The 72,089-nt window shown below is 41.6% G+C and overlaps 1 protein-coding gene and 1 pseudogene across 8 annotated transcripts in view; both read left to right on the top strand.

Annotated features, from left to right (window-relative positions):
* LOC127443705 (arfaptin-1-like) overlaps nucleotides 1-20,211 on the top strand; it is a 70,605-nt gene extending 50,394 nt beyond the window's left edge. For 5 of the 8 annotated variants that reach the window (XM_051702522.1, XM_051702518.1, XM_051702523.1 and 2 more), the window contains 7 exons: nucleotides 10,316-10,421; nucleotides 11,686-11,787; nucleotides 14,337-14,449; nucleotides 14,887-15,108; nucleotides 17,141-17,298; nucleotides 17,390-17,564; nucleotides 18,475-20,211. In XM_051702522.1, coding sequence (XP_051558482.1) covers nucleotides 10,349-10,421; nucleotides 11,686-11,787; nucleotides 14,337-14,449; nucleotides 14,887-15,108; nucleotides 17,141-17,298; nucleotides 17,390-17,564; nucleotides 18,475-18,630 — 999 coding nt within the window. In that variant the 5' untranslated portion in view covers nucleotides 10,316-10,348 and the 3' untranslated portion in view covers nucleotides 18,631-20,211. The remainder of the gene's footprint in view (nucleotides 1-10,315; nucleotides 10,422-11,685; nucleotides 11,788-14,336; nucleotides 14,450-14,886; nucleotides 15,109-17,140; nucleotides 17,299-17,389; nucleotides 17,565-18,474) is intronic. The other 3 variants (XM_051702524.1, XM_051702525.1, XM_051702521.1) reach the window with 1 other exon arrangement.
* An 18,133-nt stretch (nucleotides 20,212-38,344) lies between these two features.
* On the top strand, nucleotides 38,345-55,537 carry LOC127443551 (FH2 domain-containing protein 1-like; annotated as a pseudogene).
* Nucleotides 55,538-72,089: the final 16,552 nt, after the last annotated feature.

The following is a 72,089-nucleotide window of genomic DNA, read 5'->3' as shown; positions in this document are numbered from 1 at the left end:
CATTTTACAAAGTAAGAGTGAAATAAAAGACTAAAAATAACACATTTGTAATTTTCTTTTACTTGGAATGTAAATGTTCAGGACAAAGGCAAAATGGTTACTGTCTCTTTAAGAAGGTTTTATCGCATTATAAACATTGAAGTCACACTGTGCAGTTTGTTTCGTTGAGTTTAATCTTCTGAGAGCTATAAAGTACCATTATTTTCATACCGTGTCGTGCTGTTGCATCTGTATTCATTTACTTTAAGTATTCTGCTATTATGTGACAAAAAATAATTTTGCTTTTATCATTCTGTACTGCTAGGGAAGAGGATTTCAGAGATTAAATGATTGAGATTGTGAGACTGCAGTCAGTATTAAACTTGTGATGATCTTGTACGTTCATCCATTCAGCTATTAGTAGCCTATCTGTTCTCGATGGATCTTCTGTGATCCTTCCCGCGCTGTCAAGTGAAGCGGCGCAACATCTGCTTCAGCAACATGAGTTTCGTCTCCCACAGGCTACTCTCTCATTTGTTCGGGTGTGAGATGATAAAATACAGACTGCATTCGCTATAATACGGAATGCAATTCTGATCCTTTAAATAGCGGATGTTACGGACTGATGGCAATTGTTATGCGACATATGATGAATGTTTGTCAATCACCATTCGGACCTAACCGGACCAATTTATGACAGTTCCAGCGGGAATTCTCCCGATCTTCCCGATTGCCACCTGGCCCTGCTTGAGACATAACAGACTCGCCAATATATCATGTATTTTGACATTATGTTGTATTTGTCCGTTCAACGCAAGGAGAAGCGAAAGTGATATCTCTTCGGGGCGCGTGCGTTGTCTGAGACGCGGCTGTCTGTGTCACAGAAAAAAAGCTCGCGAGTACTGAATTGAATCCTTTCGTGTCTTCGTGCGCTTGAATGGTTTAAAATCACTTGCATGTTGAAATTGGCAAGGTGTATTTGTCCGTTCAAGCCTAAGAAGAGACGAAAGAGAACGCGCTTCTGGGCTCGTGCGTTGTCTGTTTGTGTGTGCGTGTTACAATGTATCAGCGCAATAGTTTAGAACGGCGATTAACTAACCTGTACAATAAACTGTATAAAACATGCATTCATGCGATCAGTACTGAGTATCCAGATGGTAAAAACAAACATAACTTGTGGAGCGCTCTCGGAGCATGCATTTATTTGTCATTTTCAATGGATGGAAAATGGAAGTAATAAAAAGGTTTTGTTATCTTGGGGCTCCCTCTAGTGGACAGCATTGCTCCACTAGAGGGGGCATTTTTGCTCAGCCAATGTAAGTCTATGTGATTTTTTTTATTTTATTTATTTTTTTATCGTCATTTATATAAAAACTGTAAGTTGGATCAGGTAGAACAGATGTAGCAACAAACTTCAGAACAGTCCCAAGGTCTGTGGCGATTTTGGTGCTTGTAGCATTAAAGCTCTAAGAGGAGTAGCAGTTGAAAATTTTAGTCTCAGAATAATAATAATAATAATAATAATAATAATAAGTTTAAATAGTATAACAATATGTTGGCTTTGTCAAGCCAACATAATAATAAGCTTATGTAGTAGATCAGTATGTTGACTTTTTCAAGCCAACATAATAATTAGACTGAAAAGTTTGTGGACAAACTTTAGGTTGGCTTGAGAAAGCCTAGCCTGAAAGTTTGAAGTAGTTGTAAAAGCTTGAAGTTTGAAGTTTGAAGTAGTTACATGTTTAAGTAGTAGTTTTAAAAGTTCAAAGTATAAAGATTATAAGACCATTCATGTTATCAGACAAATAGATAGATAGATAGATAGATATGTTCTGGTTCAGAGATATGTGATTTGTTACTTGGTTGCTAGGGTAACCTCATCTGGTTGCTAGGCAGTTACCAAGGTGATACTCAAAAGGCTCCTTGCTACCCTGAGTCAAATGAAAGAAACCAGATGTCTCTATGATATTCTGATCCGGAGATATCCATCTAAGCTCATTTTAATGGAAGTCAATGGGTTTTGGTTGCTTGGGTGCACTAAATTGTTACTAGGGTGTGGCTAAGTATTGTCCAGCATGATATTTAAAGGCTCCTTGCTGGTCTGAGTCAATTAAGCCAAAGTTGAAGTCTCTACGATGTTGTGGTGCAGAGATATGTGTTTTGCTATACGGTTGTTAGGGTAAGTTCAACTGGTTGCTAGGAAGTTGCCATGGTGATCTTAAAAATGCTGCTTGCTGGACTGAGTGTAATGAGACAAACCGGAAGACTCTATGACATTCTGATCAGGAGATATCCATCGAAGCCATTTTGAATGGCAGTCAATGGGTTTTGGTTGCTAGGGTGCACTAAATGGTTGCTAGGTTGTATGCAGTTGCTAGGGTGTTAAAGTGATAGAGTGAAAGAAACAATAAAAAGAGTGGTGTGATGTAAAGATAGAATAGAAAGTGACAGAGTGATATATAGATAGATAGAAAGTATGAGTGGTAAATTAGAGCACTAAAGACATATTAAAGGCCTTCTGTGTGTCTGTATACTGAATTTTTGACAGTTGGAGTTTGAATAGTCTGAACATTCCATCAGTGTAAGTGAATGGGGATTTTTCTGATGTTTGATTGTCCGCTGTGTGAAAACCATAAGTCCAATCAGTTAGAAAAGATATAGCACACTATTTGGGATTAGTCTGAAGGTCTGTGCTGAGTTTGGTGCATGTAGTTTAAAAGCTCTAGGAGGAGTTAGAAATTTTAGTCTCAGAAGAAGAATAACTATAAATAGATTGAAAAGTTCGTGGACAAACTTTAGGTTGGCTTGAGAAAGCCTAGCCTGAAAGTTTGTAGTAGTTGTAAAAGCTTGAAGTTTGAAAGTTTGAAGTTTGAAATAGTTACAAGTTTAAGTAGCAGTTTTAAAAGTTCAAAGTTTAAAGATAATAAGACCATTCATTCTATCAGATAGATAGATAGATACAGTGCATCCGGAAAGTATTCACAGCCCTTCACTTTTTCCACATTTTGTTATGTTACAGCCTTATTCCAAAATGGATTAAATTCATTATTTTCCTCAAAATTCTACAAACAATACCCCATAATGACAACGTGAAAGAAGTTTGTTTGAAATCTTTGCAAATTTATTAAAAATAGAAAACGAAACAAATCACATGTACATAAGTATTCACAGCCTTTGCCATGACACTCAAAATTGAGCTCAGGTGCATCCTGTTTCCACTGATCATCCTTGAGATGTTTCTACAACTTGATTGGAGCCCACCTGTGGTAAATTCAGTTGATTGGACATGATTTGGAAAGGCACACACTTGTCTATATAAGGTCCCACAGTTAACAGTGCATGTCAGAGCACAAACCAAGCCATGAAGTCCAAGGAATTGTCTGTAGACCTCCGAGACAGGGTTGTATTGAGGCACAGATCTGGGGAAGGGTACAGAAAAATTTCTGCAGCATTGAAGGTCCCAATGAGCACAGTGGCCTCCATCATCCATAAATGGAAGAAGTTTGGAACCACCAGGACTCTTCCTAGAGCTGGCCGCCCGGCCAAACTGAGCGATCGGGGGAGAAGGGCCATAGTCAGGGAGGTGACCAAGAACCCGAAGGTCACTCTGACAGAAATCCAGCATTTCTCTGTGGAGAGAGGAGAAACTTCCAGAAGAACAACCATCTCTGCAGCACTCCAACCATCAGGCCTGTATGGTAGAGTGTCCAGACAGAAGCCACTGTCAAAGGCACATGACAGCCCGCCTGGAGTTTGCCAAAAGGCACCTGAAGGACTCTCAGACCATGAGAAACAAAGATTGAGCTCTTTGGCCTGAATGGCAAGCGTCATGTCTGGAGGAAACTAGGCACCGCTCATCACCTGGCCAATACCATCCCTACAGTGAAGCATGGTGGTGGCAGCATCATGCTGTGGGGAAGTTTTTCAGCGGCAGGAACTGGGAGACTAGTCATGATCGAAGGAAAGATGAATGCAGCAATGTACAAAGACATCCTTGATGAAAACCTGTTCCAGAGCGCTCTGGACCTCAGACTGGGGCGAAGATTCATCTTCCAACAGGACAACGACCCTAAGCACACAGCCAAGATAACAAAGGAGTGGCTACGGAACAACTTTGTGATTGTCCTTGAGTGGCCCAGCCAGAGCCCAGACTTGAACCCGATTGAACATCTCTGGAGAGATCTGAAAATGGCTGTGCACCGACACTCCCCATCCAACCTGATGGAGCTTGAGAGGTCCTGCAAAGAAGAATGGGAGAAACTGCCCAAAAATAGGTGTGCCAAGCTTGTAGCATCATACACAAAAAGACTTGAGGCTGTAATTGGTGCCAAAGGTGCTTCAAGAAAGTATTGAGCAAAGGCTGTGAATACTTATGTACATGTGATTTCTTTTTTTGTTCTTTTTTTATTTGTAATAAATTTGCAAAGATTTCAAACAAACTTCTTTCACGTTGTCATTATGGGGTATTGTTTGTAGAATTTTGAGGAAAATAATGAATTTAATCCATTTTGGAATAAGGCTGTAACATAACAAAATGTGGAAAAAGTGAAGCGCTGTGAATACTTTCCGAATGCACTGTAGATTGATAGATAGATAGATAGATAGATAGATAGATAGACAGATAGATAGATATGTTCTGGTTCAGAGATATGTGATTTGTTACTTGGTTGCTAGGGTAACCCGATCTGGTTGCTATGCAGTTACCAAGGTGATACTTAACAAGGCTCCTTGCTATCCTGAGTGAAATAAGTCAGCACAATGGTCTGGTGCAGAGATATGTGATTTGTTACTTGGTTGCTAGGGTAACCTCATGTGGTTGCTAGGCAGTTACCAGAGTGATGCTTAATGAGGCGCCTTGCTATCCTGAGTGAAATAAGTCAACCCTGAAGTCTCTACAATTTTTTGGTGCAGAGATATGTGATTTGTTACTTGGTTGCTAGGCAGTTACCAAGGTGATCCTTAACATGGCTCCTTGCTATCCTAAGTGAAATAAGTCAACCCGGTAGTCTCTACGGTTTGGTGCATGTAGCTTAAAAGCTGTAGGAGGAGTTACAGTCAGACATTTTAGCCTCAGAATAATAATAATAACTAGATAGGTACATTTCCTGAAGAAAATGTGAGTGGTGCTTGCCGTGGCAACATTTCTCACCACGATGTCCCACCGACTGCCCCAAGTTGAAAGTGGCCACCCCCATGACAGTAGGATGTTCTGGTGCAGAGATATTGTTGTTCCATGGTTGCTATGGTAACCCATCTGGTTGCTATGCAGTTAGCAGGGTGATACTTAACAAGGCTACTTGCCATCCTGAGTGAAATAAGTCAACCCGGAAGTCTCTATGATTTTCTGGTGCAGAGATATGTGATTTGTTACTTGGTTGCTAGGGTAACCCCATCTGGTTGCTAGGCAGTTACCAGGGTGATACTTATCAAGGCTACTTGCCATCATGAGTGAAATAAGTCAACAAGGAAGTCTCTACAATGTTCTGGTGCAGAGATATATGAATTGTTACTTTGTTGCTAGGGTAATCCCATGTGGTTGCTAGGCAGTTAACAGAGTGATACTTAATGAGGCTCCTTGCTATCCTGAGTGAAATAAGTCAACCCGGAAGTCTCTACGATATTCTGTTGCAGAGATATATGATTTGTTACTTGGTTGCTAGGGAAACTCCATCTGGTTGCTAGGCAGTTACCAGGGTGATACTTATCAAGGCTACTTACCATCCTGAGTGAAATAAGTCAACCCAGAAGTCTCTACGATGTTGTGGTGCAGAGATATGTGTTTTGTTACTTGGTTGCTAGGGTAAGCCCATGTGGTTGCTAGGCAGTTACCAATGTGATACTTAACATGGCTCCTTGCCATCCTGAGTGAAATAAGTCAACCCGGAAGTCTCTATGGTTTTCTGGTGCAGAGATATGTGATTTGTTACTTGGTTGCTAGGGTAACCCCATCTGGTTGCTAGGCAGTTACTGAGGTGATACTTAACATGGCTCCTTGCCATCCTTAGTGAAATAAGTCAACCCGAAAGTGTCTACGATGTTCTGGTGCAGAGATATGTGTTTTGTTACTTGTTTGCAAGGGTAAGCCCATGTGGTTGCTAGGCAGTTACCAATGTGATACTTAACATGGCTCCTTGCTATCCTGAGTGAAATAAGTCAACCCGGAAGTCTCTATGGCATTCTGATCCTGAGATAATCATCTTAGTGATTTTGAATGGAAGTCAATGGTGTTTGGTTGCTAGGGTGCTCTAAATGGTTGCTAGGGCATGGCTAAGTAGTTCCCATGATGATAGTTGTGACTGATTGCTCACCCATTTGTCATGTCACTAGGACATTCTGGTCCGAAGATATCACACTCTAAGTGAAAGCAAAAGTGTTGGTTGCTAGGGTGCTCTAAATGGTTGCCAGTGCATGGCTAGCCAGTGAACAGAGAGATTCTTATTGGCTGCTTACTAACCTGACTCATAAGAGCCAATCCCCAAGTGTTTACGACATTCTGTTCCGAAGATATTCTTCTGAGACATTTTGAATGGAAGTTAATGGGGGGTGGTTGCTAGGTCCCATAAATGGTTGTTAGTGCATGGCTATGCCATTTCCAAGGTGATACTTAAAGAGTGATTGGTATCCTGATTGAAATGAGCCCGCCTCCATGTATCTATGTCATTCTGATTGGGAGATATGATCTGGCAACTTTCTTGCATTGACTGCCATAGTAGGAACAAAATTCTTTTCCCATAGTACCCTATGGGACTTTTTGGTATGGTTTTTTGCCCCCCTTTTTACCCCATGGGGTACATTTTACCCCCAAACACAGGGTATGATCGAACACGGCTTGCTAGCCCGAATCAAATGAGAGCACCCACATGTGTCTAGGACATTCTGATCAGAAGATATCACACTCAGCCATTTTGAATGGAAGTCAGTGGGGATGGTTGCTAGGGTGCTCTAAATGGTTGTTAGGGTGTGGCTAAGTAGTTTTTCAAGTGGATACATGAAGACTGTTTGCTCACCCATGTGAAATAAGCCAACTGCCATGTCTGTAGTATGTTCTGATCCAAAGATATCCCTCTCGGCCATTTCTAATGGAGGTCTATGGGGGCGGTTGGTAGGGTGCCTTAAATGGTTGCTAGGGTGTGGCTACACCATTTCCAAGATGATTCCTAAAGACTGATTGGTAGGCCGATTGAAATGAGCCTGCCCCATGTCTCTATGTCATTCTGATTGGGAGATATGATTTGACAACTTTCTTGCATTGACTGCATAGTAGGGAAAAAAAAAATGAGATCCTTGCCATAGTATGCCTATGGGAAATTTTTGGGATGTTTTTTGCCCCCCAGGGGTGCACCGTACCCCCAATCCCCTAGAAAAGTCATAGCACAGGTGTCGTCAATAGGCCGGTCGATTTGACACCTAATTCATGGGTCTACTACAAACGGTGTGGGATGAGTTAGGTGCCGAATTTTTGTACGGAATAAGGAGAAGAATTTGCTTCGCAAGAATAATTATTAATAATTTGTTAATAAATATTAATAATTTGCTATAAAGAATAATTGCTCCGCAAGCACCACTAATAATAAGTATGTGTGATTACTATAGTGACGCTTTGCTCCGGAAGCATCACTAATTAATAATCAATACAATGCAGTCAGTAAACTTCCAACTACAAACTACACAGTAACATGATTAGATATGGTAACAAATAAGCCTATAATACATGAGAGGAAGGTTTGTGTGTGTGTGTGTGTGTAAGGAGGGAAGGAGGGCACAAAATGGCGGATGTGGCTCTCGTAGAGAGTACGTCATGCTAATGTGGGCGGAGAGACTTGTTAATGGCGTCTGCCCGTTTAACACGTGTCTCCACTGGTCATTAACTTAGGGACAAAGCTGAGCTTTATCGCCAAGCTATCTACTCAACAAATGTGTGTTTGGGTATGTTTGTTAGGGGTTATGTGTGTGTGCGATTAGTACGAGAGAGAGAACAGGGTAACGGCACCGAAGCCGTTTTTAGTGATCGTGGTTGAGAAGGCAACTGTTAGTTTGTCACTCAGAGTCGCGGTGAACGGCTTGTAATCTGTCCGCCTCGGTTGTTGATTCTTTAATGGATAAACTCAGTGTGCTGGTCTCACCCGCGATGGCAGAAATACACAACAGTCCAGTGTGGTTGGACGACAACACAGCAAATCTCATTCGTGGTAAAAGTAAGTAACAGTAATACATTGAGTATTATTAGCAGCAGTGAGCGGACTCGGCGGTCCTTAAACTGTACAAGCAATAGCCTTGATACACAAGAATAACACACTATAATAATCTATGTCTGCCCAGACGTAAACCTCTTACTTGAGTCGCGTGAGAACACGGGTAGAATTTGTGTTTGTCCGTCATTTGACTCCCACTCGGTTCCTCAAAGCTCGGGTGATGACGGGAGGCCGTTTCCTCACTCTGTCGGTGGGCGGTACGGCAGCTGATTCTTGGCAGGTCGGCGGAGAAAACAGCAAAGTCGACTCGTTGAAGAAGGAAGAGAAATCTTCTTTCTTCACATGTACAGGCAAATGGGTGAAGACGCAGATTGCTCGGCAGTCTCCTCCGGATCCGTTAGCATGCTTGGTGGAACACGGAGAAATCTCAACTCGTCCAGCGAGATGGAGATCGTATGGCCAAAGTTTCAGGTACGTACGTTACTTCCTTTGGCAATGAGGCTACACCTGGGAGCAGCAGAGCTGCATCTAGATGCGGCACATACTGTCGCTGGAAGCAACGGCCAGTAAGATCTCCGAGGTTTTTATACTGCCGATGACGTCATGGTTGAGGGACGCGTTCTGTTGTGCGCCTCATCCAATAGGAGTTGAGAGTTTGATCCTTCAGAATTTCACACATAGGTGTAAAGTGAGCAAGGCTTCATGGGATCTGTAGTCTGTTTTGGACTCCCTTTGTTTGATTTTGGCATGGTTTTTATCAGGCTGTATGTAGGCCTCAGTCAGGCTTTATGACTGTATGCAGGCCTGCCTTTGTCTCATATCTGAGTACATGAGGCCCAACACCAATGTCTGTGTTTCTTTGCCCAGTCTAACTTTTTCTTTTTGTTTTTCTGTTTCAAAAGTGGCTTTTTCTTTGCAATTCTTCCCATAAGGCCTGCACCCCTGAGTCTTCTCTTTACTGTTGTACATGAAACTGGTGTTGAGCGGGTACAATTCAATGAAGCTGTCAGCTGAGGACATATGAGGCATCTATTTCTCAAACTAGAGACTCTGATGTACTTATCCTCTTGTTTAGTTGTACATCTGGGCCTTCCACATCTCTTTTTGTCCTTGTTAGAGCCAGTTGTCCTTTGTCTTTGAAGACTGTAGTGTACACCTTTGTATGAAATCTTCAGTTTTTTGGCAATTTCAAGCATTGTATAGCCTTCATTCCTCAAAACAATGATTGACTGACGAGTTTCTAGAGAAAGCTGTTTCTTTTTTTGCCATTTTTGACCAAATTTTGAACTTAAGATATGCCAGTCTATTGCATACTGTGGCAACTCAAAAACAAACACAAAGCTTCATTTAACGAATCAGATAGCTTTCAGTGGTGTTTGATATAATGATTTTCTAGTACCAAATTAGCAATTTAGCATGATTACTCAAGGATAAGGTGTTGGAGTGATGGCTGCTGGAAATGGGGCCTGTCTAGATTTGATCATAAATGACTTTTTCAAATAGTGTTGGTGCTGTTTTTTTACATCAGTAATGTCCTGACTATACTTTGTGATCAGCTGAATGCCACTTTGGTGAATTAAAGTACCAATTTCCTTCCGAAACAGCAAAATATGTACATTATTTCAAAGAAGACCATGTCTGGCACTCGATATGGTCTTCTGCTGTTCTAGCACATCTGCCTCAAGGTTCGACATGTTGTGCTGAGATGTTATTTTGCTCACTACTATTGTACAGAGTGGTTATCTGAGTTACCGTAGCCTTTCTGTCAGGTCGAACCAGTCTATGATTGGTGTTAAACTTAGCTACTGCTTCTGACCAACAACTATTGCCATGTTGGCCAATATTTTTGTGCTTGTGTAGTTGAAGACATTTATTTTGTGCTCACATTGCAAAGTACAAATGTTCTTTACAGTTCTCTAATGACATTATACAGTATACATTAATGTGATTTTGTATTATAATCAGAGCTGGAAATTAACAATTATGCAACATTTATGCAATTTTAAAATCAGCTAAGAAAATAATTGTCAAAATTAAACAAGAGATAGGACAGAATGGTGGAAATTGATTTGTTGAAATAATATTTGTTCAGTGTGATTATATTTTTATTCTCCTGTGTTATTTTCCCAATTTTTTCCTTTTAGGATGTACAGCATAGTGTCTCCTCAGGACCAATCATGTCACACTCCCACAATTCACCTGAAAACTGTGCAATGACTGAAGGAGTGATCCAAGTGGGGCCCTACACAGGTAGACTACTTAGCTTAAGCATGCTTTGAACTTGAATGTAAGTTGTGTTCTTCACAAAAATGCATATAGTGCCTCAACGTGCTGCATTTACTTGCAAACTTATGATGTGATCATGATTTCCTCAGGCTGGTTTGAAATGTTGATCATAAAAAACACTTGTGATAGCCTAACTGAGATAAGGCTAGATGGGGTTTTTCTCTCAGTCGTTAAGTTAGTAGACTGGACAGTAGGTTCAGTATCTTTTCACTATACAGCACATCCAATGTGAACCCACAGTTAGTTCATTTGAGTATCTGTGTTTCTCTTTGAGTGTCATGTGGAGAGGGGGGAATTTGAATTTGAAAGGAAAGATGTTCCTGTCTCATTATGGTGTCATCTGTGATCTTTTTTTTTTTTTTTCATCTGCTGCCCCCTTCCATTATTTCATCCTCATTCACTGTGTGAATTAATTTGTTGGATGGAAACTAGGCAACCTGTCATTAGTTAGTCATAACTGCTGACCATCCATTTTTATTATTTCTCTGCATTTTCCTCATCACTTGTTTGCTAAAGACAATGGAGCTTCTTCCATTGACATACTGCAGTATCAGCTACTGGCAAGGAAATTGATTTGATTAAATAATTTAAATGGTCCATATTCAACAATTTTGTATAATTTTGATTATAAAGTCCATTTATGATGTTGGTTTAGGTTTATTGCACTAAAACTTAATTTAGTATTACATGAACATCTACCCTTTCCCTGGCTTTTTTTTTTTTTTTTTTTTTTTTTTTGCTGCTGCTGCTTACCTTTTTATACTTTCATATGTAAACAATCTCTGTTATGATTAGCTAACCTCCTCATACAGATGTAGTTCACACTGTTTTTTTATCAGGGTGGTCTTGAAAATGAAATAGTGATTAATATGTAAATGTGGATGTTCATTTTAATGTGTGAATAGTCCTGATATCATAAACGTGACATGTTCTAAATTACCAATTTTTACAGCAAACTTTTTTATTAAGGGGCTGGGTGAACAGTGCTTAGCTTTGCATTATGAACTTTATATGTCTTCATAGCACAATTAAATTTTTTGTATTTCAAAAGAGCAAGGACAATCCTGTTTTCCACGAAATGTGCCCTATTAACCATTTCCGTATGAACAATTTTCCATAAAAACAAGATGAAGGCATGGTGTGTTTTTGCCCCTCTGTGGCTGTATTTTACAGAAAGTGTTTCAAGCTCATAGTATAAATCATGAAATTCATCTCTGACCATTTTTAGGGGTGGCAAACCAGGCCACCACACCTACAGTTGTTCCCAGTCCAGCAGCAGCCAGCTGGCTAGCTCACAGCATCAGCGATAATCAGGTGGAGATACAGAAAGGTACCTCATAACAGAAGATACCGCGCATGGATCTACATTTCCTTATCTCTTCCTTACTAAAGCTGCGCTGTCAGTTTTGTTTCAGACTGTACCATTATAAAGACATTATTTTAAAATTAATTGCTTCCAGTGGTGTCTAATAAAACCATTTTCGATCTTTAAGACATATAATCTTATTTCTTTATTTTACTTTATTTTATCATATTACTACAACACATCAACAACTTTTAGATATATTGATGTCATAGAATTGATGTCACAGTTGTCTTATCGCATTGGTAGTGCTGTGCAGTACGTGGTTAACTTTATGATGATGTTTTGGTAAATCCTTCCAAGCCTGTTTTTTCCCTCATCACTTTTCTCTTCGTTAATTTGGAGTCGGGACTCACTCATACGTCTTGGCTGACTACCCCGGAGATCAGTAATGCAAAACAATGCACGGCTTTTTTCAATTTCCACTGTCTCTAACTTTCTTCTTATAATAAAGAGACTCAATTTTTATGTTTTTATATATATATATATATATATATATATATATATATATACAGGTACATCTCAATAAATTAGAATGTCATGGAAAAGTTCATTTATTTCAGTAATTCAACTCAAATTGTGAAACTCGTGTATTAAATAAATTCAGTGCACACAGACTGAAGTAGTTTAAGTCTTTGGTTCTTTTAATTGTGATGATTTTGTCTCACATTTTACAGAAACCCACCAATTCACTTATCTCAAAAAATTAGAATACATCATAAGACCAAAAAAAAAAAAACATTTTTAGTGAATTGTTGGCCTTCTGGAAAGTATGTTCATTTACTGTATATGTACTCAATACTTGGTAGGGGCTCCTTTTGCTTTAATTACTGCCTCAATTCGGCGTGGCATGGAGGTGATCAGTTTGTGGCACTGCTGAGGTGGTATGGAAGCCCAGGTTTCTTTGACAGTGGCCTTCAGCTCATCTGCATTTTTTTGGTCTCTTGTTTCTCATTTTCCTCTTGACAATACCCCATAGATTCTCTATGGGGTTCAGGTCTGGTGAGTTTGCTGGCCAGTCAAGCACACCAACACCATGGTCATTTAACCAACTTTTGGTGCTTTTGGCAGTGTGGGCAGGTGCCAAATCCTGCTGGAAAATGAAATCAGCATCTTTAAAAAGCTGGTCAGCAGAAGGAAGCATGAAGTGCTCCAAAATGTCTTGGTAAACGGGTGCAGTGACTTTGGTTTTCAAAAAACACAATGGACCAACACCAGCAGATGACATTGCACCCCAAATCATCACAGACTGTGGAAACTTAACACTGGACTTCTAGCAACTTGGGCTATGAGCTTCTCCACCCTTCCTCCAGACTCTAGGACCTTGGTTTCCAAATGAAATACAAAACTTGCTCTCATCTGAAAAGAGGACTTTGGACCACTGGGCAACAGTCCAGTTCTTCTTCTCCTTAGCCCAGGTAAGACGCCTCTGACGTTGTCTGTGGTTCAGGAGTGGCTTAACAAGAGGAATACGACAACTGTAGCCAAATTCCTTGACATGTCTGTGTGTGGTGGCTCTTGATGCCTTGACCCCAGCCTCAGTCCATTCCTTGTGAAGTTCACCCAAATTCTTGAATCGATTTTGCTTGACAATCCTCATAAGGCTGCGTTTCTCTTGGTTGGTTGTGCATCTTTTTCTTCCACACTTTTTCCTTCCATTCAACTTTCTGTTAACATGCTTGGATACAGCACTCTGTGAACAGCCAGCTTCTTTGGCAATGAATGTTTGTGGCTTACCCTCCTTGTGAAGGGTGTCAATGATTGTCTTCTGGACAACTGTCAGATCAGCAGTCTTCCCCATGATTGTGTAGCCTAGTGAACCAAACTGAGAGACCATTTTGAAGGCTCAGGAAACCTTTGCAGGTGTTTTGAGTTGATTAGCTGATTGGCATGTCACCATATTCTAATTTTTTGAGATAGTGAATTGGTGGGTTTTTGTTAAATGTGAGCCAAAATCATCACAATTAAAAGAACCAAAGACTTAAACTACTTCAGTCTGTGTGCATTGAATTTATTTAATACACGAGTTTCACAATTTGAGTTGAATTACTGAAATAAATGAACTTTTCCACGACATTCTAATTTATTGAGATGCACCTGTATATATTTAATCTGTTCTTGCCATGTGGATAGCCTTGTTGCTGACATGGTGCTAAAAATAAATAAATAAATAATAAAGAGACTCTGTTTCACACTTTCATACTATTTGTATTGTAATAGTTCTCTGCATATTCTGGGAAAATATTTGCTCAGTAGCAACAATTGAAAACAATTATCTTGAATGATAATATTGGAGTTTACTCAATGTGCTCGCATCCATTTTGATTGACTTAATTTAGCCAATGATAACATAATCATTCTTTCTTATCAGCTGACATATTGTGGTCTTTATAGTTTATGCCTTGGTGTCTCAGAACCTTACTCTGGGAAGATGAGTAGGGCATGTGACCAAAGAGAGCTAATTTAATATCACTTGAATTTCTCTTGTCATTAAATAGTTTTTATTTTGTCATCAGGTGCTTTGAGAGGGCAGCAAAAGGGAGGGGCAGTGGTCCTTGCTGGTGACATGAAGAGTCCTGCCATAGAGAAATTGGAGCTGGTGAGGAAGTGGAGCATCAACACTTATAAAGTGAGTGATTCCGGCTGTAGTGATAATGATGGAATCATAATTCACTTGAACGGTCTTAAGCAGAACAAGTCTCAAAAAACTTGGAAAACGTGTGCTGTTTGGTACTTGAATTTTTAGTGAATATTGTAGAATGTAGTAGAAATGTAGTGTGCAGCCACGAAAGGGACAAATAGAGGAGATGTTGGGCTGTGGTGTTCATTTTAATTTTAGTCTGGCTTGTGACATTTCCCATTCCAGTTCCCCACACTTCTCCCCGTCTTTTCCTGTCCTCTCTATATTATTACTTTGCAAAAAAAGAAGAGTAGGAAGCTTCTTTTTGTTGCAGTTTTATCACGTTCTTTCATATCTGTCATTCCTGTAACTGTTTCCTCTTTTCATGTTCCCTGCTTTTTCCACTTCTGTTTAACAGATTTCATATGTTATACCCCTTCCCACAGTGCACTAAGCAGATCCTGTCTGAGAATTTAGGTCGTGGCTCCCGTACAGTGGATTTGGATCTGGAGGCTCAGATCGAGCTTCTTCAAGACAACAAACGCAAGTATGAACATGTGGTCAAACTGGCCCAGATGCTGTCCACTCAGCTGGGGCAGATGCTGTTGACACAGAGACAGCTAGGAGATGCATTTGCTGACCTCAGTCTCAAGACACCTGAGCTACATGTAAGTATAAAAAACTAATCATTCCATTTAATAAAGCCTCTCCATTTTATAGGAAATGTCATAATTGTCACAGTGATTTTAATTTGTTAATAAATAACTTTGATCCAACACAAATGCTGATGCAAAGAATATATGGAATATACAGTACTGTGCAAAAGTTTTAGGAACTTGTGAAAAACTTTCAAAGTGAGTATTTCTTAAAAAAAAATAATGACATAAATAGTTTTCATTAATCAATTAACATCATACAAAGTCCAGTAAACAGAAAAAAGTGATAAATCAATATTTGGTGTGAACACTTTTGCCTTCAAAACAGCACCAATTCTCCTACTTACACCTGGACACAGTTTTTCTTGGTTTTTGGCAGATAGGATGTTCCAAACTTCTTGGAGAATTCACCACAGTTCTATTATTTATTTAGGCTGTCTCAGTTCCTTCTGTCTCTTCATGTAATCACAGACTGACCCGATGTTCAGTGGGGGGCTCTTTGAGGGCCATGCCATCTGTTGCAGGGCTCCCTGTTCTATTCTATTCTATTCTATTCTATTTGCAAAAGGAATGTTTGGGAGCATAAAATGTATATTTCCTATTGACACACTAAAGTAGTGGATATAAATAACCATTGTAAGGCAAATGTTTTTGTGAAACATCTTATATGCCTAAGACTTTTGCACAATACTCTACACTCACTGAGCACCTTATTAGGAACACTATAATAAAGTGCCCGACATGGTCTTCTGCTGTTGTAGCCCATCCGCCTCAAGGTTAGACATTTTGTGCATTCTGAGATGCTATTCTGCTCACTACAGTTGTACAGAGTGGTTATCTGAGTTACCGTAGCCTTTCTGTCAGCTTGAACCAGTCTGACTATTCTCCGCTGACCTCGCTCATCAACAAGGTGTTTCCGTTCTGCCACTCACTGGATTTTTTTGTTTTTGTTTTTGGCACCATTCTGAGTAAATTTTAGAGACTGTTGTGCGTGAAAATCCCAGGAGATCAGCAGTTACAGAAACATTCAAACCAGCTCGTCTGACACGAACAACCATGCCACGGTCTAAATCACTGAGATCAAATTTTTTTCCCATTCTGATGATTATTTTGAACAATAACTGAAGCTCCTGACCTGTATCTGCATGATTTTATGCACTGCACTGCTAACACACAATTGGCTGATTTGAAAATCGCATAAGTAGGTTTACAGTTGTTCCTAATAAAGTGCTCAGTGAGTGTATACAGTGGGTTTCAAAAGTCTGAGTCCACATTGAGAAATTCAAACCTGGAAATAAATAAAAAGATGTTGTGGCATTTAAATGCATAAGAAATATTTAACATTCTGCACTATATCTAGATATGGAACATCAAGTTTTGCACAAACTTGTGGAGTCCATGCCAGTTCAAATGCATGCTGTCATGAAAGCAAAAACAAAAGAAACTTGTAGTTGTCTCTGCATATTAAGCTGGGATAAGAGAAAGTATTTTAACAAAAGTTAGCATTTCAGCTTTAAATTAAAATTAAAAATGCAAAATAGAAGAATTTTCCAACTGGGCTTTTGAGCCCCACTGTGTATAATCAGCAATTTTATAAAAGTGGATCACTGTAATTTTGACAATATAACTGGATGCCTTCCATACAGTATTATTTATTTTTTGACTGTTTTTGATGCTCAGTAGTATAGATGTTTCCAGAACCAACACAAATACTAAATACTTTGACAAGATTTTAACCAGTAAGTGCACTGATCCCTTTGGAAGTGACATGTTTCATGGCTTGATTTATATTTGTTACTGTCTAGCTGTTTCTGTATTGGTGTTTGAGTGGCAGCATTCTAGAAATGTGTACATTTGCTGCAGTTTTGAGCTGTAGCCCAATAATATTTGTATCCATGACCAGTGGATACAGTCTGTGAACATATATATCATAAGCATTATGATTACATTTATATTTTACACAAAAATCTAAATGGTGGTTGCTCTAACTCCAACCACAGTTCCACAGTCAATCTTGGTGTGTTTTATATGTACTATGTTTTAGGAGGAGTTTGGCTACAATGCCGAAACCCAAAAACACCTGGCGAAAAATGGAGAAACGCTTTTAGGAGCTATCAACTTCTTTATCTCCAGTGTTAAAACTCTAGTGGACAAAACCATAGAGGATACCATGATCAACATTAAGCAATATGAGACAGCAAGGTATGAATCTATATATACAGTCCTGTACCAATGTATACTATATATTTAGCAAAACAATCCCCATTCTGTGAGGTCTGTGCTCTTTTGGTAGGATTGAGTATGATGCATATCGCACAGATATAGAGGAGCTCAATCTGGGTCCACGGGATGCCAACACACTGCCCAAGATTGAGCTGTCTCAGCAACAGTTCCAGATCCACCGTGAAAAATACGAAAAGATGCGCAATGATGTCTCAGTCAAACTTAAGTTTCTGGAGGAAAACAAGGTAGGTTAATGCATCTTTTAAAATCTAAATGCAGCAATTAATGTATTTTTCTTCTGTTTATTTAGCTGGATAATTAACAATAATAAAACGAATAGTACAGTTCTTAAGTCAATTTACAAATTGACAAGGTTAAAAACAAATTGCCATTAGTGGGACCAAACAGAATTGTGGAAAAATTTAACTGCTCGTTTCTGGTCTTATTGCGAGCAATGCATAATCCATCAGGACATGTTATTTCAAAGAAAACATTTGTCTTGGTATTCTTTCATCAAAATTTAATAACTTGCTCCACCTCTTAAACAATGTAACAAACATATCCAATGATAAAACCAAGCCATCATATTTCCTATTGAAATAATAATAATAATAAAAAAGAAGGATCCATTTGAAGCATCTCCTTAACTCTTGTGCAGTGTGCACACACCAAAAAATCATTAATTATCACAGCAATTTCTACATTTTCACCAGGGTCATTTTAGGATGCAGTCAACAAGAAAAGTGAAGAGAAGTGGATCAGGCAAGCATTTTGATGCAATAACAATATGGTTGAACTTTTCTATTAATGGTAAATGATTGCTTTCAGTTCTGCTTTGACATCAGTAATTTAATTCGATGTAAATGAAAGAAGTCAATGCAGAATTATGAAAAATGCACTTTAAATGCATCTTTAACTGATATTGCAACCATGTGGTAGAAGCTCATAAATTAGGTAGAGGCTAATAAAACTGTTGGGCTCCTTGTTGACCTAAGGAACTACAAAAATGAATAAAATTAAATATTATAATTTGCAGTTTTTCTTCAGGGTGTGCTGATTAAAGGGTTAACATCGAAGAAATTACATTCAGAAATTTTCAGTACTCTGAATTTTGAATTACATTTTCATTGAGAGTTTTTATTCCCTTTTCCTCAGGTGAAGGTTTTACACAACCAGCTGATTCTCTTCCATAATGCTGTCGCTGCATACTTCACAGGCAACCAGCAGCAACTGGAACAGACCCTTAAACAGTTCCACATCAAACTAAAGTTACCAGGAGGAGACATCCCCTCTTGGCTAGAGGAGCACTGATATATCCCCCCTCCCCCTCTAAAGTCAGGTGGGGTATGCTCCTGAGTGGAGGGCAGAAATTTGTGCGCTCCATACGGAAACCAAATCCAAAAAGCAAAAATGTCTTGCTATTACTCCTTTCCCTATTTTACTCCCTTCAGGACACTAAAACCTGTCAGGAAATTTATAAGACAGGAAACTATTTTGATAAAAGATAAATATTTAGCTCTTCTCTTTGTCTTTGCAGTGTGTGCCTACACTTGGAAGTTCATTGTTAAATAATGGCTTTTTGTCTTGTCAGTGGGTGAGTATACACTCAACAAAAAAATAATAATAATCTAGTTGTTTCTAAATCAAGTTACCAGCACTTTATGGTATAAGAAATACAGACACCCACGGGAATCAGGGAGAAATGAGGGGCCTTGTGAATGTTGTAGAGCATTTAGTTTGTCAATAAGGACAATTCAAAATCTGGACAATTCAATAGTCTAAAAACCTTGCCTTTTCCCCCATTTCTAGACCTAATCTTTCTTGTATTACTGCATACTTGTACAGTGGTTTACATCTTCATGTTGCCTTTGAGGGCACGCTGATCTGATTTAGTAGGAAAGGGTTGCCATTTTAGTACAATTTTGGACAATGCTGCTCATAAATTAGCAAAAATGGTGGGATAATCTGAGGTTAAAAACATAATCTTTGGCTTTTTATCTGTAATGTTTGCTATACATTTTTAAAGTGATCATTTTGAAGATCCCATGGGGAGAAGTGGTGGGGCTTAATTTCTGACTTGATGTGACATTCTTTTTGTCAGTAATCTTTTTTGTTGTGAAAACCCAGAAGACTCCACTTACATTTTATGATGCACAGAATGGACCAATACTCAGCTGTATTTGCAGCCAACAACCTCCGTTTAATCTGCACTTGACATTACAATGGCTATCTTTTTTTTTTTTTTTTTTTTTTTAAGTAACCACTCTTTGCATTCCATTTCCTCAAGTACTAAAGAAGGAAACTATTTTGTACAAAATGCAAACCAAATTGATTTGATATGAAGTACCATGTCAGATGCCTCAGCTATTCTATTTTTGTGGTGTTCTTTTTCTTTGCATCTGTTATTTTTTTATACATGTTGCAGGTTAAAAGATCTCAAAAGAGGGGGGGAAGTATGTCAGGAAATGAGCAGCATGAATTAATAAAGAATAAGTTACATTTAACCAGAATACTTAATTATTAAAATTCTGCACTTTTTTAAAAAAATTATTATTCTTGGAGACTCTTAAAACTTCCATCTGATTCTCCTTACCATCTGTCTTACCATCTTTCATTTGATGTATAACTAACTACCTTGTATTTCTATGTGACTTTTCAGTTCTATCCCTGCAGCAGACACACACCAATGTACAGTTAAACGTATGAGAACTGACATGTAAGCATAGCCACACATCTATATATTTGTAAAATCTTGTATTTTACTTTGAGTATAAAAGAATTTTGCTGTGTGCTATTTTGAAGATTTGTTAATAAATTATTCTTGACAGGTGTTTAAGGGCAAAATAGACAAGTCCTGAATGTTGGGAGAAAATAAAAAATCATTCATGAGTCTTTTATGTGATCCATGTTTTATTCACGTGTATTGATCCAATGAATTGTTGGTTTAATTAAAACTTGAATATTTGATTTGTAACATCTATTTCATAGGATCTTAAATCTGAACACTGCCTAGAGAGGGCACTGTTGCGTTTCTTACTAGTTCACTAGCGTTAAACCGTAACTTTAGTCATTGTCATTTAATCGTGACGCTGAAAATGGGGAGATGGAATTTGAGAAAAAATGTACCTGCGTCGTATCAGTTTTTCTTAAAGCTCTTTAAATAACCTCGACCACAGTGTATATAATATACTATACTGCGGTTGTGACTTTTTGTATTTTGTCTGTGTAGTATACAAATCAGCACATATGGGAATCAGTCATCGTCTCTATGCCTAAAAACACCAGCTTAACATGTCTGTCCAGTAAAAATAATAGACCCACTGGAGCTCTGCAAAGTGTTTACCATAAGGTTTCATTCGTTAATTGGTTAATGTATTCGGTATCATAAACTAACAATAAACAAGATTTTTTTTTTTTTACAGCATTTATTAATCTTTGTTAATGCTAGTTAATTAAATACAATTGTTCATTGTTAGGTCATAGTGCATTAACTAATGTTAACATATACAACTTTTGATTCTAAAAATGTATTAGGCTATGTTGAAATTAACATTAACCATGATTAATAAATGGTGTAAATGTATTGTTCATTGTTTGTTTGTGTTAACTAATGTTGTTAACTATAACAAATGACCTTATTGTAAATGTTACTGTACATTTGTATATACTGTAGATCTACAAAAATAAGTTCATTTATTTTTTTCATCATAATTATGGTCATAAGAAAGATTAATCTCTAAACATCGAGAAGAAATCGAAATATTACAAAAGAAATCCCTACATATTAGAAAATAAACTGATAGGATGTCATTACCATCACAACTAGAAATGTGTTGGTAATGACATGTTTCGGTACTGACATTTCTTAGTTTTTGGGGGAAAAAAAGAGGCTAGCTCATGGTTTTGCTAACACTACTTTGTAGCTAACATAAGATGCACTGTAAATACATCAAAATAAAGCAAAATATGCATCTATTTTTGTAAAATATTGCATTAGGTTCATATATGGTAATGACAGTGAATACTCTTTGATCAGAAGGAATAAATGATTAAATAACCCACTTTTGTCAACATCAAATATTCAGTCTTCTCTCATGGCAGGCATGTACTTCTGTCAGTTATTATTTCCGTGGTTACCACTTAAACAGGTGTTACCCCCCAAAGGTTCCCTCCAGAAACTATATACTGTGATGGTAATGACGAGAATGTTGGGGACAGCGATATATTGTTCAAAAATATATACAAATAGTACAGATGTAAAATAAATTAATATAGCTTCTACCTTTTTAAACTACCATGAAGACACACAATGAGAAATGTGCATGATTTGATCACTTTTCATGAGTTTATCGAAACAGAAAACTTTAAAAGTCTGGGTTGGGGACAAGGCAAAAGTAGCAAAGTATTGGTATTTAAAATAAAAAATAGGAAGACATAATTTTTTGGTAAAGTAAATTGTTTCAAGGTAAAATAAGTATTGTTTTTAAGTACTAAACAGTTTGTTTCATAGTTAAGTGTTTTTAGATGAATTTGTGGTCCAAGGGCGCCTTTCCTCTGGTTTTTCCTGCGAAGCCAAATTAATGCAAATCGCTAGTGCAGACATTATAGAACGTTCTTAGATTGAACACCAAGAACTATACGTGATTTCAGCCGACTACATTTGCTACATTTTATATTGGTTCTAAAATTACCCACAAATTACTGATTGTTTTTAGATTGGCAATATCGTTGCTCTGTCATTTCCGCGGTTGTCAAGTAGACCTAATTATGTTAAGTAAACAGTTAGTGATGAATGTCAATACATATATGTATTTATAGAGTGACACAGCCTCCAGCAGCGGCTGACACATACACCTCACATGAAGATTCACCTGAGCTTGTCACAGCTAGCATGCACGCTTTGCTCATGCGCCGGAACGGCACCGGCATAGCACATGTTTGCATGCGTAATGTGTCCGCTCGATATACAGCAGCGTGTAGCCTGTAGCTTGTACTGCGCAGGATGCGCAGTATGTCGGTGAAACCGACTCGCACCTTTCCTTGGATACACACACCTGTCGCACTGGGGAAAAAACTAATACATCTGTTCCTTAGATTGTAGACGGTGAGTTCTTTAACGCACTGTTTCAGTTCATCTTTAGTTATTTCTATCATGTTTTGCTTTCTTTAATTTCAGATGCTGATTTTGTTTCTTTAGCGATGGCCTCGTATGCGTGTATTAACCATCCATTCAGACACTAATGAAATGTGTTCATCTGAGCGTAATTTAAATGTTCTCCTGGTGATTTTCGCAAGGTCGAACATTGTAGGCAGATGTTTCTGCTTTATGACGCTATAATAGTTTTATTAAATATTATAATAAAACAATTATTTATAGTAAGTGTTACGAGCAATACAAATAGTCTGTTATATCGTAATGTATTGATTCTACAGTTCTTTAATGGCTCCATTAAGGGTGTTATCGATCCATGCTTTGTTTCCGTCTCATTAACACTTTTAATTGTGTAGCCTTGAGTGTGAGTGCTGTCACACCATTGGACACATCCCTAAGTATACTTGTGTGACCACACTGTTCCCATGAGTCAGCTCCTCTGTCATTTGAACATGTTGTTTTAAACTTTAATAAGAAGAGTATTAAACAATATAAGCTCAAAAGCCTTAAGTACCTCCTTGATTTAACTTGTGCCATGCAGGAACATGGTATGTAAACATTACATAATCAGAAATCCCTCATAGTCACACTAGGTTTATAATGCCGAATGTGTTTTGACTGGAGAACTGTATGAATGTTGTGTGCAAAGTAGATTTTTCCTGCTGTTCAGTTTTTCTTATACCCTGTAGAGAGACTATTGGGGCTCTTACTAGAAGTGCTTTTGTGCTGCTTTGTCATGGATTGTGATGTGCTTTATTGTAATCCTCTGAAGCCAGCTTCTTTGGGAACCCATCCCATTTCTTATGGAGAGATGAATTGAAGACAATCCATTTACTACTACTGGAACAAAGCTTGGGGAAAAGTTTTCCCTTAGGGTGAGGTCAATGGGGTAGGGTGGTTGTCTGTTGCCACATTACCACAGCAACATGCCCTAGAGTAGGGGAGCTTGATTGGTGGAAGCTCCCCAAGTTACTGTGCATGGATACATTACTGATTACTGTGGAAACACTTGACTAATAGCATTATTGTTGTAGGGGGTTATCTTTGGTGAAGTTATGGATTGTTTGTTTTCTAAATATGTAGGTTCTTTTTTTTTTTTGGTGAATTATTGGTAAAATTTACAAAGTTTTGGGTTTCAATCATTTTTCACTAATTAATTTATTGGTTAATTAGTAGGTAAAAAATATTCTTGTGTGTGCAACCAAAATATGAAAGTGTGTATTTTCAAACAAGATTGGTAGTTTAAAATTGTTATCATAATTTTGCACACAGATTACAGCATGGTCAAATTTGTGTTATCAGACAATAATTACAACAGAAATACAGTGTCTGAACAGAAAACAATGCTCCTCATGACAGTTCCAGTGGTTGTTCTGCTGAATCACAATACTTCTAATGGGCCCTAAAGGGACTAAGTTCACCAGTGAGCTTCTAGCTCTTTTATTTGCTCACATGTAAACATCAAGTGTTTGGATTTCAGCTTCTCCTCACAGCTGCTATCACGTTGGCAACCAAAGAGCTTGAAGAGGACACAATAAATGACATCAGAAAGCTAGTTCATACCATAGTATTTCACTTATTTGTTTTTCAGTTGCTCTATATTAAGCAACAAGATTTTCATTACGATTGTTTTGGTATTCTGTGACGTTTGATTGACACTACTGTACCTTTATTTGAACTTTTTGTATGCAGAGTAGCCCATTGATATTGGAATGCGCATGCATTTATATTTTTATTGCAGGATTTTACTGTCTACTGTTACTATCAGCTCCTCTGGGGACTAAACCACTTTGTGGATTTTGTGGTGACTGGCAGAATATTATAGGAAAATATTGTCTGTTTGTGGCTGAGAGCAATCTGGTATGTGTATTGGCTGCCGATGGTGGCAGTACGTTTTGTAATATGAGTAAATGTGTGGAGTGTTTGTGTATTTTGCTGGTCCTCTATAGCCATCATCACATTTACTCTTTCTTAGTATTTGTGAGTTTATCAAAGAAATTACAAACCTTTCACTTTAATATTAGTTTGTTTAAAAGCCCACCCTCCACTGTCATTGTGTAATTATGGACTATAATTATGGACTACATCTTGCCCTGTACACAGTGTTGGCTGTTGTTATAAAACTGGACTGGTAACTATAAATGAACTGTATTTGCTGTGGTTCTTTTTATTTTTGTTCTTCTTGGACATGATCCATAATAGTGTGTAATAGGGCTGGGCAATATGGCCAAATAATGTAACACAATATTCTTTTTTATATTGTTTAATATTGATATTTTTCACGATATACATTCACATTTTGCAATTCTTTTTTTTATTTCCAAGTTGGATGGATAAAAAATAAAATAAACAGTCAAAACAGTCACTACAAAACTAAATTGAGGGCCCAGAGACAGCCAAAGCATTGGGGTCTGAGGGATCTTTTACCAAAATATAAAAATATTTTACAGAGCTTATCAATTGAGTGCATTTGGAAATTAATGTTAAAAGATCATATGTTCGTTTTGAAGCATAATGACAGCAGTCCAGTATTTGTTTGAATATTTTTACTTTCAAATTATATATTTTTATGTTTCTTCACATTCAGATACCCAAGTATGGGAGCATAGAAGCCCTTGTGTCTGAGGAATGATACTGTTCAGGGGTTCAGGGGTATCCCCTGAGAGAAAATGTAGAAAACATAAAAGTCTGAATGGAACATTTTTATATTTTTATTAAAGTGAGAGACTAGACTACCAGCAAGTAATTTTATTGTCTTTCCTTGTCATCCATGCCAGAGATGATGACATCTGATTAATTTAAAAAAAAAATTAGAACAGAAATCAGTTTTTTATTGAAGGCTCATAATATGCTGATTAATAAAGCACAATTTAGAAAGAAAAAACGTTATGGTCTAAGGTGCTCTGAAACTATGTTAATGTCACGTTCCGGCTTAGACACAATGACGATAGAGAGATGGATTATATAATACAGGTAAGTTTATTAATGAATTGGCTGGAACACAGTATTTAAACAGGTAAGATGATCAATGGAGAGGTTCTTGAAATGCAGGATGGTCTGATAGTAACTGTGGGTTTGTCTTACAGGTTTCCAGAGCACACACAAACACAAGGGAGAATACGAGGAGACAAAGGAAGACTGGTTGATGACGTGGATGGCTGGATGAATGGATGATGACAGGGATGACTGGATGATGACTTGGAATGACTGGGTCGAGGTAACAATGCTGTTAGGATACAATAAAAGCATGTAGCAGGTAGGCATCAAGGTAAGTAGTCTGTAGCATCAGACGAGTCCAGCCCATGATTGAGGGTGTGTGTGCTCTTCTTATATTGCTGGTGATGAGGGCTGATGAGTGTCAGATGTGCATGATTAGTATTCCGGTGAGTGTGAAGGCTGAGTGAGTGAGGGAGCCTGGATTATCCATGACAGTTAACTTATGCAGTGTCTCTTGTCTTCTCACATGCAGGGAAAAGAGGCAACGAGTGCAGAGCGGGAAGCCGAGCACCACGCTCGCAAGGTGGATTGTAGGATTGACAGTTGGAACATAGCCTGAGAAACTGTTTGCATTTTTAGTAACACGCACCTGATCGTCTAGATGTAGAACATAGGCTAAATATCTAAAATTCCTCAAAAGCTTATCATCGATATCATGGATTTTTTTATCATGATAAATATTGAGATTGTTTTATCGCCCAGCCCCAGTGTGTAATAACGTATCAGTTATCAACTTAAACTAACTAGCTCACATCAGGGCTAGAGGTGAATTCAAATATACAGTGTAAGTGATTGACAGTAAAGTGAATTCCATAAGCATTAGTGCAGTATCCTAAATTATAAGGGCATCTCAAGCTACCTTGAATACTTTTGCAATGACCTGAATGATCTATTCTTGATGGCTCAGGTTTATAAAGGAACACTTATGTAAACTCTAATCGTTTTTAATCGTAAATTCTAAAACTTTATTTTATGTTTTCATTGTTATCTCACATTGCGTTACGTCTGAAAATCTCTTTTTGGAAATGTATGCTTCTCCAATGCTGTTCTTGGTTTGTAAAGTGTTGCAGTAACATCTCCTTTGCTAAATGGGATGCTATGTCAGGCAGTATGTGTGAGCTACATAGATTGTGCTCAAATATATTGTCATACTATGTTAAATAGATCATCATGCACCCTCCAGGTATTGCTAGAACTCTGCTTCTTTGTGTTTTCTGTGGTTCTGCCTGACAGTGTACTGTGTGTACTGAGTTGTTATAGGCGCACTTTGTTACTGATTGATTTACCTTCTGTAATGACCTCCTATGATCAGTAGAGATCACTAGGCTGTGAGATGCTAGCTTTCTTGTACTGGATGCTTACCACCACCCAGCAGCACTTGTTTAGCTGAAATATGTCCAGACTAATCTTACCTTGAAATCGTAAATAGTAGGTTGATGTTTATTTAGCTAAAATTGGTCTGTGCTTACCGAAATGCAAAACACTAACCCCCAGTGGCCAAAGCGGTAAGTGTTGTGTGTATGGGCATGTGTGAGCTCCATTTTCCAGGTGTATTGTCCAAGGAGGGGCGCCAAAAGCGAGTTGTGAAGCGAGTTGTTTTTAGCTAGACAGGCTGTAATATTTTGCACAGGAAGATTACGCGATTACTTCTGTTTTTAACGTGGAATCTGAACCCGGGTCTCCCACACTGCTGACGCCATACACTTTCGGTCACACCACAGGGAAAGTTAAACATGCTGGAGCCGATGCAAAAATGTCTCCTAGGAGAAGGTGCTTGTCAGTGAGTCGGCATGATGTTGCCTATCCTATGGTACCGGAACTTTCGGAAACAACATGCCGGCTTTGTTCAGTGTGATCATTTTGCTTTGTCTTGACATACATAAAAAGAACCAATTTAATTGCAATGAAAGGGAGTGTAGACTGTGCAAAGTGTTGTAGACATGATAATACTATTGTTATTAGCCTATAATTAGATGCCATGTTTTAGGCCTTTTTTATTTATTTTTTTATTTATCAGTTATGAAGTTCCTCTTAGAGTTACACTCCAGATCTGAACCACCTACTTAGTCATATGATTTTATTGTTTTAACCACCCCTCTCTTTTTTTTCTCATCCCTTCATTATATTTCTTTCTCTTGCTCAGTATTTGGGTCAAGCTTCACCCTGTCCCCCAGCTGTAAATCTGATTTGGAGAAGATTCACTATAGCCATTAGAGAAGGAATAATGCTGCTATTACACTATACAGAGCAGCAGTGAGGAAAATCATTTAACTTGAATATTATACATTTCACCTACAGAATCACAGTCAATGGAGGCTGAAAAAGGGAGGATAATTAAAGATACAGTGCATGTTGTGTTCAAAATAACATATTATCATACTACAGTGTTATGTTTCAAATAAATGTAGTAGGGGAGACCGGGACTAATTGTCAAACTTTCTACCCCAGTGAATATTGCTCAGGGTAAATTTATTTTTTTAAATACATTTCTGTAAAGCCACATACCTTTTTTGCAGTCCTGGCTATTAAAAAAAAAAAAGAAAAAAGAAAAGGCTGTTATTGCCCAGATAAAAAGATAGTTCATCCTACACCACTGGTTTAATTGCAGGTTCAGTTGCGACAACTTACCTTTTATAGTGTGACAACATGCCCCAATAAGACCAAAACAAAATCTACGCCTCCCATTAAATCTATGCCTGCATTAACCAGCCTTACTTTTCAGTGAAATTTTGGGCTGGTTGTAATTGATATGTATGCCTGTGTGGTTTAGTTGTTTTCACTTGCTCACCAAACATCTATAGCAATAATATGATGATATAAAAATTTTAGTTTGCAAGATAGAATTCACACACACACACACACACACAAAAAAGTGTAATTTGACTTTTGACTCAAAACATTGCAGTTCTTGAGATATAGCCTTAGTACGTGGTTCTGTGCATAGTATGCATATCTTTTAATACAAAATCATAACTAGAAAACTTACATACCCAACAAAATTTCAGTAGAAGTTAAATGGAAACATGTACAGCATTTTACTGTGTAGCCATATACTTCATAGCTAGCACAGCCAAGTTTTGTTTGTCCAGTTCTTCATATTGCACAACGATGTTTCCCATATTGAGAATGAATGTGAGAGCATGGGTAAATTTCTCTATATCTTTTGTTCATACAGAGCACTTTGATGTGGCCAAATCAGCATATGCACAAACAGACCACCTTGCCAAAAAAAAAAAAAAAAAAACCTCCAGGCTGATAGAGGTCACATGTCCTCCTAATAAGAGTGACCTCATATCATAATCACAGCAATCAGTAGTCTCATGTTACTTATTACTATATTTGTTTTTCTATTTTTTAGACCTTTGCAGATCTCTGTTAAAAATAAAATGATTAAATATACTTGAAAGATCATCAATAGATTAATCTATTACTGTAATTTTTATTTTATGGACAACTGTGGCCCCAGTCACAGACTAATGGTTTTTCCAAGTCATTTTTTATTTGTCATTTATAAGTCATTTTACTTTTCACAATACACATAGTTTCAAAGCAGCTTTACAGAAAATCATACTGTAATATACAAACATGTTTTACACATATATAGAATAACAGCCTGAAAATGTGCAAGAGCTTGAAAGAGAGTGTATTTGTTCTTTGCAAGTACTAAAATATGACAGCTAGCTGATGATAGGAGAAGACATTCAGTGCAATATTTGCTCAACAGAATAAAGACGGTGAGTCAGTGGTTGCCAGAGATTTCCCACCCTAAATCATAATACATAATTGCTTTATGGTTTTGCCAATTGGTGAGTTTTCATAAACTGTCATAAAGCCAAATTCATAAACTGTCACACAGAGGGAGCACCTGTTGGATCAGTATTGCTGATCACGTCATGACTGTTTAAGATGATGATACCCCTTTTAAAAGCCTTTCTAAATCATTAACTGCCTTAAACCATCATCTCCGACCAAAATCATACTTTGGCATTAACTTAGGCTTACTGCTTGACATGGAAACAGCCTTAAAATGATTGTCCGAGAGTGTGTATAATTTTCATGATACATTTGCAAAGCTATTGACATTACACTATGGGTTTAAGTAGAACAGGCAGCTTTTATCAGAGGTGGACTTTTAGGTAATTTAGCTTGCAGGTCTTTCCATCCGATATGAAAGCAGTTTAATTTTCTTAAGACTGTGTTTGTTTGGACTTTGAAATATGGCCGACATACAGAGATGCACTGAATCCAAAGCACAAGCACTATTGAGACATTAATACTTGAATTTCCTAAAGTATTTCTTAATCACTGTGCATTTCCTCAAAGGTTCTTTGTTTCGGTGCTGTTCATTGCACAAAATTTTCTTCTGGAGGTATTAGATGTCTGGTGTGTGGGTTAGTTCCAGACTTACTGGAAAACAATACAAGCTGAGTGTTTCAGGCAGTGTCAATTGAATCAGTGTCAATTGAATCAAGTAACAGGACAAGGTTTATCCAGAAGAATCATGATATGTTGGGTTGCATATGTATTGACCTAAGATGGCCATGTAAGATTGCCTTTGTTTGTGTGTGTAAAACCCACTGTTTTGTCAACTGAAAATGAATTTGTTTTTGTACCATATGTCGCCTCTGAGAATCTTCTAAAGGATCACTGCCTGAAATATCTGCATCCTTCCATTTAAAAAAAAAAGTTAAATAAACCGTTTTCTTTCACATTATTATTTACTCGTATAGAGCCTTTTAACTAGAATAGAATTAGTAATACCTCTTGGACTAATTAGTCATCTTGAAGGGATAGTTCACCCAAAAATGAAAATGATCTCATCATTTACTCACCCTCATGCCATCCCAGATGTGTATGACTTTTGTTCTTCTGCTGAAAACAAATGAAAAAGATTTTTAAAAGAATATCTCAGCTCTGTTTTCAATGCACTTTCAATGCAAGTGCATGGTGGCCAGATATCTGAAGGTCCAAAAAGCACATAAAAGCAGCATTAACTTAATCCATAAGACTCCAGTTGTTAAATCCATATCTTTAAAAGCGATAAGTGTGGGTGAGAAACAGATTTAATATTTAAGTACTTTTTTTACTATAAATCTCCACTTTCACTTTCACATTCGAAAGTCATATGTGGCGCCTGTTAGTTTCACTCTCACATCTGAAAGTGAAAATGGAGATTTATCGTAAAAAAGGACTTAAATATTGGTCTGTTTCTTACCCACACCTATCATATCAATTTTGAAGATATTGATTTAACCTCTGGAGTCTTATGGATTACTTTTATGCTGCTTTTTGGACCTTCATATTTCTGGCCACCATTCGCTTGCATTGAAAGGACCAACAGAGCTGAAATATTATTCTAAAAATCTACGTTTGTGTTCAGCAGAAGAAAGAAGGTCAAACACATCTGGGATGGCATGAGGGTGAGTAAATAATGAGAGAATTTTCATTTTTGGGTGAACTATACCTTTAATTCCATATTTAGCCAAGGTTAATTTCACCTTTGAGATAAACAAAAGGAAAAGTAAGGTTAAGGAAAGTTTTAAATACTGTATCTTCCATTTATTGAGATCTGATATTAAATTGAAGTTTTTACCCCACTTTGCATTTATATTATAATATGATTATAAGCACGAGAACTTGTGGAGTTGGAAGGAAATATTAAAAGTGCCGAGGCAGAGCTGAATCGCTGTATGTCAGCTGATGGCCTCAGAGAATTGACCCGATTGAAATATAGATATAATACTATTTTGTTGCGGAAAGTGGAGTTTTGGTTATTCAGGGCAAGACAGTCATACTTTGAGTCAGGGGGCAAAGCAGGGAAGCTTTTGGCTAGATATATAAAGCAGAGAGAGTCTTTTTCTACCATTCCCTCAGTGAAATCTGCTGGTGGTGAAATATTTACCTCAGCCATTGATATTAATAATGCCTTTAAAGAATTCTATCTTGATCTTTATAGTTCCACATCTTCATCCACTGATGAAGATATTAGAAACTTTGTGGAACCATTAGATCTTCCTAAACTGACGATTGAGCAAAAAAACTCTCTTGATTCTGAGATAACCTTGGAGGAGCTTGACGAGGTAATTAAGTCCCTACCTACTGGCAAAGCTCCGGGGCCAGATGGTTTTGCCGCAGAATTTTTTAGATCCTATGCTACAGAACTGGCTCAACTTCTGTTAGAAGTTTATACTGAATCATTAAAGAATTAAAGAATAAAACATACAGCTGAATTTTCATTAAATTCACACAGAAGATATAAGGAACTTCCTGTTTTCCATTTTTTGCCGTAAATGTATTGCTTCGCCATGGTGACAACATTCAAAATATCAAAAATCTGTTCGCAATTTAGCATCTAAAATGTCTTGGCATGATGTTGCACAAATTTGGTGCCAGTCACATGAATCCCCTAGGAGGAGAATTTAAAAGTTCAGGGCCTGCGATTTTTAGAAAATCCAAAATGATTGACTTCATGTTGGGCAGAGCTAATGACTGTGAGTATGAAAGTTGTTCAGGCTTCATGAGAACTGCAGTTGAAGTCAGAAGTTTACATACACCTTAGCCAAATACATTTAAACTCAGTTTTTCACAATTCCTGAAATTTAATTGTAGAAAACATTCCCTGTCTTTGGTAGTTAGGATCACTACTTTATTTTAAGAATGTGAAATGTCGAGTCACGTGATGCCTTGCGAGGTGACGTGTGAATGGTGAGCTCTATGCACTTTGCTATTTTTAATACTTTTTATGTCATAAACCGGTGAGATTCAATACACCCTGATCCTTAACTGTTCTAGGAAGAAAATATGTCACAGAATTCAAAATCTTCGGGCTCTGGAGACATTAAAAGACACTTACGTGCTCAAGCTAATGCCTCCAACCATGACACAAGCCCGGATCAGTCTGTTTCTTAAAAAGGACAAAGGTCCAAGTGAGTGTAAAAGTTACCATCCAATCTCCCTGATCCACCCAGATGTAAAGATTTTGTCAAAAATATTGGCTAACCAATTAAGTAAGGTAATGACATCTCCTATACATATAGATCAGGTAGGGTTTATTCGGGGCCGCAGCTCTTCTGATAACATCAGGCGTCTCACCAATATCATGTGGTTAGTAGCGAATGATCAGTCTCCGGTCGCTGCCATCTCACTTGATGCCGAAAAGATGTTTGATATGGTAGAATGGGATTATCTTTTTAAGATTCTGGAAATGTATGGGTTCGGGAGTACATTTATTGGTTGGATTAAGTTACTTTATAAACACCCTTTAGCAGCGGTACAAACAAATGGATCAATTTCAGAATATTTTACTCTGAATAGGGGCACTCGGCAGGGTTGCCCTCTTTCCCCATTAATGTTCTGTCTTGCTCTGGAAACATTAGCAGCCACGATAAGAAACGAGGATGATTTTCCAGGGGTGATTGTGGGAGGTGTGGCGCATAAGCTTCTGCTTTACGCAGATGATATTTTATTATTCGTCTCCGACCCCACTAGATCTATGCCTTGCCTCCACAGAATTATTAATTCCTTTTCCAAGTTCTCAGGATACAAAGTCAATTGGTCTAAATCCGAAGCTTTGGCTTTGACAGCGTACTGTCTAGTAACGGCCTTCCAGCCAGGCGCCTTCCAGTGGCCCAAGCAGGGCATTAAGTATTTGGGAATTTGGTTCCCAGAAAATTTGTCTGATTTAGTCAGAGTTAATTTTGATCCCTTAATAAAAAGGTTTTCGAATGATGTGAAAAGGTGGGCTTCATTACACTTATCGATGATTGAGAAGGTTAATGTAATTAAAATTAATTGTATTCCAAAATTCAAATACCTGTTACAGTCTCTCTCTATAGATGTCCCCCTCTCTTATTTCAAGCAATTTGATAGCATAGCGAAGTCCTTCATTTGGAATGGTAAGCGTGCCAGGTTAAATTTCAATAAGTTACATAGGCCGATTGACAAAGGTGGGTTAGGCCTACCCAAGATGTTGTTCTGTTATTATGCATTTGGTCTCAGACATTTGGTTCATTGGTCACTTCCACCTGAGAGAACCCCTCCCTGGTTTCTTATTGAACAAGAAGTTCTTGCCCCTATTTCGCCATGGCAAAGCCTTTCGATCAAACTAACCGGAGAAGTTAAGTCACACCCCGTTATTTCGCATTTGCACGTGGTTTGGACTAAAATGTCTAGAGTGTTTAATTCAGACATTTATTTAAATGTTGCCTCAAGCATATGGCTGAACCCTAAATTACATATTAATAAGTCCCCTTTCTGTTGGTCAGAGTGGATTGGGAGGGGGGTTACAACACTCTGTGACCTATATGAGAGTGGAGTACTGAGATCTTTTGATAATTTGGTTCATCATTTTAAGATTCCTAGATCCCAGTTCTTTAGGTTTTTACAGCTGCACCACCTGCACTGTACTGTTTTTGGGAGTGGTGTACACCCCCCTAAAGCGGTAGATACTTTGGAAATGGTGATTACTGCTTATGGGAAAGGTCATGAAGCTTCTATATATTACTACCTTATAAAGGGTTATAAGTTGATTCCTAATGCATAATTTTGTGGTTAATTTTATTTTTGTCTGTCTTGGAATCAATAAAAAATATTAATAACAAAACATAAAAAGAATGTGAAATGTCTTTCATCACATTCCCAGTGGGTCAGAAGTTTACATACAATTTGTTAGTATTTTGTAGCATTGCCTTTAAATGTTTTAACTTGAGTCAAACGTTTTGGGTAGCCTTCCACAAGCTTCTCACAATAAGTTGCTGGAATGTTGGCCCATTCCTCCAGACAGAACTGGTGTAACTGAGTCAGGTTTGTAGGCCTCCTTGCTCTCATACACTTTTTCAGTTCTGCCCACAAATTTTCTATCAGATTGAGGTCAGGGCTTTGTGATGGCCATTACAATACCTCGACTTTGTTGTCCTAAAGCCATTTTGCCACAACTTTGGAGGAATGCATGGAGTCATTGTCCATTTGGAATACCCATTTGCAACCAAGCTTTAACTTCATGGCTGATGTTCCTCCCCCTCCCGCCTCCTGCGAGAGCACCTCGTCCAGCCCTCTGTCAGATGCATCAGTCTGCAAAATAAAGGGGAGAGAGAAGTCAGGGGCATGCAAAAGCGGCCCCCCCACACAGTGTGGACTTAACCTTAAGGAAAGCCTGTTGGCACGACTCTGTCCACTGGACCGGATCGTGAGCCCCCTTTTTAGTAAGGTCAGTCAGCGGGCTGGTGACATCAGAATAGCTAGGCACAAACCTCTGGTAGTAGCCAGCCCCAAAAACTACCTTACCTCCTTTTTGGTCTTGGGCGCTGGGCAGGCTGCAATCGCTGCAGTTTTGTTAACCTGTGGACGCACCTGCTCGCGACCCAAGTGGAACCCCAGATACCGAAATTCCACCCGCCTAATTGCGCACTTCTTCGGGTTGGCCATGAGTCCCGCCTGCAGCAGCACTCTCAGGACAGCCCTCAGATGTTTCATATGCCGCCGCCAATCATTACTATAAATGATAATATCGTCCAGATATGCGGTGGCATACGCCATTTGCGGTCTGAGGATCTTGTCCATGAGGCGCTGAAATGTGGCAGGGGCTCCAAACAAACCAAACAGAAGCATCACGAATTGGTGTAATCTGAACGGTGTGGAAAAAGCAGTTTTTTCTTGGGATATTGGTGTTAAAGGGATCTGCCAATAACCCTTGGTTAAGTCCAGCGTTGAGTAAAATTGACCCACGCCCAACCGATCGAGTAACTCGTCAATTCACGGCATTGGATAAGCGTCAAATTTGGACACCGAGTTCACTTTCCGGTAGTCAACACAGAACCGGACCGAGCCGTCTCTCTTCGGTACCAGAACTACCGGGCTGGCCCAGTCGCTGTGCGACTCTGTATTATGCCCATTTCAAGCATTGCCTCTAATTCTAACTGAACAATCTTTTTCTTGTGTTCAGGAAAGCGATAGGGGTGGCTACGAACCACCACCCCCGGGGTGGTCTCAGTATGGTGCTCTATAAGGTTCGTGCGACTGAGAACGGGTGAAAACACGTCTGCAAATTCAGCTTGCAGCCTGGCAATGTCCGTAAGCTGCGACAGTGAGAGGTGGTCTCCGCAAGGGACCGGGATGTATGAATTTGTTTTGGGGGATATCTCCGGACCGAGCGCCGCCCTCTCCGGAACTACCATCGCCAAGGCTACAGGCACTGCCTCCCTCCATGGTTTGAGGAGGTTGAGGTGGTAGATTTGATGTGTCCCTCCCCTATCCATTCACCTAACCTTATAATCGAGATCTCCAACTCGTCGTGTAACCTCAAAGGGTCCTTGCCACTTGGCGAGTAATTTGGAGCTCGAAGTAGGCAGCAATACGAGCACTCTATCTCCCAGTGCAAATTCGCATAGTCGAGTGCCCCTGTCATACAGTCGGTGTACTGTACAGGGTTACTCCTGTGTTACCTGCCCCAAAGAGTGGAGTTTTGCTCTAAGGTCAAGAATGTATTGAATTTGGTTTTTGCTATTCGAAGATCCTTCCTCCCAAGCTTCCCGTATGACGTCAAGCATGTTGCGTGGCCGACGCCCATACAGTAGCTCAAATGGGGAAAACCCTGTGGAGGCTTGTGGGACCTCTCGTACTACAAACAACAGGGGTAGAGCCACTTATCCCAATTTTTAACGTCTTCATATACGAACTTACGAATCATGTTTTTCAAGGTCTTATTAAATCGTTCGACCAACCTGTCGGTTTGCGGGTGATAAACACTGGTGCGAATTGACTTAATGCCTAATAATTTGTACAGTTCGTGTAGTGTACGTGACATGAATGTTGTGCCTTGGTCAGTGAGGATTTCTTTTGGAGTCCTCACTTGGGAGATAATTTTGAAGAGTGCCTCCGCAACACTACGTGTTGAGATGTTGCGAAGAGGCACTGCTTCCGGATATCACGTTGCATAGTCCACCAGAACTAGTAGAAAGAGATGCCTGCATGCAGTCTGCTCTAATGGCCCGACGAGGTCCATGCCAATTCTCTCGAAGGGGACCTCGATCAATGGCAGAGGGTGCAATGGCGCTTTTGGGGTGGCCGGCGGATTCACCAACTGGCATTCACAGCACGCCGCACACCATTTGCGTACATTGCTGTGAATGCCTGGCCAAAAGAAACGGGCCATTATGCATTTCAAAGTTTTTGTGAGCTAAGTGGCCAGCCATTGGGTTATAATGAGCTGCCGGAAAAGTGTTTCCCGGCAGCTCTTTGGTACTAATAGCTGAGTTGTATTTACTTTGGTCTGAGTGTCCTGTGTCACTCGATACAACTGCTCTTTAATAATAGAGAAGTACGGGTATGTAAGCGCAACATTAGGCTGGAGCTGTTGACCATCAATTACTTTCACCTGGTCAAAGGCATGCTTGAGGCATTTGTCACACGACTGCACAAGGGAAATCCCCCTCAGGGAAGCCCCTGAGTATGGGAATTCCCCCATCTGCGTCATCATGATGTGGAGTAGACGTCGACGGCCCTGGCACTGCCTCCCCCGCCATAGCATCATGCGTCACACACAGCGACACCGTTTTGCAGGACCCATCCACACACATTACCCTCAATACATTTTTTTAAACCAGGCCAATTGGTACCCAGAATTAGGGGATGGGTGAGGCTGGAAATAACCGCAGCCTCGACTCTATGCCTTTTTCCCCTGAATCGTATCTCAATGGTAACCACTGGATAATTGTGAATGTCACCATGCACACACCTCACACCTCACCCTCACCCGCTTATTCCTATCCAATGCCCCGCCTTGCACCAAGCATTGGTGGATCGAGGTTTGAGAACAACCCATATCCACCAAAGCTTGATGTGTATCCCCTTTTAATCTTACTGGTATCTGATACGCCCCTGCCCGATCGGGGGTGGCCTGTGGAGCATTGGGGATCTGGACCAGTGTCCCCACCTCCATCACCGGACAGGTCTTCCTTCCACACTTGTGGGGGCGGTCTCAGAGGGAGGGAGACAGAGGGAGTAGGAGGGACAGACACCTAGAGGGAGTGGGGCTTGGGTGGGGCTCCTCCGCACATCCGGTGTGGGGGAGGGGGAAGGAACATGAGACACAGGGTTTGGAGAGAGAGCAGAGAGAGAAGAAGGAAAAGGAAAAAAACTGGATCGCTGCCTCCTGGAAATACTGCCATCCTCCAGGGATGCTGGGCAGTGGCACTGGACCCACTCGGACATTCCTCGTGGAAGCTGGGCGACGAACTGATCCAGTACCACCAGGTTGACTACATCCACGACGCCGCAGGTTCCCTCCGCCAGCAACCATTTCCGGCAGGCATCCCGGAGCTTCTGAGCAAAAGCGAACGGGCAGCCTTGCTTCCTGAAACTCAGCAACCGAAAGAGCTGATGTCTTTGTTCAGGGCTACGACCAATCCGTTGCTGAATGGCCTTCTTTAGATGTTAATAATTGAGGAGGCAGGCAGCAGGAATTTGTTGTGCTGCCAGCTGTGCCTCTCCGGAGAGTAAGGGCCATAGCTAGGCCGGCCACTGGTCAGGAGGCCATTTTCAGACCTCCGCCATCTTCTCAAAGAGGTCCAGAAAGGCCTCCGGGTCATCGTCCGGCCCCATCTTCATTAGGGCTGCGGGTGGGGTGGGTTCCGGGGAGGTTGCAGCGCCAGCCCAATCTCTGGTGATCAGGCTCCGGAGCACCTGCTGGTCCTCTACTTGTGCCTGGAGCAGGACTTGGAAACATGTTCCTGCTCCAGGTGTACGTCCATGAGGGCCTGGTGTTGAGTCTGCTGGATGCTGGTGAGGATTTTGAAGACTTCGCCCAGTGGTAAGGACTTCATAACGGCATACTCCTCCAAAGCCGGGTTTTCGACACCACTGTAACAAGATCTTTGGGTTATGGGCAAAGGAGGAGTCAGGAGACAGCGAACAGTCAAGGTGAGTGTTTTATTACTCTTTCTCAGTCTTTACTTAAACTCAAACAAATGGGCTCTTGGTGGCCAAACAGACACACACAGATTCAGGTGGTGGCTCTGGTCTCTCTCCCCACTCTGACGCTCTGGTGTGCCTTTTCAGGTCTCCATCTGCCATCACTATATTGAGAGACAGGTGTTAGAGGTAATTACGGCCCAGGTGACGAGCCTTACTGCTCTCCCTCTCCTGCAGACCGACACATGACCATGCCCCCATGCTACAAAAAGTTCAATTTTTGCTTCATCAGACCAGAGGAAGTTTCTCCAAAAAGTAAGATATTTGTCCCCATGTGCACTTGCAAACTGTAGTCTGGCTTTTTTATGGCAGTTTTGGAGCAGTGGCTTCTTCCTTGCTGAGCAGCCTTTCAGGTTGTTGATATAGGACTCATTTTACTGTGGATACTTGTCTACCTGTTTCCTCCAGCATCTTCACAAGGTCCTTTGCTGTTGTTCTGGGATTGATTTGCACTTTTCGCACCAACTACGTTCATCTCTAGGAAACAGAATGCATCCCCTTCCTGAGCAGTATGATGGCTGCGTGGTCCCATGGTGTTTATACTTGCATATTGTAAGGCTGGCACCAGGACGTCTACGCCCAAAAGGCACCATTTCCAAAGTCAAAGAAATCTGCGAGAACCAAAGTCATAGAACTTTCTCAAAAAAGCTGAAATCTACACCTGAATATCACAACATGTGATAAATTACAAATCACCTTGCTGCCCCCTCTTCTCTCTCTCCATCTTCTCCCCTTCAACAGCTCAGGACCAATACAAAGACACAAGATTTATATGTAAAAATATAACAAATACCATGAAGATGTCCTGGTTACTTTCGTAACCTCCATTCCCTGATGGAGGGAACGAGACGTTGTGTCAATGTAGTGACACTAGGGGTCACACTTGGGAGCCCGAAACACTTCTGATCTTTGAATAAAGGCCAATGGGAATTGGCGAGTGGTATTTGCATACCACTCCCCCGAACATACGGGTATAAAAGGAGCTGGTATGTAACCACTCATTCAGGTTTTGTGCTGAGGAGCTGAGACAAGGTCCCGGCCATTTCAGCGGGTAGTCCAGCGTTGTGGCAGGAGGGATACAACGTCTCGTTCCCTCCATCAGGGAACGGAGGTTATGAAAGTAACCAGGACATTCCCTATCTGTCACTCACTCGATGTTGTGTCGATGTGTGACACTAGGGGTCCCTATACGAAACGCCACAACTAGCTGAACTGTGTTACGTGAACTGGCGGTGCGAGACGGGAAGACCACTGTGTGCCTCATAGCCAGTGCACCAGGCTGACACGTAACCTCCCCCAATGCTGTTATGAGCATCGAACGGCCCTTCGGGGACAAGTCAACTGGCCAAAAAATAGGGACAGGCTAGCCCGGTCATGGCCTATTATCCTCTTTTTTTTCTCTCCCCAAAAAAGTTTGAAATTTGTTAACTGACTGGGGCCACAGTGTCTACGTAAGGGGGGTGTCACTCCCAAGGGGAAGACATCGTGGAGACCACACCCCACCCAGAAGGAGGGGGGGGTATTTTGAGTGGAAATACATCACATGGTCTTGCCGAGCCTTGTCGGAAGTATGTCATGTGGAGAAGTCCCATGGTAGGTCCTACCCAACGGAGGAGGAGTTTCTACAAATATGGTGACTGGGGCAGAGGGGCCTCTGCCCAAGGAAGATGCAGTTTACCAATAGGGAAACGATTTAGCAGAAGATATACATCGCATGGTGTCACCTATGGGGAACCAACACATGCGGAGCACCTACCCCAGTACAGGACTTAGTTAGCACATGTACTGAGCCGGCAGTGAGTTTCTCTGCAAACTCATCTGCCACAGGGCTAGGAGGAAGTCATCCAGGGAACACACTTTGTGAACACTACTGGGAGTCAACAGAGCATGTCTTCAGCTCAGGGGAGGTGAAATGCGCTATGTGCAAGCGATACACATGACCAGCTCTCCCGGACTTTCCTGTTCTTACCTAGCAAGACATGGGACGAAACCGGCTCAACCCAGAGATTGTAGAGCCTCGCAAAGATGTTGGGTATTGCCCAGCCTGCTGCTCTGCAAATGTCTGTTAGAGAGGCGCCACTGGTCAAGGCCCAGGAGGCTGCCACACACCTGGTAGAATGGGCTCGTAGCCCTGCAGGGGGTGGCACATCCTGAGCGTGAAAAGCCATTGCTATGGCGTCAATGACCCAGTGGGCGATCCTCTGCTTGGAGACAGCGCTTCCTTTCCGCTGTCCACCAAAGCAGACAAAGAGCTGCTCAGTGACTCTAAAGCTCTGCGTGCGATCCAAATAGATGCGTAAAGCACGCACCGGACACAGCAACATCAGGGCTGGGTCTGCCTCCTCCTGGGGCAGCGCTTGCAGGTTCACCACCTGATCCCTAAATGGGGTCATGGAAACCTTGGGCACATAGCCCGGTCGGGGTCTCAGGATCACATGAGAGTAGCCCAGACCAAACTCCAGGCATGTTTTGCTGACAGAGAACGCTTGCAGGTCTCCTACCCTCTTGATGGAAGTGAGCGCAGTCAGGAGGGCAGTCTTTAAAGAGAGTGCCTTAAGCTCAGCTGACTCCAGGGGCTCAAAGGGGGCTCCCCGTAGACCCTGAAGAACTACAGAGAGGTCCCATGAGGGAATGAGGTGCGGTCTGGAGGGATTCAACCTCCTGGTGCCTCTCAGGAACCTGATGATCAGGTCGTGCTTCCCTAAGGACTTACTGCTCACTATGTCGTGGTGTGCCGCTATAGCGGCTACATACACTTTCAAGGTGGAGGGGGACAGTCGCCCCTCCAACCTCTCCTGCAGGAAGGAAAGCATCGATCCAACTGTGCATCTGTGGGGATCTTCGTGTCAGGAAGAACACCACTTAGTGAACAGACACCACTTCAAGGCATATAGGCACCTCATAGTGGGAACCCTAGCCTGAGTGATCATGTCTACCACCGTGGGTGGTAGGCCACTTAAGTCTTCCACATCCCGTCCAGGGGCCAGACATGGAGATTCCAGAGGTCTGGTCGCGGGTGCCAGATGGTGCCCCGTCCCTGAGAAAGAAAGTCCTACCTCAGGGGAATTCGCTGTGGGGGGGGCTGTCGCGAGGAGCATGAGGTCCGAGAACCATGTCTGGGTGGGCCAGTTTTTTACATTTATATGTAAAAGTATAACAAATACCATGAAAACGTCCTGGTTACTTTCGTAACCTCCATTCCCTGATGGAGGGTATGAGACGTTGTGTCGATGTAGTGACACTAGGGGTCACTCTTGGGAGCCCGAAACACCTCTGATCTTTGAAAAAAGGCCAATGGGAACGTGCCCGTTGCATACAGCGCCCCAGCCCATTTTGGAGGCATCAGTCGTAACCACAATGCGCCTGGAGACCTGCTCTAGGGGAACGCATGCCCATATAAATGTGAGGTCGGTCCAAGGGCTGAAGAGGCGGTGACAGACCGGTGTGATGGCCACACGATGTGTCCCGCGATGCCATGCCCATCTCGGGATTCGAGTCTGGAGCCAGTGCTGAAGAGGTCCCATATGCATCAACCCGAGTGGTGTGGCCACTGCTGAGGATGCCATATGCCCCAGGAGCCTCTGAAACATTTTCAGTGGAACCGCTGTCTTCTGTCTGAACGCCTTCAAATAGGTCAGCACTGACTGTGCGCACTCGTTCATGAGGCACCCCGTCATTGAGACTGAGTCCAACTCCAAACCGAGAAAAGAGATGCTCTGAACCGGGAGGAACTTGCTCTTTTCCCAGTTGACCCGAAGCCCTAGTTGGCTGAGGTTTGTGAGCACCAGGTCCCTGTGCGCACACAGCACATCCCGAGAGTGAGCTAGGATTAGCCAGTCATCGAGATAGTTGAGGATGCGAATGCCCACTTCCCTTAACGGGGCAAGGGCTGCCTCTGCGATCTTCACAAAGACATGAGGGGACAAGGACAGGCCGAAAGGGAGGAAGGGTCTGTGTCGAGGTAGAATTGAGACACGGAAGTACACGTCCTTCAGGTCTACCGCAGCAAACCAATCTTGATACCGGACGCTCGCTAGAATGCGTTTTTGCGTCAGCATCTTGAACGGGAGTCTGTGTAAAGCCCGGTTTAGTACTCACAGGTCCAAGATTGGCTGCTACCCACCGCCTTCGGTACAATGAAGTAGGGGCTGTAAAACCCCTTCTTCATCTCGGCTGGAGGGACAGGCTCTATCGCACCCTAGTAGGGTAGCGATTTCCACGCGCAATGTAGCGGCATTCTCGCCCTTCACCGAGGACCCTAGGACGCCGCTGAACCTGGGCGGACGCCTGGGGAACTGAATCACGTAGCCGAGTCGGACAGTCCGTATCAGCCATCGTGACGGGTTGGAAAGCACGAGCCACATGTCCAAGCTCCAGGCAAGGGGGACCAAGGGGACAATCTCATCGGTCGTACCGGTGGGTGGGGTTTTGCGGCGGGGCAGAGCCTGAGGTGCCACGTCGTGCCGTGGGTGTGCTGAGTTCAGGGACATCAAATCACTTAACTGGCTCCTTGTGACCACCCCCATAACAGCCTGGGACTGGGGAGGAAGAGGTTCATCCTCGTGACCTGTGGAGACCGTCACATCGGGGCAGATTTGTGCCACAGCTGGACGGGGGGCCGCCGCTGGAGCGCCAAACCTGCCGAATTGGAATGGTGGACGGTGGTCGTGATGACGGCCGGTATGTGACCCAGGGAACAAGGAAACCGTTCTTTTGCTGAAATTTTGGGTACCGCAGCCACTTGGGCATGCGGCGAAATTAAATGAAAAGGTAACAAAAGATTCTCCTCCTGGCACTCCACCGGGGGATGGAGTGGTCTGCTTACCAGCTCCAGAGCAGCGTGTCTCCTCACCCCTGGGTCACCCATCTCAGGGGCGCTTTGAAACCTTTCTCAGGTTCTTGGCGGCCGGCCGTGAGATGGGTGGCATCTGGTTCCTGCGGCGGGCTCCACGCTGGGGCCGGGCCGCTAGGGCAGGCTGCAGTGGAGCTGGTGCAATCACCGCAGGAGGACGCCCTTGGCAACGAGCAGATGGGGTGTGGGATCTTGAGCCATGCTGGGGCAGGATGTGTTGGATAGCTTCCGTCTGCTGCTTCACAGCCGAGAACTGCTGGGCAAAGTCCTTGATGGTGTCACTGAACAGGCCAACCTGGGAAATGGGGGCATCAAGGAATTGTGCCTTGTCGGCCTCTCTCATCTCGACCAGGTTGATCCAAAGGTGGCGCTCCTGGACCACCAATGTGGACATCGCCCGCCCGAGAGACCGTGCCATGACCTTTGTCGCCCAGAGGGCGAGGTCGGTCGCCGAGCGCAGTTCCTGCATCAATCCCAGGGCAGAACTAACCTCGTGCAGTTCTTTTAGCGCCTTGGCTTGGTGGACTTGCAGGAGAGCCATGGCGTGCAGGGTGGAGGCTGCTTGTCCAACGGCACCGTAGGCCTTGGCCGTCAGGGACGACATAAACCTACAGGCCTTGGATGGGAGCTTCGGGCACCTGTGCCACGTGGTGGCGCTCTGCGGGCATAGGTGCACCGCGAGTGCCATATCCACCGGGGGGATCACCGAATACCCCTTGGCTGCCCCACCATCGAGGGTAGTGAGAGCGGGGGAGCTTAAAGATCGGGACCGGGCAGTAAAAGGTGCCTCCCACAACCTTGTCAGCTCCTCGTGCACTTCCGGGAAGAAAAGAACTGAGGCGGGGCATGGCTGTGAGCGGTGCCGCAGGCCCAGGAACCAATCATCGAGCCGTGAGGGTTCAGGGGAGTGGAGAATTCCACTCTAGCCCGATGCTGCCCTGGAAAGCATGTCCATCATCTCCGCGCCAGCCTGTGACTGGGCGACCATACCCGAGGGGGAAGCCCAGCTGAGGATTCTGCGTCCGACTGGACGAGCCCGCTCTCCGATGCTGCGCTCGAGAGCTCATCACCTTCGCGGGCTCTGAACAAGAGGTCGAACTCGCCCTGAGATGAGCCGGCGGATTCATCCGGAAGCCCGATTGGGGCAAACGAACGTGCTGGGGAATGGGAGGTCCGTGGGGGGATACCCGGCGGAGGTGGTCCCATTGAGGTCCCCAAATCGCCCCCAGTGCTAGCCACGTTGGCCTTATACCCGTAGATAGAAGGACCAAGGTGGGGAGCCGCTGGGGTGGCTTGCTTTCTTACGAAGGCAAGCCGCGACCGCAACGTTGCCATGGTCATGTCCTCGCAATGAGGACATGACCCATCCACGAACGATGTGTCCACGTGGGCAGCGCCCAGACATGCAAGACAGCGATCGTGGCCATCAGAAGGCGAGAGATAACAACCGCAACCAGGAATAACACACAAACGGAAGGGCATCTTTAAAAAGACGTTCTGTGCGTGCCGCTCTTTTAGAGAAATATACTGTTTTTAGAATATACTCTTTTATTTCAGCTGAAGTGCCCAGGGGCGTTCTCTGCAGTGCACCAGTGCAGAGGGTGAGAAGCCGCTGAAATGCGCCCTCAGATCCAGCACAGTGAGCATCGACCATTCATCTCCGAAGAGAAAATCTGAATAAGTGGTTGCATACCAGCTCATTTTATAGCCGTATGTTCGGGGGAGTGGTATGCAAATACCACTCGCCAGTTCCCATTGGCCTTTTTTCAAAGATCAGAGGTGTTTCGTGCTCCCAAGAGTGACCCCTAGTGACAGATAGGGAACAAAGAATGCAACTGTATGTGTTTGATATCATTTAAGAGGTCTCTGTGCAACTGGTATAATTGTCTCTTTCCCATGTCGGTAAAACTAATGGTGACAAAGTTATAAGGTCTTTGCCAAATACTGCATTATTCTGGAGGTCTATTCCCCTACAATTTAAATGATCTCCTGTTTGTTAATAAGGTTAAATCCCAAGAAGTCAAGAACCCATTCACCCCCAAATTCTCATTGTTCAAAAGATAATACTATTTGGTACACAATGTTTTCTGTTTGGATATTTAAGGAAGATTGGCAAAGAGCTCGGGGAGTCTGTAATCAGATATCCCACACAATTGCTGCATGTAGTTTTCTCTACCAGGTATGTAATTCTTATTTCTTGATAAATGTTTAATTTTGACTTATTATTGTCTAATTGGAATTGATGAATGTTTTATTTTACCTGGTAAATAAATTGTTACATTTGAGTTTATTCTGATTTATTCTGAAATTATTGTCTTTAGTTCATGTTTTCCACAAATCTATGACCAGGTTAGTAGCGGACTAAAGCTCAGTTCTGAGTGGAGCATGGGGCACACCGACTGAGACTTTAGAGCTCTGACTAACAAATTGGCATTAGTTCAGTTGTACTTAGTGTACAGGCTCGATATGGAATTTCCATTTAGGACAACATGAAGTTGTCAACCAAGCCTAAATAGGGTGAAGTCTAGACCTCTGGTTATTGTAATATTTTCTAGCTAAGTGTACATAGGAAACTATGGCATGATTATGTAAAGCTATTTTAACTTAGGTATTGTTGGTCTATCTTTGTAAATTTAGTGGTCATGGCCTCTGGGTAGAAATAATGTTACTCTAATTAAGTGTTTACTATCTAAGGGGACTAAACAAAATACTTTTAGATAAAAGGGCAAGCATGAGCAGCCATCTAAATAGTATTTAGTCAATTACTGTTTTAATGACCAATGCTGGAGTATTTGTGACCGTGAGATCCGCATACATGGCCAGCACGAGATTCTCTAAGCGACAGGAATCCGAATGAATGAGTACAATATAGAATAGAATTAAATACGATGAAATGTTAAACCAAATTTAATAATAATAATTAAGTTTGGAACATTAATATATCCTTGGAAACTTTTATAATTGGAGTCAGATAAAATAAACGGGGATCATAAAACGAATAATATAGTAGGAACAAAATAACTTAAACTTAATGCGCACAATAAGACAGAATGCGCAGGAGACCTTCAGCCACGCCATTGGTTACCGTCGTTGGGCCAGTGGGTGGCCTCCCCCTTACAGTACTGTTGTTTGTACAGATGAATGTGGTACCTTCAGGTGTTTGGAAATTGCTCCCAAAGATGAACCAGACTTGTGGAGGTCCACAATTTTTTTTGGCTGATTTCTTTTGATTTTCCCATGATGTCAAGCAACGAGGCACTGAGTTTGAAGGTAGGCCTTAAAATACATCCACAGGTACACCTCCAGTTCAGTATACCTCCTGTTAGAAGCTAAATGGCTAATTGTCTAAAGGCTTGACATCATTCTCTGGAATTTTCCAAGCTGCTTAAAGGCACAGTTAACTTAGTGTATGTAACTTCTGTAGGGCCTTACTGGTTGTTTAGATCAGTGTTACTATCAGAAATAATGAATTATTTCTTTAGTTATTAATTAATATTTAAATTAATTAATTGAATCTAACTCATTAAAACCTCATATGGGGCTCCAGTAAATGTAGTGCGCTACATTTAGAAGTGGGTTTGGTTATTAGCAATAATTAATAATTATCAAAGATAATTATTAATTATTAAAATCAATAGAACATTGATGAGAATCAGTGTTAGCTTTTTCTAATCCTTTAAATCAACAGTTATCAAAGATAATCGTTAATTGTTAAAATCGATGAAACATTAATTAAAATTAACACTAGCTTATTGATCATTCATATTCAACAATCATCAAAGATAGTTATCAAAAATCAATAGAATATTAATAAGGATTAACATTGACGGGGCACCACCCTGGAATCAGGGACTAATAACCAGATAGTATAACAGTCTCAATATTAGAATTACATCCGAAGAATATCGATTTTCAGGGAAAAAACCAATGAATGAAGGCTTGAATCCGAGCACTGACATCCCGTCAGCATGACACAGGCATATGCAAAACAAACCAAAACACTTCTCTTTGTAATATAAACAAAGTTTATTTATGCAGTAATATCAATTAATAATTAATACAATGCAGTCAATAAACTTCCCGACTTACAATTACAAACTAAACAGTGATATAATTAGATATGGAAATCAAAATAATCCTGTAACACATGAGGGTGTGTGTGTGTGTGTGTGTGTGTGTGTGTGTGTGTGTTATTAGTACGAGAGAGAGAGAGAGAGAATTAAGTGACGCCCCTAAAGCCGATTTCGCGATTGTGGGAGAGAAAGCAGCTGTTAGTTTATTGCTCAGAGATGCAGTGGACGGCTTGTAAAAGTCCTGCGTTCTTTGACCCTTTAATGGATAAACTCAGTTTGCCGGTCTCACCCGCGATGGCGAAAATGCACAACAGTCCAATTTGGTTGGACCACAATACAGCAAAACAAATTCATGATAATTACTACCCTGAGTATTTATAATGAGCGGACATGGCGGTCCGTAAACTGGACAAGCAAAAACCTTGAAACACAAGAATAACACACTATAATATTCTATCTCTGCCCAGACGTAAACCTCTTACTTGAATCGCATGAGGATGCAGAATGTGTGTCCATCCGTCCTTTAAATCTGACCCGGTTCCTCGAGGCTCGGGTGATGACGGGAGGCCGTTTCCTCGCTCTGTTGGCGGGCACGGCTGTTGATTCTAGGTAGGCTGGCGTAGAACTCAGAAATGTCGACTTGATTGAAGATGGAAGAGAAATCTTTAATCTCTTCACTTCTGCAGGCAAACGGATGAAGATGCGGATTGCTCGGCGGTCTCCTTCGGATCCGTTAGAGTGTTCGGTTGAACACAGAGTAATCTCAACTCGTCCAGCGAGATGGAGATTGTATGGCCACAGTTTCAAGTCGGATGTTACTTCCTTGTGCCACGAGGTTGCACCTGAGAGCAACGATGAGCTACGTCTATACACGGTGAACAAAGTTGCTGGAAGCAAATCCCGGAAGCATTTCAGAGGTATTTCTACTCCTGATGATGTCATGGTTGAGGGACGTTCTGTTGTGTGCCTCATCCAATAGGAGTTGAGAGTTCGATCCTTTAGTGAGCAAGGCTTCATGGGATTTGTAGTCTGTTTTGGACTCCCTTTGTTTGATTTTGGCACGATTTTTATCAGTATAATTTATGACCTGGTATGTGGGGGCCTGAGATAGGTTTTACGACTGTGTAAGGCCTGCCTTTGTCTTCTATCTGAAAACATGAGGCCCAACACTTCTAACCCACTGGAATTGTGATATAGTCAATTAAAAGTGAAACAATCTGTCTGTAAACAATTGTTGGAAAAATTACTTGTGTCATGCACAAAGTAGATGTCCTAAACGACTAAACGACTATAGTTTGCTAATATTAAATCTGTGGAGTGGTTAAAAAATGAGATTTAATGACTTCAACCTAAGTGTATGTAAACTTCTAACTTCAACTGTATGTCCTTATTTTTGTTTATCTGTGATGTTTTATGTGCTTTTTTCTGTGCATGTGAGTGTTGGTGTCTGTTTTTAGACAGTTTATCAGTTGTCATGTTGGGCTTTTTAGATGCTGTGAGTCATATTCACTCTGCTAAGTCACTCATCCAGGAGACGAGATGACAATTAGTCCTAGACTTCCAGCATCATTTTTAGTATTGCATGCAAAGGCTTCAACGAATGTAGTGACAAAGAAGCAATCTTTTTTTTTTTTTTTTTTTTGCAGTTGTCTGGATGATTAGTGAATAGTTCACACCATTTTGACTAATTATTTGTTTTTTAAAGGGTCAGTCTTGTCGTTAGAGACACATTAATTTCATGTTTATGGAAAATGATAACCAAAACCTGTTATAAAACACCCAAAGTTGCAGAACATTTATGGCAGGAATTAATATGTGGTCACTTATGGCAATATTTTTATATATATATATATATATATATATATATACACACTATATTGCCAAAAGTATTCGCTCACCCATCCAAATAATTGAATTCAGGTGTTCCAATCACTTCCATGGCCACAGGTGTATAAAATGAAGCACCCAGGCATGCAGACTGCTTCTACAAACATTTGTGAATGAATGGGCCGCTCTCAGGAGCTCAGTGAATTCCAGCGTGGTACTGTGATAGGATGCCACCCGTGCAACAAGTCCAGTCATGAAATTTCCTCGCTACTAAATATTCCACAGTCAACTGTCAGTGGTATTATAACAAAGTGGAAGCGATTGGGAATGACAGCAACTCAGCCACGAAGTGGTAGGCCACGTAAAATGACAGAGCGGGGTCAGCGGATGCTGAGGCGCATAGTGCACAGAGGTCGCCAACTTTCTGCAGAGTCAATCGCTACAGACCTCCAAAGTTCATGTGGCCTTCAGATTAGCTCTAGAACAGTGCGTAGAGAGCTTCATGGAATGGGTTTCCATGGCCGAGCAGCTGCATCCAAGCCATACATCACCAAGTGCAATGCAAAGCGTCGGATGCAGTGGTGTAAAGCACGCCGCCACTGGACTCTAGAGCAGTGGAGACGCGTTCTCTGGAGTGACGAATCACGCTTCTCCATCTGGCAATCTGATGGACGAGTCTGGGTTTGGCGGTTGCCAGGAGAACGGTACTTGTCTGACTGCATTGTGCCAACTGTGAAGTTTGGTGGAGGGGGGATTATGTTGTGGGGTTGTTTTTCAGAAGCTGGGCTTGGCTCCTTAGTTCCAGTGAAAGGAACTCTGAATGCTTCAGCATACCAAGAGATTTTGGACAATTCCATGCTCCCAACTTTGTGGGAACAGTTTGGGGATGGCCCCTTCCTGTTCCAACACGACTGCGCACCAGTGCACAAAGCAAGGTCCATAAAGACATGGATGAGCAAATTTGGTGTGGAAGAACTTGACTGGCCTGCGCAGAGTCCTGACCTCAACCCGATAGAGCACCTTTGGGATGAATTAGAGCGAAGACTACGAGCCAGGCCTTCTCGTCCAACATCAGTGTCTGACCTCACAAATGCACTTCTGGAAGAATGGTCAAAAATTCCCATAAACACACTCCTAAACCTTGTGGAAAGCCTTCCCAGAAACCTTGAAGCTGTTATAGCTGCAAAGGGTGGGCCGACGTCATATTAAACCCTATGGATTAAGAATGGGATGTCACTTAAGTTCATATGCGTCTAAAGGCAGATGAGCGAATACTTCTGGCAATATGGTGTATATAATTTTATGTTTCCCATGATCTTAAAAATCTTTTGATCTGAAGGCGTATACTTAAATGTTTGAAATTAGTTTTGTAGACAAAAATATAATTGTGCCAACATATTAACTTATTTCATTACAAAACTAAAATTTTATTACAAAAAAAAGTTTTTGAAATTGATGACTTGGACCAAATAATAAAGAAAAGCAGCCAATAAGTGCCCAACATAGATGGGAACTCCTTCAATACTGTTTAAAAAGCATCTCAGGGTGATACCTCAAGAAGTTGGTTGAGAAAATGTCAAGAGTACATGTCTGCAAATTCTCGGCACAGGGTGACTACTCTGAAGATGCTAAAATATAACACAGTTTTGATTTATTTTGGATTTTTGTAGTCACAACATAATTCCCATAGTTCCATTTATGTTATTCCATAGTTTTGATGACTTTACTATTATTTTAAAATGTGAAAAAAAATTATAATAAAGAATAAGTGTTTCAAAACTTATGACCAGTAGTGTACATTTTCTAGAATTCCACGTTTTAAAGTTTAATTTTATTTCATCATCCAAATTGTGTCTAATCAAATTAATTCTTAAAACTTTTAATAAGTAAAAAATAGAACAATTACTTTTCAACACACCTTTGCTCATTATTCAGTACACCATATACCATTATTCAGTATAACAGCACTCTTGCTTGTGATATATTGCTTAATGTATTATCATTAATTTGATTATTTATTCATGTTACTACAGTGAATATTAAATTTTACTTTACAGTTGTAATATATTTCTGTTGCAATTTCTTCAATATCAGGTTTATCTGCACAAACTCTGGTATCATGACTTCTTTTTTTTATTCCAGTACCGTACTTTTGACAACACTACAGGTAAGTGTGATCGGATCCAATCACACTGGAAACGCATTTCAAGGTGTAAATGTAATCCAGCTAAAGAATTTCAAAATACTATTTGGATACACAGAATGCATGTTAATGTCAAATGTAAAGGAGGCCACAAAGTAATTTCCAGTCTTGACAACAGGTTTCTTTGATTCTGTACCAAACTTTCATCATGTTGAAAAATGTTGTAAGATTCTCTGAAGCATTGCTGCCTGTTCTTTTGTGTTTCACCTACTTGTTCTTTCTCTCCTGTCCCTAACTTTTTTTTTTTTTTACCTTTCTGCTGCCCGTCCTCGATCTTTCTCTTCCTTTATTTATATTTTTTTCATTGCTGTAGAATTTCAGTAGAAAATATTGAGGGAGAGTATTCCTCTCTCTCTGTCAAAACACATTATTTGGAGCAGAAGATTCTTGATGATGATGAGCTGCAACAGCAGTTAGATCCATTTTTGCAGGTAAATGAATCATTCTCTCAATTAGAGTTCCACGGTAGGATATTGAAAAGAGTTGATCTTGTTGTAAAGTTTCTTGTGGCAACATGTTAAACCCCAACATGTTATGTTGTAATTATAAAAACTACTGGATTGAAAAGCACTCTGTTCCTTCCACCAATGTAAAAAATGTTTTATCTGATCTCAAAATTTACAATTTTGCTTTTTTTTAAAGAAGTGTTTTTATGCCACATAGAATGATTCACCTGATTTTCTCTTGTTAGAGCTCTATACAGGCCCTGCAGGACCTTAAACGTTGCAGGCTGGACTTGCGCAAGGAGGGTAATGCCCTCATTGACATCTTCTGTGAAGACAAAGATACCTTCAAACTAGATGAGTGTTTCAGAATCTTCCAAGACTTCTGTCTGAAGTTTAAAAAAGCTGTAAAGGTACATATATTATTGACAAACATCCAAAAATGAGAAATACTTCCTATCAAAGAATATTGTAAGGAGTTTATCTGTCAAGAACATCAGGGTATTTTATGAAGTGTGCTACAGACAGCATATTGTATATCAGTCAAACATGACAAAGAACTAATTATGTTCTATGTTAGTCACACCCTCCTATAGTGATCCCTTGTTCACTCTCCTGCAGGATAAACAGGATGGGGAACTAAAGGAGGAAGCCAGACAGCAGCGCTTACGAGAACTGGAGGAGAGACAGTTTGCCTGGGCTGCCGCCAATAGTGAGAGAGGTTTTGGTCACAGCAGCAGTGAAAATTAGGTTGACATCCTAACTAAAGAAGGCCTTCTGGACTTCTTGCTTCAATCAAGACCTCAAAGTCCCCACAGTCATTTAGAGCGCTCTGCTAGTGCCCGCAGTTACCATCACACTACTGGTGACCGCAACCTCCATGGTTTTAAGGAGCTGTTCTCTGGGTCTTCAGCAAATGATTTTGCTACATTCAACAGCCTTCCATGGTCAGGAAGAAATCATCAAAGAAAGACGATGACCAGGCTCATCTTACAGGATGATAATAAGGAACTTGGCCTACAGAGTCAGGTTTACAAAGAGAAGATAGCATCTTTACTAAAGGCTGAGACAGAACCCATCAGTCCTTTAGCTAGATGCTTAACTTCTGGTTACACCATAAACAATGATTCCTACAATAATAATAATAACTCTTCTCTCTCTGAAGGTGGAGTTACACCTCGATTAAGTAACACAAACAAAAACAAAAAAAGTTTTTTGAAATAACAAGCCAGATCAATGAAAACAGTAATGTTTCCTTGGACAACCAGTGTGAAGTGTTTGTGACAGATCTGGAAAGGGAAGAAGAACCTCTCAAAGAATTTCTCCTTGACACCCCCCAATCTAGTAGGAGTTCTGATGAGGAACCCAAGCCAGATAAAGTATGGAATGACAAAATTATCTCATCACAGGGGGAGGAAGTGGCACCTTTTCCTCAACAACTTGTGACACCCCATTGCCCCTTGATCCCTCTATATCCAATAAGAATCCTGTGTTGTATGTCATGGACTGTACTGAAACTGATTGTTCCATTGTGTTGGACTGTTCTGAGATTGAGAGTTCTCCCATAATTAAAGAAGGATCTGAACTAAACCCAAAGCCACAGGATGCCAACTTTGAATCAATGGCTTTACAGAAAGTTTTGGAAGTGTACCTCAATTACAATTTACAATGCCTTTTAATGTTCTTTTAAAAGATACACATGTACAGTGCATCCGGAAAGTATTCACAGCGCTTCACTTTTTCCACATTTTGTTATGTTACAGCCTTATTCCAAAATGGATTAAATTCATTATTTTCCTCAAAATTCTACAAACAATACCCCATAATGACAACGTGAAAGAAGTTTGTTTGAAATCTTTGCAAATTTATTAAAAATATAAAACGAAAAAAATCACATGTACATAAGTATTCACAGCCTTTGCCATGACACTCAAAATTGAGCTCAGGTGCATCCTGTTTCCACTGATCATCCTTGAGATGTTTCTACAACTTGATTGGAGTCCACCTGTGGTAAATTCAGTTGATTAGACATGATTTGGAAAGGCACACACCTGTCTATATAAGGTCCCACAGTTAGCAGTGCATGTCAGAGCACAAACCAAGCCATGAAGTCCAAGGAATTGTCTGTAGACCTCCGAGACAGGTTTGTATCGAGGCACAGATCTGGGGAAGGGTACAGAAAAATTTCTGCAGCATTGAAGGTCCCAGTGAGCACAGTGGCCTCCATCATCCGTAAATGGAAGACGTTTGGAACCACCAGGACTCTTCCTAGAGCTGGCTGCCTGGCCAAACTGAGCGATCGGGAGAGAAGGGCTTTAGTCAGGGAGGTGACCAAGAACCCGATGTTCACTCTGACAGAGCTCCAGCATTTCTCTGTGGAGAGAGGAGAACCTTCCAGAAGAGCAACCATCTCTGCAGCACTCCACCAATCAGACCTGTATGGTGGAGTGGCCAGACAGAAGACACTCCTCAGTAAAAAGCACATGACAGCCCACCTGGAGTTTGCCAAAAGGCACCTGAAGGACTCTCCGACCATGAGAAACAAATATTGAACTCTTTGGCCTGAATGGCAAGCGTCATGTCTGGAGGAAACCAGGCACTGCTCATCACCTGGCCAATACCATCCCTACAGTGAAGCATGGTGATGGCAGCATCATGCTGTGGGGATGTTTTTCAGCAGCAGGAACTGGGAGACTAGTCAGGATCGAGGGAAAGATGAATGCAGCAATGTACAGAGACATCCTTGATGAAAACCTGCTCCAGAGCGCTCTGGACCTCAGACTGGGGCGAAGGTTCGTCTTCCAACAGGACAACGACCCTAAGCACACAGCCATGATAACAAAGGAGTGGCTCTGGGACAACTCTGTGAATGTCCATGAGAGGCCCAGCCAGAGCCCAGTCTTGAACCCGATTGAACATCTCTGGAGAGATCTGAAAATGGATGCTCCCCATCCAACCTGATGGAGCTTGAGTGGTCCTGCAAAGAAGAATGGGAGAAACTGCCCAAAAATAGGTGTGCCTAGATTGTAGCATCATACTCAAAAAGACTTGAGGCAGTAATTGGTGCCAAAGGTGCTTCAACAAAGTATTGAGCAAAGGCTGTGAATACATGTGATTTTTTTTCCCCATTTTTTATTTTGTATAATTTTGCAAAGATTTCAAACAAACGTCTTTCACATTGTCATTATGGGGTATTGTTTGTAGAATTCTGAGGAAAATAATGAATTTAATCAATTTTGGAATAAGGCTGTTTAAAAAGCATCTCAGGGTGATACCTCAAGAAGTTGGTTGAGAAAATGTCAAGAGTACATGTCTGCAAATTCATAACATAACAAAATGTGGAAAAAGTGAATACTTTCCGGATGCACTGTATATACATGTATTTAGCACTGATTGGTTAACATGCTTTAGAATACTTCTATGGCAACTTGGAGAAGTCTGGTATAATTCAATTGTTGTTTCAGCTGAGTTTACCCTAAAAAAACACTAAAAGACTACTATTGATTTGGAGCGAAATAACTTTGATGACAGACAGTTTGACATATGCATCAATATGCACTTTTTATTGATATTGCTTGAATTATCTATTTTGAATGTTATTTCTGAGACCTTTATTCTGTGATTGTAAAACTGCAATAAAATAACTCATCAATAAAATGATAAAGCCTATGTGAAAATATATATTAAAAATAAATTTCACAGCATGCTGAACTGTTCAGTGGGAGTATTTATTTAGCTACTGCCTTTTTTCACTGTCACTGACACTGCCTATTGAATTTTTTTTAGTTGAACCACACCCAATGTACAACCTCTGTTTGGTTGTGTGTGCCCAATGCAAATGAAGTATAGTCAGACAAACACAAAGAGAGAGCTATAAATCACTTCACCCAGGCAACAGCAAGTTATCAAGTATGGTAAAAAGCACCCTTTCATTTGCCCTCTTCCTTTTTACACATATGATATAGTCCCTTTCCTATCTACAGATAATTCTAATGCTCAACACATAATGTTTAGGACAAACACTAGTCTTTACACACTGATCTTGGAACAGCCAATTTCCAGCCGAAACTTCTTTGTTTTCATGCATTTCTTCTACAACAATGCCATCTGCTGTTCATTCTTTGAAGGAGCAGTATTGGGTGGTATCGGACTTATATGGCAGTCTCTGTTCTTGCCCTTAAGTTGTCATGGTGATGCTATTCCAGTGAAAAACAATTTACCCTTAAAGGCTTTTTATATGTATAACTCCACTGTACAATGTAGTACAAACTAATTGATAAACAATTTTTGTCCTTTGAGCCAGGGGTGGATCTAGACATATTTTTATGGGGTGGCAACACCAAAGCAAGCACCCATGCATAGTTCTTATGGATTAAGGTACCAAGCTTTATTGCAACAAGTACTAGTTAATTAACTGGAGTCACTATCAAATTACAAATGTTCATTAATTTGCAATACAGCTGCATTTCCTACATAAGGCAATTGATTTCGAATGGTGGTAATGTAGCCATTAAGAAATGGGGAAATGGTCACTGGTTTGTGTATGCTGCACGCCCATTCCTTCCCGGGGGCTCACGGGGACGATCTGTGATGTGGCACTGCATCTCGGGCCCCGCGGACCCCCACCACGGGCGTTTAAAGAAATCTCCCTGTGTTCATTTAATGGAGGAATGGGACTCAATCCCCCCACAGACCCCAAAGACCACTGGACCACCTGGGTGGAGGCCGGACCGTCCACAGACCCACTCTCTGCCCCCTAACCAACTATTTTGCCAAAGTTGAACAATGAGACCCCCGGACCACCCAGAGGGGGCGGGGCTGTCCACAGACCCACTATCTGCCCCCTAACTAACTATTTTGCCCAATTTGACCCGAAAGACCTAGGTCTGTTAACCACCAACATAATAAATGTCCATTTCCAATATATGGTATTAGTCTATGACCCCTGTATCCACCAACATACTACATGTCCATTTCCAATGTATTCTATTGGTCTATTAGCCCTGTGTCCACCAACATACTAAATGTCCATTTCCAATTTATTTTATGTTTATTAATCCTAAATGTCCATTTCTAATTTATTGTATTGGTCTATTACCCCTGTGTCCACAAACATACTAAATGTCCATTTCCAATTTATTGCATATGTCTCTTTACCCTGTGTCCACCAACATACTACATGTCCATTTCCAATGTATTGTATTGGTCTATTACCCCTGTGTCCACCAACATATTAAATGTCCATTTATAATTTATTGTATAGGTGTATTAACTCTAAATGTCCATTTTCAATTTATTGTATTGGTCTATTACCCCTGTGTCCAACAACATACTAAATGTCCATTTCCAATTTATAGCATAGGTCTCTTTATCCTGTGTCTACCAACATACTAAATGTCCATTTCTAATTTATTGTATTGGTCTATTACCCCTGAGTCCACCAACATCCTAAATGTCCATTTCCAATTTATTGCATAAGTCTCTTTACCCTGTGTCCACCAACATACCAAATGTCCATTTCCAATTTATTGTATTGGTCTATACAATAGACACCAGGTAAGATATTTAATCCACTGGATCCATAGTCATTCAGGAGAAGCGATCTATCTACAGGAGTCTGCAGTTGCATGTAAGTGTGTTTATTTTCATTGTTTTACTTTGTTGTGAGTGGAATTCATTGCTAAACTTGTGCTGTTTGTTTACTGTCTTGAACACGCATCGCTTAAACATGTGTTGGTGTGTGTGTGCTATATTGTTTTGACTTGTCCCAGGGTATTCACTGCTAGATTTAGAATTGGTTGTCCAGTGTGTGTAAAACTATAGTTGTTTTTAGTGTCTATAAACAGTGCTTCACTTGTTTTAGAGTATTATTTATTGCTAAAGTGCAGCATAATTGTATTTGCGGTGTACGGAAGTCGCGTTTGTTCCCGTGCTTGTCACCTTGCGCAACCCTTAGTTTCAATTTCAGTTGACCACGTGACTAGCTTTGTTGTGCTAAGTAGCATTAAGGCATGTCCTGCTTGTTTTCACTGAACGACTCGTTAACATCGTGTATATATTTGACTTGAATGCTGATGCGGAAGCGGCAGCAGAAATGGTAGCCTTGTGTAAAGCCCTTCTCGTGTGAAGACCTACTTGTGTAAAGACCAGCGAGCCTACCTGTGCGAGTCCACCAAGCAAGAACACCGACAAGGCGCCACTCACCATAGCACTTAAGTATCTTTTACTTTTATCACTTTTCTTTTTCCTTCCACATACTAACATGTCTACTTTACGAATAACACATGCCTTCAAGCACATCCCTGTTATCTGTTACAGACTGTTTACATGATATCGATGCAACACCAAACGCAACCCACACAACCTACGGCCACATTGCACTTCAGCACCCGCTCCTTTCTCTTTCTCAGTGGGACTTTGTAACTGCCAGTCAGCTGTAAACAAAGCTGACTTCATTCCAGCCTTTGCCACACAGTCCACCCTCAGCATCCTGGCACTGACAGACACATGGATACATCCAGAGGATACAGCAACACCTGCTGCTCTCTCCAACAACTTCTTCTCTCACACCCCTCGACACACCAGTAGGGGTGGGGGAACAGGTTTGCTCATTCATAACAACAGGACTTTTTCACCACACTCTTCACTATGTAACAATACTAGTTTTGAATTCCATGCTATTACTACAATGCAACCACAAAAATACATGTTGTTGTCATCTATCGCCCTCCAGGTCAGCTGACAAACTTTCTTGAGGAGTTGGATGTCCTGCTGTCCTGTTTCCGGAGGATGGTAGGCCACTTGTGGTTCTTGGTGATTTCAGCATACACCAAGACAAGCCCCAGGCCACTGAACTGAATACTCTTCTGGCCTTGTTTGACTTGGAAAGACTACACACCACAGCAACCCACAGATCGGGCAACCAGCTGGACCTCATTTTTACATGTAACTGTACCAACTCAAATATTCTTGTTACTCCTCTACATGTCTCTGATCACTACTTTGTTCAATTCAACATGACTCTCCCATCTACGTTAAAACAGACTCCACCTTTGGTTTCCTTTCACCGTAACCTCTGTTCTCTTTCACCCTCACACCTTTCCACTGCTGTCTCTACCTTTCTTCCCACACTAAATGTATTTTACATGCTTGATGTAAACATTGCCATAGACACATTAAGCACTAGTATAACAACCTGTCTAGACAACATCTGTCCTATCTCCTCTAAGCCAGCACGTAATACACCACTCAGCCCCTGGATGTCTGATGTCCTTCGTGAACGTCGGACTTACCTCAGGGCAGCTGAGAGGAGATGGTGAAAATCTAAAGATCCAGCAGATCTAGGTAAATATCAGTCTCTGCTTGCAACTTTTCAGATAACATTAAATCTGCAAAAACCTCCTATTACCAGAACAAGATAAACAGCACCACAGACACTCGCAGCTTGATTAGAATATTCAACACACTTCTCTGCCCTCCCCCTCCACCACCTTACACATCACTGACAGCAGATGTCTTCGCCACATTTTTTACTAATAAGTTTACGACCATCAGCAATACATTCTCATCACCACTCCCTGTAAAACACCTGTCTCCTGTATGCAACTCTTCTATCTCTATATTCCCTCCTCTGACTGACACTTAGGTCTCTAAACTCCTCCTCTCCAACCACCCCACCACCTGTTCCCTTGACCCCATTCCTTCTCACTTTCTTCAGGCCATCTCTCCGTCCATCCTACCTGCACTCACACACAAAATTAACACATCTCTACTTACAGGCACTTTTCCCACTACATTTAAGCAGGCTCAAGTAACCCCACTGCTGAAGAAACCCGCACTTAACCCCACACAAATAGAATACTACAGACCAGTCTCTCTCATCCCATTCATGGCAAAAACACTTGAAAGGGCAGTTTTCAATCAAATCTCTGCCTATCTCTCACAGAACAAGCTGCTGGATGACAATCAGTCAGGCTTCAAAAGTGGACACTCCACCGAGACTGCCATGCTGTCTGTCACTGAGTTGCTGAGACAGGCGAAAGCTGAATCCAGATCATCCATCCTGATTCTGCTGGACCTTTCTCCAGCCTTTGACACAGTCAACCATCAGATCTTACTCTCTACCCTCTCCTTGCTGGGCATCTCAGGAACTGTGCTTGACTGGTTTAATTCCTATCTCTCAGGTTGGTCCTTCAAGGTAGCCTGGAGAGTTGAGGTATCCAAGCCACGTCAGCTACTTACTGGGGTACCTCAGGGATCAGTGCTTGGGCCACTTCTCTTCTCTATATACACAACATCACTGTGACCTATCATTCAGGCACATGGTTTCTCTTACCACTGCTATGCTGATGACATGCAACTCTACTTGTCTTTCCAACCCAACGACACCAAAGTGACTGCTCGAATTTCTGCCTGCCTGGCAGACATCTCGGCCTGGATGAAGGAACACCACCTGCAACTCAACCCAGCCAAGACTGAACTCCTTGTCTTTCCAGCCAACCCTGCTGTTGAACACAACATCACCGTGCAGCAGGGTGCAGCTACAGTAACACCTTCCAAAATGGTCAGAAATCTAGGGGTAACCATCGACAACAAATTAAATTTCACAGACCACATCTCAAAGACCACAAGATCATGTAGATTTACACTCTACAATATCAGGAAGACCCTTCCTCTCTGAACATGCCACACAACTGCTTGTCCAGTCACTTGTCATAACTAGACTGGACTACTGTAATGCTCTCATTGCAGGCCTCTCTGTATGTGCAATTAGACCCCTGCATATGATCCAGAATGCAGCAGCACGTCTGGTCTTTAATGAACCAAAGATAGCGCATGTTACACCACTCCTCATCTCTCTCCACTGGCTGCCGGTTGAGGCATGTATCAAATTCAAGGCTCTGATGCTGGCATACAGAACAGTCACTGGGTCTGCTCCAGCATACCTAAAATAATTTATGCAGAGCTATGCACCCACTAGAAGCCTGTGGTCGGCTAAGGAACGTCGCCTTGTTGTACCAACACAAAGAGGCACCAAAATACTTTTTTTTTCAGCTTCATCGTACCACACTGGTGGAATGACATTCCCAACTCCATCCGTGAAGCTGACTCACTCTCTGTCTTCAAAAAATTACTAAAAACATCTTTTCCATAAGCACTTAACCAGTCATTAAAAACAAATTAAAATCTTGTTGCACATTAATCTGTTTTGAATACTATTCTGATGCTAGTGAAACTTTGTAATATGCCTCTTTTCATACTACTGTCTCCTTAAGATGATTCGCTTATGTCTTCCTCTTTTGTAAGTCGCTTTGGATAAAAGCGTCTGCCAAATGAATAAATGTAAATGTAAATGTCTATTACCTCTGTGTCCAACAACAGACTAAATGTCCATTTCCAATGTATTGCATACCAACATACTAAATGTCCATTTCCAATTTATTGTATTGGTCTATTACCCCTGTGTCCACCAACATACTAAATGTCAATTTCCAATTTATTGCATAGGTCTCTTTACCCTGTGTCCACCAACATACTAAATGTCCATTTCCAATTTATTGTATTGATCTATTACCCTGTGTCCAACAACAGACTAAATGTCCATTTCCAATTTATTGCATACCAACATACTAAATGTCCATTACCAATTTATTGTACAGGTGTATTAAACCTAAATGTCCATTTCCAATTCATTGTATAGGTGTATTAACCCTAAATGTCCATTTCTAATTTATTGTACAGGTGCAATACCCCTGTGTCCACCAACATACTAAATGTCCATTTCCAATTTATTGTACAGGTGTATTACCCCTGTGTCCACCAACATACTAAATGTCCATTTCAAATTTATTGTATTGGTCTATTACCCCTGTGTCCACCAACATACTAAATGTCCATTTCCAATTTATTGTACAGGTATATTACCCCTGTGTCCACCAACATACTAAATGTCCATTTCAAATTTATTGTATTGGTCTATTACCCCTGTGTCCACCAACATACTAAATGTCCATTTCCAATTATTGTATTGGTCTATTACCCCTGTGTCCACCAACATACTAAATGTCCATTTCCAATTATTGTATACATCTATTACCCCTGTGTCCACCAACATACTAAATGTCAATTTCCAATTTATTGTGTGGACCTGCTAATGTCCACCAACAGATAGATAGATAGATAGATAGATAGATAGATAGATAGTGTAACGAATTAAGCTGGTATCCCTTCAGCCGTCCACCAGAGGGAGCCCTCTACCGAATACTGACACTGTACCATTTCTTCTATGGTTACTTCCTGTTTGAACCATATAAATAGCCATGCTCTTCCATTATGACTTTGCGAAGTATTGCCAGTTTCACTGCCTTACCAAGTGTTATTCTCATTGCCTGTTTATTGCCTATTTGTTATGACCACTGTGCCTGCTTTACTGGATTACCGATGATTTTGGATTGTAATTTGGATTTTGCTGATTGTAATATACTTCTTGCATATGGATTCTATCTTTGCCTCCATGATGAGTCCATTACAGAATACTTCACCACCAATGAATCCAATGGAAGTTTCTCAGCTCCAGGCTGCACTCGCTCACCAGAGCGTACTGCTTAAAAGTTTCCAGGAACAACTGAACCACCTAAGAGCTGAAAATGAAAACCTCACCCACTATATCTGTTCTCTTCCGTCTCCACAAGATACACTGGTAATATTCGCTCTTCCTGATAAGTTTGATGGCTCGCCAGAGAAATGTAAGGGATTTTTATGTCAATATAAAGTATATTTCTCCAATCAACAAGAGTCATTCAGTCAGGAGTCCAAGAAATGTGCATTTATGATGACGTTACTTACCGGTAAAGCACTAGATTGGGCCTCAGCTGTTTGGGAGAGTGATAATCGGCTTCAAACATCATTTGATTACTTCACTTCCCAGATCCATGAAGTGTTTCTTTACCCAGAGGGAGGTAAAGATGTCTCTGTTCAGCTGCTTCATGTACGCCAGGGTTCACGTTCTGCAGCTGACTTTGCCATACACTTCAGGACATTAGCAGCCCAAAGTGGATGGAATGAAATTGCACTCAAGACTGTGTTCAGATTCAACTCTCACTGAATTCATTTCATTGGCAGTAAGGATTGATAATTTACTGCGTAATTCATCACGCTCCAGGATCAGCTCCAAGTCACAACCATCAGTCCAAAGTCAAGTCCAGGCATGCCCTGAAGCTCCTGAAATGATGCAGATCACCTATACCAGAGTTTCTGATGAAGAACGCGATCATCGTCATAAAGAGTGACTGTTTTATTACTGTGGTGAAAGGAATCATCGAAACTCCACATGCCCTCACAAAGGCAAGAAATATCAAGAGTCCAGGACTATTGTGAGTACCATGAATATTTCATCTCCCACACAACACAGTTTCACTCTTCCCATTGAGCTCTCCTTTGGTGATACACTGAAATATGTTTCTGCACTCGTCGACTCAGGGGCTGCCATGAATTTAATTCACCAAGGTCTAGTATGGGAACTCCATATCCCTGCAGTACCTTGTATACCCACCATTAACATTACTGCTATGAACAATGCACCTATAGGAACAGGCATCACTCACCAAACAGTTCCAGTGACACTACGGATTGGATTGTTTCATACAGAGATCACATCTCTTTATATCATCAACTCACCCAAGTATCCTCTCATCCTGGGTCATCCATGGCTGGCTATCCATGATCCCATCATCTCCTGGAACCAGGGTGAGTTAAAACAATGGTCAGATTATTGTCAGTCTAATTGTCTTGTTTGACTACCAGCGTCGAAAGTCCTGAGAACCAAGCTCAAGTCCAGGTCCCAAGGGAATATTCTGAATTCTCCGAGGTGTTCAGCAAAATCAAGGCTACACAATTACCACCTCATCGTCCATGGGACTGTGCTGTTGAGTTATTACCCGACATGGCACCTCCTAGGAGCAAAGCCTATCCATTGTCAAGACCTAAAACCATGGCCATGGAGACTGATGTCGAAGAGGCTTTAGCTTCAGGGTTCATTCGTCCTTCCACCTCACCAGCTGCAACAGGCTTCTTCTTCATTGAGAAGAAAGATGGAGGGCTCCGTCCATGCATTGACTACTGTGGATTGAACACAGTGACAATCAAGTATAGGTACCCACTTCCTCTTGTTCCGTCTGCCCTGGAACAACTACATGAAGCACGCATCTACACAAAACTGGATTTGAGAAGTGCATTAAACCTGATTTGTATCAGAGAGGGAGACGAGAGGAAAACCACATTTATCACCACTAGGGGGCACTATGAATACCAGGCGATGCCTTATGGTCTAGCCAATGCACCAGCTGTATTCCAGTCATTCATCAATGAGATCTTCAGAAACCTCCTCAACTTATGTGTCATCGGTATACCACCATCTTTGTTATCATTGATCATTTCTCTAAGTCATGCAGACTAATCCCCATGAAAGGTCTACCCACTGCCATGGAAACCGCTAATGCTCTGTTCCACCAAGTTTTCAGGATCTATGGTCTGCCAGAAGACAAGGTGTCTGACCAGGGACCACAGTTCACTTCCAGAGTCTGGCAGGCTTTCTGTAAACAGCTTGACATCAACGTCAACCTCACATCTGGTTATCATCCTCAGGCAAACGGACAGGTGGAGAGACTAAACCAGGAAATCGGCAGATACCTCAGGTCTTACTGCAGTTGAGAACAACAGAGGTGTAGCAACTTCTTCCCATGGGCTGAATATGCCCAGAACAATACCTCATGCACTCATCTACTGGACTCACTCCCTTCCAATGTATGCTGGACTACCAACCTCCTATATTCCCTTGGTCGAGTGAACCCTCTATGGTGCCAGCGGTGGATGATTGGATCAGGCAGAGCGAGCAAGTGTGGGACAGTGCGCACGTCAGATTGCAGTGGGCCGTTCGAGCTCAACAGATCCAAGCTGATAGACGGAGGCATCCCCACCCCGACTATCAACCTGGCCAGAGAGTCTGGCTATCTACATGAGACCTCAAGTTGCAGCTACCCTGCAGGAAGCTCAGCCCCAGGTATGCTGGTCTGTTCAGAATTGTAAGACAAATCAATCCTGTAACTTACCGACTGGAGCTACCTGCTAACTACCGCATCTCTCCTTCCTTTCATGTGTCATTGTTGAAACCTGTCAACCTGACATCTGGCCCCGGAACCACGGATCCTGAGCCTCCTCCTCCATTGGAGATAGACGGATCACCTGCTTACATGGTTAGAGAGATCATAGACTCATGTCCTCGAGGGGGCCAGATGCAGTACCTGGTGGACTGGGAAGGTTATGGACCAGAGGAGAGATCTTGGGTAGCTGCCAAGGTCATTCTGGACAAATCATTGATCCATGACTTCCATCGAGCACACCCGAATCATCCTGCACCACGACCAAGGGGATGACCCAGAAGAAGAACACCAGGAGTTGTTCGTAGAGGGGGGTTCTGTAATGAATGAGGCTGGTATCCCTTCTGCCGACCACCAGAGGGACCCCCTTCCGAATACTGACACTGTACCGTTTCTTCTATGGTTACTTCCTGTTTGAACCATATAAATAGCATGCTCTTCCATTATGACTTTGTGAAGTATTGCCAGTTTAACTGCCTTACCAATGTCCAGTAATGGAGATGGAAACATTGGTCCAGGTTCCTGATTCTGGTTATAATCAAACCACAATTCACCAATGTTTGATTCAAAACGAGGCATTGGGCACAAATAGGAGGGTGAAGGTAAGGTGGGTGCATGGGGATATTCATGATTATCCTTTGGTTACCCTCATCATTAAATTCTGGGGGAAAAAGCATAGTGTTGAGGCTGCGGTTAGTCCCCACCGGCATTTACTGCTTTATTGAGGGGAATTTGTGTGGCTGGGCCCTGTAACAAAATGTCTCGGTGTGTGGTTTGTGATTCACTGGCTGGGGAGGCGGAGCCGGGACATCTACATCAGCTCCACATCAGGATGACATAAGGGAGGGGGAAGTGCCTTTTTCCCCAGCCCTTAAGTGATTGGTCAACGCCTCCAGCCAGACATTGCACTCGCATATCCATATTTTGCAATCATTACGGATCGGTTGTATTGAGTGACTCAGGACACTCAGACAAAAGAAAATACAACCCAGTTGTTAGTACGAAAGAGCCGTCTGGAAATGTTATTCCAAGTGGCTCATTATAATCCGATGGCGGGACACTTGGGAGAGGGAAAAACACTGAACTATATAATGGCTCATTTCTATTGGCCAGCGTTCGTGAGGATGTGCGCAGGTGGTGTGCGGCATGCCTTGAATGTCAGCTGGTGAATCCACCGGCCACCCCAAAAGCGCCATTGCGCCCTCTACCGCTAATCGAAGTCCCTTTTGAAAGAATTGGCATGGACCCCGTCGGGCTATTAGAACAGACAGCACGTGGGCATAGCTTTGTATTAATTCTGGTGGACTATGCAATGCGATATCCAGAAGCAGTGCCTCTGCGCAACATCTCAGCACGTTGTGTTGCGGAGGCACTCTTCAGTATAATCTCCCAAGTGGGGATTCCGAAAGAAATCCTCACTGATCAAGGCATTACATTTATGTCACATACACTTCGTGAACTGTACAAATTATTGGGTATTAAATTGATTTGCACCAGTGTTTACCACCCACAAACAGATGGGTTGGTGGAACAATTTAATAAAACCCTAAAAAATATAATTTGTAAGTTCATGCACGAGGACGCTTGGAATTGGGATAAGTGGCTCAAACCCCTGTTATTTGCAGTTTGAGAGGTTCCCCAAGCCTCCACAGGGTTTTTCCCATTCAAGCTGCTGCATGGGCATCGGCCGCGTGGCATGTTCGATGTCATGTGGAAAGCTTGGGAGTAGGGACCTTCAAACAATCAAAATGAAATTCAGTAAGTTCTTGATCTTAGAGCAAAACTCCACACTTTGGGTCAACTAACACAGGAGAATTTGCTCCAAGCTCTAGAACGTCAAAGGCCAGCGACTATATGACAGGGGAGCTCGGCTACAGAAATTTGCACCGGGAGACAAAGTGCCTATATTACTCCCAACATCGAGCTCCAAATTACTTGCCAAGTGGCAAGGACACTTTGAGGTCACATGAGGAGTGGGAGGTAAAACAAACAGATAAGGGTGATGCACATCAAACATACCATCTCAAACTCCTGAAATTATGGAGGGAGGCAGTCCCTGTGACATTGACAATGGTTGTTCCATAGAGGGTGGAGCTTGGGCCAGATGTGTACTTAAAAGCCAATTATGTCACCCCAATAACTTGTGGGGACCACCTCTCACCGTCTCAAGTTACAGAGGTTGCCAAGTTGCAAAAATTATTTGCAGACATTGTATGCCTCTACCTGGTCGTACAAACCTTATACAAAATCTCACTAATCATCATGATGGCGCCGCGGATGGCCGCCTCGGTGTGGAGCGCTTCTATTGTTTTGTTGTTTTTGTTTGTTTGTCCTGTGTTTAGTATTCTTTTTCCAGTCAGTTTTACCAGAGACGAACTGCTGAACATTCGACAGCATATACCAGTCAATCTTTTCCCGGATTTTGAATATTCGGACGTTTTGTTTGACATTTTAGTCGGAGGCACGGCTGTGTTGTTTAAATGCACTATGAGACACAGGCGAGGGAGATGAGCCGGTGCGCTGGTCAAGCTTTGACGGCGTGGCTTTCGAACAATGCTGCCGAGCATTCATCTAGTGAATCTCTACTTTCTCCCTAACAAAACAGACGAACTACATCTCCTCACCTGCACAAACAAGGACTTTTCAACATCTGCTGCCTTGTGCTTCACAGAAACTTGGATGAGTGAAGCCATTCCGGGCAACACGTTACATCTGCCAGGCTTTCAGCTGTTCAGAGCGGATCGCATCACGGGTTTTCCTTGTTTATTCTGGTGAGTGTGTATTTCGCGCCAAACGCGTGTTTGAATGCCGCGCTGCAACAGCTGGCTGATCAAATCACAGACACAGAACAACAATACCCGGACTTAGTTATTATTATTCTTGGGGATTTTAACAAAGCAAACCTCACACGTGAACTGCCCAAATACAAACAGCACATTATGTGCCCAACCAGAGACAGAAATATACTGGATCACTGCTACAAAACAATAAAGGATGCATATCGCTCTGTCCCTAGAGCAGCTTTGGGACTATCTGATCAGTGTCTGGTTCATCATCTTCCAACCTACAGACAAAAATTAAAATCTGCTAAGCCTGTATTAAGGACTGTAAAGAGATGGACCAATGAAGCAGAGCTGGAACTACAAGCCTGCTTTGACTGCACTGATTGGATTGTTTTTGAGGCTGCAGCCACAGACCTGGTTGAGCTCACAGATGTTGTTACATCATATATCAATTTCTGTGAGGATATGTGCATTCCTACTAGGATTATTTAACATTTAACAACAAAAAACCATGGTTTGCAGCAGAGCTCAGGCAGCTTCGTCAGGCCAAAGAGGATGCTTACAGAGTTGGGGATATAGTCTTGTACAATCAGGCCAGGAACACACTGAATACGGGAATCAGAGTGGCTAAAAGAAGATACTCTGAGAAGCTGAAAAACAAGTTTTCAGCTAACGAACCTGCATCAGTGTAGAGTGGCATGAAACAACTTATGAATTACAGGACTCCTACACCCAACCCTGTGGTGGACCAACAACTGGGTGATGACCTGAATGTGTTCTACTGTAGATTTGAAAGGCCCAATCTCACACCCCACACCCACTCTGACCTTCACTTCACACAAACACCAACACCTCCTGCAACCCCCCTCCTCCCCCCTCCTGCTACTCAACCTGCACTTAAGATCTGTGAAGATGATGTGAGCTGCGTCTTTCGAAAACAAAGGATAAGGAAAGCACAGGGCCCAGATGGCATTTCACCTGCATGTCTTAGATCCTGTGCTTACCAGCTGGCCCCCATCTTCACACAGATCTTCAATAGATCAATGGATCAGTGTGAAGTCCCATGCTGCTTCAAATGTTCCACTATCATCCCCATCCCAAAGAAACCAAAAATCACAGGACTTAATGACTACAGACCTGTCGCCCTGACATCTTTGGTTATGAAGTCATTTGAGAGACTGGTGTTGGCCCACTTGAAGGACATCACTGGACCCTTTCTAGATTCCCTTCAATTTGCTTATCGAGCAAACAGTTCTGTGGATGATGCAGTCAACATGGGATTGCATCATATCCTGCAACATCTGGACAGACCAGGGACATATGCAAGGATCCTTTTTGTGGACTTCAGTTCAGCTTTCAACACCATCATCCCAGCTATTCTCTGGACTAAATTACATCAACTCTCTGTTCCCACATCTATCTGTCAGTGGATTACCAGCTTTTTGACAGACAGACAGGCAGCAGCTTGTGAGACAGGGGAAATTCACTTCCAGCACCTGTACAATCAGCCCTGGTGCCACCCAGGGATGTGTGCTCTCCCCACTACTCTTCTCCCTCTACATCAACGACTGCATCGCCAAGGACCCCTCTGTCAAGCTCCTGAAGTTTGCAGATGACACCACTGTCATCGGCCTCATCCGAGATGACGATAAGTCTGCATACAGAAGGGAGGTTAAACAGCTGGCTGTCTGGTGCAGTCAAAACAACCTTGAGCTGAACACGCTCAAAACGGTGGAAATGATTGTGGACTTTAGGAGGAACCCCCCAACACTGTCCCCCCTCACCATTCTAAACAGCACTGTGACAGCAGTGGAGTCATTCAGGTTCCTGGGCACACAGGACCTGAAGTGGGAGACACACATTGACTCCATTGCGAAAAAGGCCCAGCTGAGGTTGTACTTCCTTCGCCAGTTGAGGAAGTTCAACCTGCCACAGGCGCTGCTGATACAGTTCTACTTGGCGGTCATTGAGTCTGTCTTCTGTTTGGTTCAGCTATGAAATCAGACGTCAGAAGACTACAAGGAGCATTCGGACTGCTGAGAGGATTATTGATTATTAATTATTGAGCAATAATTAATGTGCAATACACAGCTTAGTCTTTTTATTTTATCCAACACATACTACCTTTTCTGCCATTATATTCCCTTGCACTGTACATAACCTATTTGTATTTAGATTTGCACTACGTATGTGTATGTGTGTGTATGTATGTATATGTATATGTATACAGTGCATCTGGAAAGTATTCACAGCGCTTCACTTTTTCCACATTTTGTTATGCTACAGCCTTATTCCAAAATGGATTAAATTCATTATTTTCCTCAAAATTCTACAAGCAATACCCCATAATGACAACGTGAAAGAAGTTTGTTTGAAATCTTTGCAAATTTATTAAAAAAAAAAAAAAATGAAAAAAAAAAAAAATCACATATACATAAGTATTCACAGCCTTTGCTCAATACTTTGTTGAAGCACCTTTGGCACCAATTACAGCCTCAAGTCTTTTTGAGTATGATGCTACAAGCTTGGCACACCTATTTTTAGGCAATTTCTCCCATTCTTCTTTGCAGGACTTCTCAAGCTCCATCAGGTTGGATGGGGAGTGTCGGTGCACAGCCATTTTCAGATCTCTCCAGAGATGTTCAATCGGGTTCAAGTCTGGGCTCTAGCTGGGCCGCTCAAGGACATTCACAGACTCGTCCCGGAGCCGCTCCTTTGTTATCTTGGCTGTGTGCTTGGGGTCGTTGTCCTGTTGGAAGATGAACCTTCACCCCTGTCTGAAGTCCAGAGCGCTCTGGAGCAGGTTTTCATCAAGGATGTCTCTGTACATTCCTGCATTCATCTTTCCCTCGATCCTGACTTGTCTCCCAGTTCCTGCCGCTGAAAAACATCCCCACAGCATGATGCTGCCACCACCATGCTTCACTGTAGGGATGGTATTGGCCAGGTGATGAGCGGTGCCTGGTTTCCTCCAGACATGACACTTGCCATTCAGGCCAAAGAGTTCAATATTTGTTTCTCATGGTCTGAGAGTCCTTCATGTGCCTTTTGGCAAACTCCAGGCGGGTTGTCATGTGCCTTTTACTGAGGAGTGGCTTCTGTCTGGCCACTCTACCATACAGGCCTGATTGGTGGAGTGCTGCAGAGATGGTTGTTCTTCTGGAAGGTTCTCCTCTCTCCACAGAGAAATGCTGGAGCTCTGTCAGAGTGACCATCGGGTTCTTGGTCACCTCCCTGACTAAGGCCCTTCTCCCCCGATCGCTCAGTTTGGCCAGGCGGCCAGCTCTAGGAAGAGTCCTGGTGGTTCCAAACTTCTTCCATTTACAGATGATGGAGGCCACTGTGCTCATTGGGACCTTCAATGCTGCAGAAATGTTTCTGTACCCTTCCCCAGATCTGTGCCTCGATACAATCCTGTCTCGGAGGTCTACATGGACTTCATGGCTTGGTTTGTGCTCTGACATGTACTGTTAACTGTGGGACCTTATATAGACAGGTGTGTGCCTTTCCAAATCATGTCCAATCACTTGAATTTACCACAGGTGGACTCCAATTAAGTTGTAGAAACATTACAAGGATGATCAGTGGAAACAGGATGCACCTGAGCTAAATTTTGAGTGTCATGGCAAAGGCTGTGAATACTTATGTACATGTGATTTTTTTTTTCCGTTTTTTATTTTTAATACATTTGCAAAGATTTCAAACAAACTTCTTTCACGTTGTCATTATGGGGTATTGTTTTTAGAATTTTGAGGGAAATAATGAATTTAATCCATTTTGGAATAAGGCTGTAACATAACAAAATGTGGAAAAAGTGAAGCGCTGTGAATACTTTCCGGATGTACTGTATGTATGTATTTGTGTATATATGTATGTGTATGTATGTATGTATGACATGTGTATATATGTGTGTTTGTGTTTGTGTGTGTGTGCGTGTATGTATGTGTATATATATATATATATATATATATATATATATATATATATATATATATATATATATATATATATATATAGTCTATTTTGTATTCTATATATACTTTTTTCTTTTCAATATTTATCTATTTTTTTTTTCAATTTTAATTATTTTTTAAAAGTCTTGTTGCTGTTTTTGTATTGTTGTGTACTGGAAGCTCCTGTCACCATGACAAATTCCTTGTATGTGTAAGCATACTTGGCAATAAAGCTCATTCTGATTCTGATACAGCACCACATCGAGACTATTGCTGGGGTAGTGGTACGTAGTCGTCCCTACCGACTTCCCGAGCACAAGAAAAAGTAGTTTGGGAAGAATTATTTGCAGTGCTTGATATGGGAGTA

This window comes from Myxocyprinus asiaticus, chromosome 7 (genome assembly GCF_019703515.2).
Source record: "Myxocyprinus asiaticus isolate MX2 ecotype Aquarium Trade chromosome 7, UBuf_Myxa_2, whole genome shotgun sequence".
NCBI lineage: Eukaryota > Metazoa > Chordata > Actinopteri > Cypriniformes > Catostomidae > Myxocyprinus > Myxocyprinus asiaticus.
This window is presented reverse-complemented; position numbering and strand designations above follow the sequence as displayed.